The 71784-nt window shown below is 41.9% G+C and overlaps 2 protein-coding genes across 4 annotated transcripts; both read left to right on the top strand.

Moving 5' to 3' along the window:
• Nucleotides 1-486: 486 nt before the first annotated feature.
• RALB (RAS like proto-oncogene B) lies at nt 487-49190 on the top strand. Of its 3 annotated transcripts, none has more exons than XM_054176164.1 (5): nt 487-623; nt 39311-39466; nt 40057-40265; nt 42946-43123; nt 44916-49190. In XM_054176164.1, exons 2-5 carry the CDS (start codon nt 39353-39355, stop codon nt 45033-45035), a joined length of 621 nt encoding a protein of 206 aa, XP_054032139.1. In that variant the 5' UTR covers nt 487-623; nt 39311-39352; the 3' UTR covers nt 45036-49190. The 3 variants fall into 3 exon arrangements, with proteins under 3 accessions (XP_054032139.1, XP_054032144.1, XP_054032132.1); XM_054176169.1 differs by lacking the exon at nt 487-623 and adding an exon at nt 2319-2451; XM_054176157.1 differs by lacking the exon at nt 487-623 and adding an exon at nt 22564-22689.
• Nucleotides 49191-66067: 16877 nt separating this feature from the next.
• Nucleotides 66068-70224, top strand: INHBB (inhibin subunit beta B). Its single transcript, XM_009911122.2, has 2 exons — nt 66068-66594; nt 69158-70224. Exons 1-2 carry the CDS (start codon nt 66192-66194, stop codon nt 69931-69933), a joined length of 1179 nt encoding a protein of 392 aa, XP_009909424.2. The 5' UTR covers nt 66068-66191; the 3' UTR covers nt 69934-70224.
• Nucleotides 70225-71784: the final 1560 nt, after the last annotated feature.

The following is a 71784-nucleotide window of genomic DNA, read 5'->3' on the forward strand; positions in this document are numbered from 1 at the left end:
TTGGGTAGTTTAGAAAGTGCTTTACTTTCACTGAAAAAGGCAGTAAACAAGTCAGGGTACTACCAAGCAATGCATACACATGACTCTTTGCTGCTTACTCAAACCCAGCTGTGGTTGCAGAGGACTAGTGTGTTATCCTGAACAGACCTGGTAACAACCTCGAAGTTTAAGATCTGACTTAGGCTCTGACAACAGACAATGCCAGGCAACACTAAGCAATGATCTGAGATGGCATGGCTGTGATACGTCTCTTAGGCTGTAACAACATGTGTTGTTTTCTAAGTTTGTCATTTCTATTTGCTGAAACTTTTCACTGGAGATGGTAGGGAAGGTTAGGCAGACAAGTCATTTTCTATTATTGGCCATTCAGGACTTTTTTAAGCTGTTACTTTTCCAATCATCTACAACAGTTTCCTTGTTTTCAGAATATGTGCATGATATCATATCCGGAGCCCTTCCCTTTTCTTGAAGCTTTCTGAGGCACCAGGAGGAGTCCAGCTACAGTCATCATGTAAATGGTTCATAATACCGCAGTGGAGCTGCTTCTGCCATTGTCTGCCTGCCTGCCGTATTCACACTACTGAAGAAATTACCGCTGCAGAACAAACAACCCATTGAGCACAGTGAGTATCAGCTGAGAAAGCAGACTGTCTAGCTAGCTTACAAAGTCGTATTGAAGGAAGATCACTTCTCTATGTGATTTATGTATGTGCAGTTAGGGATGTAAATAAAAGTGAAAGGAGAACTCACTGTCATTCATCACTTCAGAGAGAAGAGAAAGGCCATTCCTGACCCAGCCAGGGTGAGAAAAGTATGCAGCAACTTAGGAAGCTCTCAGAGTGCAGAGACTGGAATAAAAGTGTGGGTAGGTCTAGGGAAGGGCCAAGGTACCTGCACTATATGAAGCAATGTGCCCATTCACTGTGGACAAACAGGAAAAAAGCACTGCTATAATGGCTTGACAAGCAGCTGTGCGTGAGCACATGGCACTGTTTTAATGCTGGATGACAAGAACCAATTTATCCCCAGTCCCACCCACTACTAAAGTGCATGTGTGGGACGGTCGTCATTCCTGAAGGCCAAACAGTTGTTTCTTCATTAGTTGGACAAAATGTTTCTTGGTTTTGGTGTAACTCCTCTGGTCAGCAGTGTTGCAGGTGGTAAGTGGAAGAATGGAATGGTAGTCCTCCTTGCCCCTCCATTCTCCAAAGTGCTGTAGTAACAGACCACCAGGTCTCCACCCTGTCTCTGTACCTGCTCTGGTCACCATGTGTTTATGGGCTCTGTAATTTTCCACTGTTTGTGCTTTCTGCACTTAGCCATGCCAGCCTCTTGCCTTGCTTGCCTGGTTTCTTACATCTGGGAATCAAGCACTCTTGCACTCTGTGGAAAGTGTCCAGAGGGCTGTTTCCCAGGGGGTCCTATTGATTAACTCCTTGAAGAGCTGGAATTTTGCTTTCCCAAAATTCAGGATCCTGACTTCACTCTTTGCCTAATCCATATCCCTTAGGACTGTGAACTTCACTGATGCATGATCAGTGCAGCTCAGGCTGCCTCTAGTCTTGACATCACCAATTAGCTGACTAACAGATCCTGTATTTAATTATCTTGTTGTCATGCTTAAAAAAATTCAAAGATGAAAGATGTGAGTTTCCTTTATATAAATGACCTAGCTCTGCTCTTGTGTCCTGTTTACATATGTATTTAATAATAGATTTTCCACCACCTTACTTCCAAGAAATGTTAGAGGTGCAGCAAATGTTTAATTTATTAATGTCATGAAGAAGTTGTGAGGTAGATTCCCTCATTTTACAGGTGAGAGAGAGAGACAGTTAAAAAAGGGACTTGCATAATATCACACCATTAGTCAGTGCTAACACTGAAAATAGAGTTTATGTCTTCTGTTTCCTTGCCCTGTATTTTAATCATCAAACCAGTCTTAACTCTAAAGTTGAATGAATTCAAATTATTAAAACAGTTGTTCTCAATTTCATGTTGGAGTATTATGCTTTAATCACCTAAACAGATGAAACACTTGCAAAAGTTTTGCTTGCTTAGGACTTTTAAATCCTTCTTGTTCAGATACTGCTTCAGATAGCATTTGAATTTATTTTGTTTAGAGTCATCCTGAACTTCAAAAACACACTCAAGCAGATCTCCGCAATAAAATAAGGAACACACTTAAACCTCACAACAATCTCTTTGCCGTCAGTGTAGCAATGCTCTTTTTCATTCTCTCAACAGCCATTCCACTTAATAACACCCATAGCCTTAATTAGTGGAGCATAGTAAAGTTATTGCCCCACAGAAAGCAAAAGATGGACTGCTGGTTACACTGTCATGACTAAATGAAAATGTAGCCTGAAGCACAAAAGAGCAATTGCATCTTAAGAAATGCCTTCTTACAAGTGCAGCTCTGTGTCATCTCAGAACAAACTGGTTCATAAAGAGGTAAGATCCTTGAAAACATATTTAACTGAATAGTAAGTGTGTTCAGGCTAATGGTATGCTCCAGCAGCTTTACAGCTTATCTCTAGTCCACATATTTGTTTATGCTGATAGGACATATATAAATTTTTCAGGTCCTCACTGTTTTACTTATGTAATAGTGTTCCTTAGAATAGAAAAGAATAAATGGCCCAGAAAATATGTATATAGTCATAAGACTGAAAGAGGCTCAGGAGAAAGAATGAAGTAATAATATTACTATGGCTTGCTCCCTATTAAACCTTTTGGGGTGTGCATGACAAGCAGCACAAGGTTGTGGTCAGGATGTTCATAAATACTTTTGCTATATGTAATGAATATGGCATTGCTGTGCAAGCAGCCTTCAAACATAATTGCAATTTAACAATAAAATACCTTTAAAATTCTGCTGCTTCATCACTGAATGCAAATAAAGCTCTGAGGTGGTAAAATCAGCCAGTAAGCTTCGGCATGCTGTATTTATGGAAAAACCCTCTAATGTAATCTAACATACTGTACTTGTAAAGAAGGGAGTCACATTTATTCTGTTTCCTCTGTGGGGTCAATACTTGCAATTCACCATGTTGTTTTCCTTTTGGGTTTATCTTCTCCTTAAAATATTAACTAGGAGCTATTTTACATTTGCCACTAGGGCTCTGTCATCAGTGATTGACTGTCCAATGTTGGTCAGAGTACTGCTCTGACTTCACTTTCAGTTTCTGTCAGATGTACTGTCTGCATCCATCTATCAGGACTAGAGATGCTGCCTTTCAAAGGGGTTTTTGAAAACCAGGGACAAGTTGTCCAGTATAAAGTGGACCGGAAGACACTTCTTTGACTCGAAACCAAACCTGAGATCACAATGCAAAGAGTTGAAAATATTTCTGTGGCTCTTCACGCATGTTTCCTTTTATCCATACTTCCTGTTATTAACCCATCAAATGTAATGGTAATAATATTTGAGAAGCTGAACATTTTAGCCAAACATTAGATAATTTTTGTGGGGGGAAAAAAAAACACAAAACAACAAAAACCAGACAGGTTTGAAATTGTAATGTGCTTGGGTCTTCTCTTCCAAATTGGGAAAAGAAAGACTGTGGTCTGTGTGTCTGGTAAAAACTAACCAAAAGAGTAGAAATTAAATACATGCACATAGTATCAATGGGCAGAGATTCCTTTTCATCAACAATTCAGCCAATAGTTAAGAAGAATTAGTTATCCTGAGAAAATCAGAAAGTGCTTGTGTATAATGTGAATGAGATTCACACTTGAGATGAGCTCTCACAAAATATGGGCCTTGAATGTAGAATGTTGGATGTAGAGAGAGTTGTACTTTCTTCATCTATTACTGAAGAGAACAGAAAACAATCCAGCCTTTATGATTAAGGAGACATCATGGTATTTTACATAATTAGCTTTAATTAAGATCCTATTTTTCAGTGAAACCCTTAGTGCATCCTGCCTACTTTAGTAATCATATTACTACTCCTTGCCCTTTAACAGATTTATCACAGCCTTGTTCTGTTGATTCAGCGCAGAAAGAAAACATTTTAGGCAAGTCAGTTCTTCCAGCAGTGGGGATTATAGGCAGGGCAACAGTGTATATTTGTGAGAGGTGTATGCTGTCTACCTTCATTCCCCACATGAGAATGACAAGGAAACTGAGGCACAGTCATAGTGATATTCTGAAGAGTTAACATTATTGAATGTATAATTATGTGTATTTGATTTTGTGCTAATATGGTGCTTATATATTAGAGACAGAAAATGAAATGGAAAGTGGAAAGGAATGAAAAATGAGGGAGCTGGACAGTTTAGTTCCCATTATGCAAGCACAGAGAAAGGTACAAAGCTAAAGAATGGCACAAGTGAAAAAATCCAGTATCACTTAAATTATATTAATTAAAAAAGGTGGAGTTAGAAATGCAGGGAGGGTACATTTTTTCCAACATTCCTTTTTATGTGCTAATCATGGCACTGTAAAGATCCAAGAATCTTGGATCATGCAATGTGCAAAACACCACTAGAACGTTTCCTGCTGGAACTAGGTAGAGTAGAGTACAATCTGAAAGTGTAAATATGGGTAAAGACTTCTCTGTTCAATCAAACATGCAGTTTCTGCTGAAACTAGTTTTGCTTGAGGACTAATTTGTGGTTCCAAGTGTCTTTCAGTGCTGACAGCTGAAGAAGATAGCTCTGGGCCAGATTGTAATGTTCACTCCTTGCTCTAATGGGCGGATGTGTTTAATTAACCTTTGTTTCTGCAGAAGCAGACATTCTGGCAAGCTGTGGGAATGCTAAGGGAGGGAAATCTAAACAGCAGTGAACCTAGGCACGTTCTATACTTCTTGTACTAGGTGAAAAATGTTAATGTAGACAAATACTGTTTCCTAGGAGATAGGTTTGTACAAGCAACTTCTGTAACACAAACTTAATATAGTTGCCCCTGTAGAGCTCTTTCCCATTAATTTCACAAGACCCTGCTATGGTCCCATGCCCTTGAGACTCTTGTCTCTCAGGTTTGGTTGAAGACTGAGCACAGTTCTTCAACTGAGGGTCACAAAAGTGTGTGTTTAAGGTGGAAATAGGCTGCTTAGTATCTCTTTGATAGAGTTAGACCTGACAGTCTGCCTGTTCCATGTCCAGCAGTCACTTCTCCAGATCACACAGCTTGGACAGACCCTTCCCAGAGGTTTCTCTAGAATGCGGCTCTTAAGGTTTATAGCTAATTCTTCAGAAGCCTATATGGCAAATCTAATGCAAAGCAGATATCCTTTGGATAAAGTTGTCCAAGGCAGTGTTTTTCACTTGGAAAACGAAAGCATTGTAGATTACAATTCATACAAATAAAGCAGATTCCCATGCCACCATATCTTTCACCAAAAAGTCACAAACTTTGCATGAATGTTTTGAAGGCATGCAAATTAGAACTTGTCTTCTCTGCCCTTCATCAGCTCCACTGCCACAATAGCACCATTGTTTCCTATCTCCTCCCCTTAGTAAGCAGCAACCCTCTCACTTCCTTTCCAGCCCAAACCTTTACATCTGAGAGATTTTTAAAAGCTCTGCTTTGTCATCTAGTTCTGTTGCTACTGTGATCTAAATGCCAACCTCCTTCAGTCCTGGTTATCTCAGTCTCAGCTAAACCAAGACCCTGATTTTACACAAAAGGCACATTTTCAACTTGAGTGGTGAACATTCCTTCTACTCTTGTAGTTCTACACACAAGGTGTATTCCCAACTGATAGAAACATTTAGGTTACAGCATTTTTCTTACTAAAATTGCACCGTAGCAGCACAGTATCAATCACATTATGAACAATCCTTTTCCCACCTCAGCACAGATGCAGAACCCTTTCATTCATGTTATGCAACCACATTGCCACAGTACATAGGAGCTAGTGTTAAGGCTAGAGCTAAATTACTAAATCCCTAATCCTATGCTTTGTCCAGTGGGTTTATGTTCCAGAATAGAGAGTCATGACAACAAGTGAGGTAACCAAAGCAAAATAAAACTGACTCCAGTTGTCAGGATTATGATTTCAGTATAATTCTTCAGCTTGTTCATACTGGTATCTGTTTCTAGTAAGGACTGATAACTCCAAAACCATAAACTGTGTGTGAAGTTCCTGGGTGATGACAGTTCCCTTTATAATGTTGTCCAGTGTCTGAGATTATAGAGCTAGGATTGTGTAGGCCTACTATGAGCAGAGTGTCCTATTGCAAAGAGAAAGTTTGCACAAAGACTGAGGCTGGAGTGAGAGTTCAGATATAGATGGTGATTGCAAAAGCTCTTACACTGGCCAAACTCACAGCACAGTGAGTGGATGTAGTCAAGCTGACACATGACTTGAAAGTTCTTAGCCAGTGTGGTTCAACATGCAGCCCTCTGGCCAAATCGAGTCTGCACAACTTTTTGCTTGTCCTGGATAATCTTTCCTATGGGAATTCCAAGGACCAAATTGCCATCTCATCCCCAAAAGAAGTAATGGAGAGAGGATGCTTCTTGCCCGCCCTTCTGAGAGATGTGTAAGAACAGCACCCTGATACAAATGAGTTCTTGCTGTCCTTCTGTCTGAATGAGTTTGAATGCTTCAGTGTGTGAAAGAAAACACTCCTGCATAGTCTGCTGCTTTATCTGCATGTTGGGCAGGAAAGAACAGCAGCACTCTTCCACCAATGACATTCTTATTTGCTGTTTATTGGCGGGGGGGGATGGGGCGGGAAGGGGAGGGAGTAGTAGGGAGCAGGGAACAGTAGTGTTTCCCCTGCAGCCTATTGTGCTGCTCAGCCTCCTCTCCCAAGCCTGCTTCACTGTCCAAGGATGAGTGTATGAATGGTAGAAGGTATGAAATCACAGTCCCAAGTTGCTGCTGATTGTCATCTCAAAGGCCTGTCTTTAAACTGGGACATGAGTGATGTAGTCTCTGAGGCTTGACTATCCCATTAATGTACCTAATGTTGCTGTATGTGTCACTCACCTCAATGCCAATGCATTTTGTTGCATTTGTATTCTTTGTATTGTATTTTTACGACACAACTGTGTCTCTCTGTCCATCTGCATGCAATGCATGACTCCATTTTCCTGCACAACTGCAGGAGTTATGAGTTCCTTGTAATTACAGGAATCATTTCAGAAAGTGTGAATTCTAGATGCAAACAAGGACACAGGACCTATGGGTTAATCCTGCAGATTTCGTAGTCAAGTGGATACACTCAGCAGGTTCTGGGTCCTGTCTTCTTCCAGTACAGTAAGCATTGGGCTAGTGGGGACTGAAAAGAATTTGCTGTTCTTGGAGTTGATAGAAAAACTCTTTTGCTAGTGGAAACAGGCACCACTCTAAGCTATTGCAAAGATTAAAAGCCATTGTAAAGAATTAAAATATCATCTTAATTTTACCATAATCTAAGTATAATACCAAAATTGAGAGCCCTCACTTAAATATGCATTGAAACAACTACATCATCAGGGAGACTCTCTAAGAGACTGAGATGAATGTAAATCTCAGATGAAACTTCTGCTTGAAGAAAGTGCTACTGGATGTGTCCATGGCTTCAGAACATGCACCCAGTGACACTACAAGGAAAAGCCACATTAACTTTCAGTCAAGCTAAAGGGTTATGCCTCCTGATTTTGACAGATGGCAGTCAATTACATTTTTCCTCTTTGGAAGAAGTATACATTTCTTTCTTTTGTTAGCATGACTGATAATGCAGGGGGATTTTTCTGAGGGTAGCCTTGGAACAAAAAGTGGCTCCAGGCGCTCTGTAAGAAGCCAAATAGAAGGGAAGGGTGGAGTGAAGTTGCTCTTTGATAATAGAAATAGTCTACAAGAAAGTTTCCTTATCTGCCTTCAATACTTGTTTTCCAGAAACCAACTGTATTGAAAAGGCAGAAGCTATTCTTCTCAGCTGTAAATTCTTTTCTGATAAGTCTTTTGGAAGAAATCACAATGCTATATTCATTCAAATCCTTCCTAGGATTCATTTATTCCATAAAGTGTTTCTATGCTAATCCACTAGGCGTTGCTATTTGCATCTTTAGAAGAAACAAAGTACTTAACCTGGACTGAATGTTTTAGAATTACTAAGCTCATGCATGTCCTATGCAAAAGCTTAGTCCACAAGAAAAAAAAATAATCTATTGGCTCCTGGCAGGAGCTCTTTATGTTGCATTCTTATTTCTTACTGTGGATTGTAATCTTTGCAGGGAAGAAGGTGAAGGTGCTTGTCTTTATGCACCTTTGAGTATCATACATGTCAGCAGCTTTATGCAAATTAGTGAAGAAGAAAACAAGAATTTTACATTACAGATAATCTTTGTCTTGATTAGCAGTAGAATTCTACTCTGTCATCCTAGTGTAAATCCAGATTGGTGTTGAAGTCATTGGAATGGAATATGCTTATAAGTCTTGATACAAAGAAGCCTGAAGGGGAGAGTAGGCCAGAAATACTGAACCTAATAGATTAATTTTCATTACCTTAGGCTATGCAAACATTAAATAATGCTAGTGTGCTCTTCAGGACATGCTGACTCTATGCTGCCTTGTGCTCTAGGCTGAGAATATAACTCAAGAATGCACATCTGCTAATCAACAGTGCATAAATCAGTGGTTCTCAAACCAGGCACTATTATAACTAGTGAGGTTACAACAGCTTCAAATGAGGTCACAAGCTACAAGAAATTCATTGTTATAACGTATTTATGCTAGTATTTGGAATTGCTTTAAATTTGTGCTCTACAATAGCAGGTTTTTGCAGTGAAAAAATTTGGGGAACTGCTGTATTTTACTCTGTGAAAGACTGGGTGGAGAGACTATTTCCTCTGAGTCATCAGTGGGAGAAGTCCATTATTACAAGAGTGAAACATGGGAATGTGACAGCTAGACTTGAAAAAAGAAGTCCCTACGGCTGTGAACGTATTCAAATCCGTTGATACAGCATCTTTCAAGCCCAAAGGTGTCAACACCATTACTTTCCAAAATTGTAACTAGTCATAGAATCATTAGAGTTGGAAAAGATCTTTAAGATCACCAAGTCCAACATAATCCAGCTACCCTGACCACCATACTGCATCCTGAAGCACCACATCTACACGCTTCTTGAACATCTCCAGGGATGGTGAGTCTAACACCTTCCTGGGCAGCCTGTTCCAATGCCTCACTGCTCTCAGGTCAGTCCACAACCAAAATACACTCACCACCAGGTAAAACATGGCAGTTATTTGTGTGTTATATACAACACATGAGAAGAAAGAAATAAGGTTATTACAGATATCAGAAATGGCTGGACCCCCTTATTATTTTTTTTGCACTGTATGTATATCTGTGCTGGAATCTGGCAAGGAAGCCCTGTCAGCAGAGGCAGCGGATGTTGTAGAGGCAGCAAGCCGAGAGCTGGGAAGGAAGGCAATACTTCCTGGTAGTCATTAGCAAGCTCAGAGGAAGGAAAGCATCCTGCCTAGTCATGCTAAGTCAGCTACAGAGTCCCTGTTAACACAGCAAATCCCTTACCTGTTCTTGTTTAAGAAGAAGGATATTCAGATTCGGTTAGGAAAAAGAAGCCAAGATTTTGTACAAGAGTGTGCAAAGCACCCACTGAACTTCACTCTCCTATACTGTGACTTCCTAGTTTGCTCAAGGGACCTGTATAAAGAACATGAGGACTCACTTACCTTGTTTTGTCCCCCTTTATCAAGCACACTTGATCAGTTGTCATCTTCTTATGCTATGCCTAGACTTAAATATTTATGCCATGTCCTATTAAAATCCTCAGCTAAGAACTTCCACCCTTTTGGCTGCACAACTACTGCATACCATTTGTTAATTTGTGAATTTCAAGTATATTTTGTATGCCCTAGTAGTCCTTTGCCTTTTGTCTAGAAGCTGCCAGTTCCACAGGCAGTTTCCAAGAATCAATCACTAGGAACCACCTTTTGTTAAATAATATAAATTAAAATTAGTCTGTGCTCAAAATAATTTAAATAACAAGTTAAATAAACTAGAATACTTAAACAAACAAAACACACCTAAACAAACAAAACCCCAAACCCACTAACCGAAACAAAACCCCAAACCCAACAAAAACCTTCGAAGGGAAAAACATACAAAGAATGCTGACTTTAAGCTATATTTTCAAGCTATGTTTCATTACTATTACTGTTACCATTTGTCAAGGACTTTCAAGCCAGTTCTGGTATTTCTCCCCTTTGTGTTTCTAACTCTCACTGTTACATTCTTAATTTTCTTGTTCTTAGCTAAACGTGCCCTATTAAAATTTTCTTTGTCCATGTTTTTTCTGCTCAGATATTAATCAGCAAAGCAGAACATTTCCTGTCCTTGGGAGGATGAAGCTACCCTGGATATTGTGAGGCTGTGTCAGCACTAGCAGGATGCAGACAAGGAAGCTATGCATTTTATTAACAGGAACTACAAGAAGAGTGGCAAAGTTTTGGCAGAATTAGAATGAAATGTTTGTACATGGAACGGAGTAGGAACTGGAGCTAAATTTTACTATTTTTTTTTTTAAATAAGGCTGCTAGCAAAGTAGAATGATAGATTTGTAAATCATCAGGAGCTTATGAGAAAAAGCTCATGCTCAAAAACTAGGATTTGAATGAAAGCTCTAGCTGTCTGAGTGGAGCAGTGCCTCTGGCATGCTGCAGAAGGCTGCTTTGGTGAACTGAGAGTACAGATGAGTTATGTCGTGGAGCAACAAGTCATGACCACTGACAAATGAAGAGACGTAAGTTTGGAGTCTCACAAAAATTGAACTAGAATTAATAATATGGGTCAGTGAGAATAAAATTTGGCTCATATTTTCATGCTGGAACACAAGGCATGTGTCTTGGAGAGCTACCAGTGCATATGAACCAAAATAAAAATAGGAATGTAGCTCTGTGGTGTGGATTTAAAATTACACCAGACATAACACCAGCAATAGCCATAAGCATGGTGCCATCTAATGTGATGCTGTGAGCTGGTCAACACTTTCCAGTCTGGACTAACATCTTTTCATACCTCTTCTAACAGAAACTCAGAAGTCTTCCACAATCCAAAACTGTGACAGAACAAGCCTGGTTGTTGCAAATTTGCTTATTGAAGTAGGAACATGTGTTGAAAAAAGCTGGCAACTGGTCAGCTTCACAGACTGGTCTTCCCATTAGTTATGGCTTTCTACTGAATGAAGTCTCTAGCAAGGAAGCATGGTCCTCCACTAGCCATCCAAAAAGGCATAAAAAGCCTAATTTCTTCTGTAGGCAAACCAAACATATATTTATCTTAAGAGATACAGAAACAATCTTTTTTGATGTTGAAACCAGCCTTTTTCATTGCTGATTTCTGACCTGATTTGTGATCTATGCAGCATCTTGTTTTGTGACACCTGCAGATTTATTCCAACTAACGTGGTAAGGGGAGCAGCCCTTTTATGATGAACTTTTTAAAGGGAGGAGTTGAAGGTTGCTGGTGAAATGTATGCTGTAGGTGCAGCAACCAAGGACAAAGGATGGCAACCACACCTACTTGTTTTTACACTTACGGCTTTTGGGAACTGACAGAAAAGATTAGTTGTGATTTATGCCTATTTCTGAGAAGCAAGACCTTATAATTATCAGGTAGTTCACCTGTATCTTGCAACAGCTATGCCAAAAGCAGAAAGAACTTGTGCGTGGAGTCACTCCACGAGGACAGCTTTAAACCCAGCTGGAAAATTCTCGGGAAGAGACTGTGTTTTGCGCAGCCATTGAATAAATCTCATTTTCTTTTAACTAGAATAAATTCAAATATCTGAGGTCCCTTAAAGCCCTCTGGAATCATATTACAGTGATTCCTATCTTTTATTGCAGATAATCAATTCTTCTAGCACAGGTAAGAATCCTCGGTAAACTTTTTACTTCTGTTTACAAAGTAGTGTCCCATCAGAGGTTTATCATTTCTTTCATGCTGCAGTCTTTACCTGCTTCTACTTTTTCACTGCATTGTTTGTATTACAAGAACAATGAAACAAAACCTCAGTGAAGGTACCTAGAACATTAGTGACAGAAAAGCTAGCTATGACTTAGTGTACTGATTTTTTTTTTTTTGTGAGAACCACACCTCTCTCTTGGCAAGGAATTATAGAAATAATTGTAAAGATGAGTCCTGAAGTTCATGGAAATTTGAACTCTACAGACTAGTGCTGCAACTCTTTCTGCCATGATTCAGGCAGTATTTAAAAATGGCTACTTAGACTTATTTCCAGTAATATTGTGTAAGAAAGTACAAATCAGCTAATTGGAAAAGGAACTGAGTTTTACCATCGGTTCCTGAATTGCAAGTTTCCCAAATTACCCCCAGAAAACCCTTGGAGAAGTTGAAGAAAAGCCACAAGGAAACTGTTACTGAGCCCTCAGTGCTGAGAAGTCAAAGCATCCCATCTGATCCCAGCAAAGGATTCTTCACATGCTAATCAAAAGAGAGATTCAGCAGGTTGTCACATTGCCTAAGCTCTGTGAAAAGAAACTGAAACAGCAAAACTATATCAAAATGAATCTAGCACAGATGTGACAGGATTATGGCATTTAACATAATGGATATCTCCAGTCAGAACAGTAAAATCCACAGCATTTTTGCTTTCCAAAGAGCAAGAACAACTGTCTTTTCTTGGAAGGAAGTGGCAGCTACCACAGCACTATAATCATATCTCAGGCTTGTTACACATAAAGATCTTTTCTAAATTTACAAGGAAATAACTTACTGGGTTAAAACATTTGTCAAGAAAAAAAAAAAAGATCATTAAACATTTTGGATCTTGCATTTACTTTGCCTGTTGCCAGCTATGTACCTGCTTCTTAGCTGTCATAAGAGTCTTGCATCCTAAATTAACTATAATTGTTAAATGGAAGAGCTAAGGTCACAAACATTATCATCCAGCATTCTCTTCAAGACCTTCAGCAAAAGGACTGGGTAGACTTTGGGGAAAATAGCATCTTAAGCCATTGCAGTATGATTCAGTACACTCTCAGATCCCTTCTCTGAATGTAATCTGTGTAAGCAAACAAGTTCAGTGGGAAGCTGATAGGAAAAGACTAAGGAAGAGGGTATCTTGTAATTCCTGTCCTTGTTCACAAATTGAAAGAATAGAATAGAATTAACCAGGTTGGAAGAGACCTTCGAGATCACCATGTCCAACCTATCATCCAACACTACCCAATCAACTAAACCATACAACCAAGCATCCTGTCAAGCCTCGCCCTGAACACCCCCAGCGACGGCGACCCCACCACCTCCTCAGGCAGCCCATTCCAGTGGGCAATCACTCTCTCTCTGTAAAACTTCCTCCTAACCTCCAGCCTAAACCTCCCCTGATGCAGCCTGAGACTGTGTCCTCTTGTTCTGGTACTGGTTGCCTGGGAGAAGAGACCAACCTCCGCCTCACTACAACCCCCCTTCAGGTAGTTGTAGAGAGCAATAAGGTCACCCCTGAGTCTCCTCTTCTCCAGACTAAGCAACCCCAGCTCCCTCAATCTCTCCTCATAGGGCTTGTGCTCCAAGCCCCTCACCAACCTTGTTGCCCTTTTCTGGACACGCTCCAGAAAGTCAACATCCTTCCTAAACTGAGGGGCCCAGAACTGGACACAGTACTCAAGGTGCAGCCTAACCAGAGAGTAGCAGTCTTTTCTTTCCTTTGTCTGCAAGGTCTCAGGGGCTGCAGAATCTATCTAGCATGTAATAAACCAGACATCAACTTCCTCCTCTTTTGAGGTGATTAGAGCCCCTATATAGTAGGAAAATGCCCCAAATAGCAAGTCAAAGACTACCCTACGCTAGGAAGTGTTCTGTTTAGTCCTTGTTGAAGCTGATCCATTTTGCATGGAATACTGTTCTCCAAACCAGAGACACTATAGGCAAGACTGAACTCTTATCTAACAATTACAGCACACACTGAGCAGTCCCTGCTCTCATAAAGGTGTCAAAATTTATATTGACTACACTGGTGGCATCTGTGCCTTTATAGTTCTAGCTACCACAGGCAGGCTTACATTATCCACTTGGCTTTGTCCATCTATTTCTATCAACCAGCACCCTTATGGGACAGTAATAAATGGCCATTTCTAGGTTTTAACCTTGTCAACTAACTTGCAGTGACCCCACAGAGTTTCAGCTTTGATGTTTGCAGACTTAAGTCTTCCATTGATCTGTAGAAGGGAAAAACACAATTTCTTTCTTTATACAGTGCATATGCAGATAACACACTTTATCTGCAGAGATGAGTTCTTGAAGAGAATTTACTTCCTTTTTATGTTCAACTGAAATAATGATGATCCCAATGCTTCAATATGAGGTTGATTTTTACAGTATACAAACTGTCCTGAGACCAACAATTAATTTGAAGTGTGCCATGAAACTGCTGACTTATGGCAACCCAGTGTTCTCAGCTGGTACTGAGAGTTTTCAGAGCAGTCTCTCAAATTAATTAGTTTTCATCCCTTCTCTAATTTCAGTCATGTAATTGTTCTTGTCCAAAGCTAAAAGCAAATAGCAAATAATCAAGTGACACTGAAAACAGTGTGGAAAAAAGCAATGTCTCAGATGATGCTGCTTAGAATCAGATCACTAGTTTCTTGGCTAATTCTGTGTTTTGAAAGATTCCACATTAATTTTGATGCACTATGCATGGCTTATGAGGAACAGAATGATTATGACCTAGCTTCTTCATTATCTGACCATTTCTGCAGTGGTTTCAATCTGCATTAACTGCTATTTAGCATTTTGCAGATGTTTTCACAGGCAGGAACTGGTGTGGAAGAAAAAAGGTAGAGGAAAAGCAAGCCTTGTATGTCTTATAAACTGGCTGTAATTCCATTTTAAATGTCAGAGAACTACTGCATAGAAAAAGCAAAGCCTTAAGAAAGGACAAGGGTTGTAAGGGGCATAAATAGTTATTTGAGCCAGATCAATTCATTTTGTGTTACTGAAAGTCTGATCAGAAAAAAATGAAGCTAAAGATACATTGTTGCCCTTGAAGAAATCCAGTTTGAGGATGAAATTCATGCCTGAATGCAGAGAAGCAATTTTGAAAAGTCAAGAATTGATTTATTGTTCTCTGGAAGGTTGCGTAAAGCTTCTAACTAAAGATCTCAAAGTTACACAAAGGTGGTTTGCATGATTAAGGGTAATCATAGTTCTCAAGGACTCTTAGAAGACAGGGCCATATCTTGGTGGTTTGTGGGTTTTTTTGGTGTTTTATGGGGGTTTGTTTTTTCTTCTCTACTGTAATTTTTTTGTTTGGTTGGTATGGATTGTTTTTTCCACTCTGAATAGATGGAACTTCTTAAACTAATTTGTATTTGCATTACAGACACACATGCCCCAGCAGTAGCACAGGTACATATCTGCTGTATATGGTATACACAGATTCTGCTCTCATCTATGATCATGTCAATTCCAGTAAACAAGATTTAAGAAAGCCAAGATATAACACTGTTGAATAAACTACAGTTGATCAAAAATTGTCCCAGAAAAGCCATTCCTTGGCCATTCTGCTCTGTGGCAGAAAACCTACAACACAGCTTGGAAGGTTTTAAAACGTGCCAACAATGAAAGGGAAAAGATAAGACCAATTTAAAGCTAAAGTTCATTGCTCTCCAGAAAAGAGCTGCAAATATCAGATGAATTTAGGATTTCAGTTGTTTTATTTTGACAAAATTAGTTTAGGCAGAAGTGTAAGTGGATTTGCAGACTGAGGATCCTACAAAGCAGTACAGCTCCTCCCAAGCTTTCACAAAGGAATAGGCTTAATGTCTTTTGTCAGAAGACAAAAGATTATTTTTATTTACAATTAACTTATTAATTAGTTAACAGGTTGAATATTGACATATGGATATGTTGAATAGTAAATTGCTTCTATTGACATTCTTAGCTTCTGTCAAGTAGTGTTTTCTCAAGTTATTCTCTCTTTTGACAGATCCTAAGTAGACAGACCTCCACTGAAAAGATAAAATAATACAGAAACCAGAACATTAAGGTTTATTTTGAAATTACTTTCCTCAATCCTCTAAAGTAAAGCATAGTGTATTCTTATCAATTTAACTCAACAAACAAATAAAATACCAAACAAGAAGAGCATGTTTGTGGACTGTGTCAGGTTATCAGCCACAAGTAACAAACATGTCTTTTTGAGACATGATGAGAATGATGCTGTGTAAACCAACATGCACGTGCAGCTCCATATTGAAAATGTTCTCAAAGGCAGCAATATTATCACGACTGTATTATGTTCTGAACAAGTTCTGAAACTGAGAATAAATTGATAGCATAACACTATGATACTTGTATTAGCATATTCATAGACACACAAACTTTCTCATGAACTCCATTTGGTGGAACAAGTTCCTACAAGTTTCCTACAACATCCATTTTGTCCATGTTTTGGAGGCTTTCACCTCTGCATTGAAATACAGCAATTAATGAACAATGAAGTATGATATTGTGTAAGTTTAGGTAAAGAATCTGTAGAAAAGTGAGGCTGAAGAGGAGGTATGGCAGACAGAATTTGTAGCCATTTGTTTTACCATCCAAACCACTTCATATAGAACTTGGATTTCCAGAAGAGATTTTCCATTCCAGTTCACATTGAGACCATCTTTAATTTGACATCTGCCAGCATGAGAGTGCAAAGTTATGTTGTAGGTGCAAGAAAAGTCTGATTTTTTTTTTAGCCACTGACTCATATCAGAGTAAATTCTAGAAGGTGTGCCATTGATAAATAAGTAAAATACCATCATAACAGTAACTTTATCACAAAATAGAGGTCTCAGTATCCCTCTTATAATGGTAATATGGTTGAGAAAAAAAGAATTCTATTGCCACTTACTAAAGGGGCATCAAAGCTCCCAAATGTTTGCAATAGATGTTGTGATTAAAGATGGAAAAGAGAAAACTGCATTGATTATAGTGAAGACCACAGACTAAATATGAAGGGCTTTTTTGGCATAAAACTATGTTTGCAGAAAAGTTGCTCTGATTTAATTTGCAGAGGACATCTGAACCTCATTTTAAGTTACATCAACTTAATCAGAGATTGTAGACACAAGTAGATACTTGCAAATGATATAATTTTAATTGACAGATCTTTCTGAAGTATTGCTCTCACTCTGCTAGAATGCTGCTTGCTAAAACCCAAATTATTTTAATTGTTAATTTAAAATATTTGTCAATAATTTAATCTGGAAAATTTGATTAAAACGTAACAGACACAAGATCTGTTAGCGTGAGTATTTTTCAAGCATGCTCAAATCACTCTCCAACAGCAGCTATTCAACAAGGTAGGACCGTTCAACTCAACGTGCTTAATTCTCAGTGATGTTAGGTGTCTTATTGTTATGGAAAAGTCCCTTGCCTTATCTATTTCTGAAGTAATTCCAGGATTTATGCGGCTGGCTTTGGTGTGATAATGATAATCACATTCAACTTTATCTGTGAGACACTGAAGTATGCTTTCTAGCCCATATATAACTGGTAAAACTTTAGTTAATGTATCTGCTTCAGCAGTGCCTTTCAGGAAATGTGTGCCAGCTGGAGGGAGTCCAAACAAGAGAGAGTAACTGACAATTAGGAAACATGACCTATAAAAAACAACTGAAAAAAAACAGGTGTAATTTGAAGGAAAGAAAGAATTGTGAAGAGTGAAAACAAAATAATTAATATTTAGCAGATTTATGCAAAAGTAATTAAAAGAATCTGATTGATATGTCTAGTATACAACTAATTAATATGCTTAAACTGCAGTGACATTTAAGGTAAATGTGGTTGAGTTTTTCCTTATGATAAAGTAATGAAACACTTTAAATAAATGGGTATGATGATACCACAATCTTAATTGCATTAAAAAAAATGATATGCCAAAAAAATTTTATATGTATAACTGATACTGCCTTCAAGGCATGGAATAGGACTACCTGACCTCTTATTTTCTTTCGAATCTTGTTTATCAAGATATTTACAATAAACTTAGCTCCTTCTGCAAAGGCTCCAAGATCAGGCCCTAAATCTGTCAAACCGTTGACAATCATGACGATCAGAAGTGTAACACTTGTAAAACTGGAATGTGAAATCCTTTACCTCATAAAATGTCTGTGAGAATCCCCTTAAAAATGTCCTTGTGATATGATCCTGACAAATCCTAGCTGCATCTGAAATGGAAAGGTGATTTGACAGTGAACTTTATTTTAGTGTGGCGACTTCCTGCTGTCTGTAACAAAAATAAAGTGCATGATATAGTCAAAATGCCATCATCTCCTACAAGGCCAGAAACACAGTCATATTTCATTTGCTATCACTTGTTTCTGATGTACTTCCGTTTACTGTTTTAGGGTGTTTGCTGGAATTCATAAATCATGGCAAGGTCAGTTTCATTCTCTCAAGTAAAGAAATTATCTGTATAATCTAGTTCTTGTTAGACTACCCATGCCAAAACAAAACAAAACAAAAAACCCAACCAAAGCCCCCCCCCCCCCCCCCCAAACTCCACACCAAAAAAACACCCATAAACAAAAACAAAAGCAAACAAACAAAAAAAAACCCCAAACCCTACATTATTTTTATTTTAGAACAAACTCTGAGTGCACATTATGTACATGTACCTCTTCTGACAAGTTATCTGAGCATAGATTTACCCTGGCAGCTGAACTTTGCAGATACAAAAAATGTATTTTGAGAACAAAAAGGACATTACAGCGTTCTAGATAATCTGACACCCTCCACTCCCCTGCCCTGTTTTCTCCAATTATCTTTCTTCTGTTCTCCCCAGTTTTAGAGTATCATTCATTTTGAATGAAATCTGGTTCAACATGTAGGATGGAAAAAAAATAACAGTGGCTTTGGATTGAACAAATCAATAAAAGCTTATGGGTCTGGTTTCCTTCACTGAACTATTGCTTTGTCCTGCACAGGTGCTACAGTGGACTGGCCATATATAACTAAGAATTCCTTCAGAGAGGAATTCTGTTCTTATGAGAGGAACCTGTTCTTATGGTACTGGTTCAGCTTCAGTGCTGGAGATGTTGGAGGACCACTTATTCCTGCACTAACCCCTGATCTTTGTGTGGTTATTACTGGCAACGGTTCCTGCCCCAGTCTTGTAAACTGAGTCTAGGGTAAAGGTTATGATCAGGTATCTGTCCTGCAGCTGTCACTTGTCAGTATTCAGACGTCAGCAGAGAAGAGAATCTGCTTCTTATTTCTGTTACTGCCAGACATCACTGCATTTCTGTTACGGCAAATGACATCACTAAATCTGCAAAGGCTGACTTCCTAGGTAGCACTGATTCCCTTGCAATTCAAGGCCCTCCCTGCAAGCTCCTCATCACTTTGTACACCTTAATTTTTACCCCTAAGACTACTATTACATGTTCTCTGCAGAAACAGGGAATTCCTTCTGTCCATCATTTGCAGCCTACTAAGCTTTATAGTTCCTCAAATAATTTTTTTTCTAAACTGGCTCCTTACCTTGCTCATCTCATAGTCATTTGTGTCAAAAAAAAAAATATGCCCAGGATGTTATACAACACTGCCAGAGGAGAACTGGGTATGAAGATGGAGGTACTGTACAGGCATAAACGACAAACATGGAAGACAAAGCAACTGCCAGTCCCATCTAGCATGAATTTTATCAGAAGGAAGAGGTAGATAAAAATGTTGGCATCTTCCCTCTCAGCAGTGGTGCATAAGGCAATCCAAGGGATCAGATCAATAAATCCCGTAATGTTCACACAACTCCCCTCTCCCCTGCAGCACTCAGGCAAGGTTTGGTGGTCTGTTACCCATCTTAACTAGGAATGTCTACTGCATCCTCTCCATTTAATTCTTTATAGACATCACCTTGATTTTGTCAAGTACTTCCACAATAAAAAAACCCCACAAACAAAACAAACCCCAAACCCCCACAAAACCCAAACCAACCAACCAAACCAACCCCAAAACCCACCAAATATAGCTGTATATTTGGGGTTTACGTCTTTTCCCATCACTAGTTTCTAGGACTAATTTCAGTTAATTGTTTGTTAGCTAACCATTTTTGTACTTGAAAAACAAAATTGTTCAGAAGGGAGGTATGAGTCCTAACCTTTGCAAAAAAGAAATTAATTTGTTGCTCAATCATCCTACCACATTGTTCATGACTAGCAGTGGCTCAGAGTGCCCCCTTACATTCTTAGTGGGTATTTTGATGCATGCATCAAAAATACTGTCCCTACAACTAAGAATTTGCAGTTTAGAACATATTATGGCATAATAAAGCAACGACTGGGGATAAATTCTTTCATCTCTACAGAAATCTTACTCATTTAGAGGTTAACATTTATTGTCTGCAAAGCACTTAGAATAAAATAGATGCAATATAGAATGACAATGAAAAGAAATTTTCTCCCCTAAATTGTTCTACAGAATTTTTCATCCTAAAGTACTGAAGCAAAAATATATCTGTAACACCTATGGTAACCATGGAGATTATACCAGGCAACATGCATAATGATTCAAAATGTGGCATCAGACAAATGTTCTTTGTCATGACTGGATTACTACATAGAGGAAAATTTACCCTAAACAATTTGCAGAAGCAGGATAGATGTGGTTCATTTCTCAACCCTCTTCTTTTTTTGCATGGGGGAAGGGGAAATGTCAGCACTGTTGTATGGGCAGCAGATTTAGACTGCTTGTTCTGAAAAGATCTAGCTTCCCAGGTTCTTGGTAGTTTCAGTTCATAGACATGATTTTACTGAATTTATTTATCTTCTCTGAATAGTCACATCAAAGCAAGTGGTCCCACCACATTGCCTACACAACATAAAAGATGGTCACAGAGACAAATAGTTACAGAAGAAATAGGAAAGGTTGCTTGGTTGGTTTTGTTGGTATTTGTTTTTACGACTACATACAAATGCATCAAATCTATTTTACAAACAATTCATGCATAATCCTAGAAGTACCAAGATTTGGGCAATTTAAGTGTTAGCAGTAAAGCAACATTCCTTCACGTTTGGCAGCATTTTTTTCTCTGCTTATTCCTTCTCTGCATGGATGGCATGAAATAGGGAACAGCTCTCAATCTGCCAGCTTCTAATGCAGGATTAATAATGATACAGAGGGGAAGAATTACTGCAATCAAGACATGTCATAATAAATAAACCTGAAAAGAGAAAATCACTTTTCCCTGTAGAGGGCCAACTAAAATCTGGTGGTTTGTGGTTTGCAGTTGTCTGAGCTACAAAAGGAAATTGATGACAATGCAAAGATGATATCAATCCTGTTTACTTACAAACAATGCAGTTTCCTTTAAGATGGAAGACATTTAAAATACATTTTCTTTTCATTCACTTCTGAAGCACTCATCTTTTTCTCAGAACCACACACTTTTTCTTTCTTGCTTCTGTAACTTCTCTTTTTCAATTCCTGGCATTTTTTGCCAACCCTGAAATTACAGATTATAGTAAATCTCTTTCCAATTCCTCCTCCATTTTATTTTGGCTTTGCAATAGGCCATTGTTTCACCAATCACTTTTATAAAACTAGATTACATTTAGGTTTTCCCCGTTATTTTAAGTGACAGGCTTTATTTATGCTCTCCAACTTCCAAAGGCAGTCTCAACCAGCCATCAATAGACAGAGGTAGATGGCAGTTAATTATTTTCCTTTCTATTCTGTAGAAAGCCACAAAAAGGGCCAATGTGAAAAGTAGTAGTTAACACAACTACTTAACCTATTACTTTTGTCCCAGAGGATCTAAACTCCCAGAGATCAGTGGCACTAACGACTTCCATCATTTCCCAAAGCAGTCGTTATCGTGCAACGCGCTGTTTTTCTAGAAGGAAGAATTTTACCCAGCATATTCACTTCAATGTGTGAAATCAAGGGACGTGAACATTTAAATGTAGAAAAAATAGCCGAATTAAGCCGGAGAGGAAAAGGCATGATTTCCTTTGTAACTGGCAAGACAGCTGTCACTGTGTGCTTAGTAACATTAGAAATTGGAGGCTGGTAACAGTTTGAAGAATTGCAGTAAACATGGCAATACCTTCTCTCCCCTAACCCCCCTCTTCCTTCCCCCCCCCTTAATTAAAACTGCTGTGTTGCACACACCTGGCAGTATTGATTTAATAAAAACACTCAGCACCCTCAACGCTCATGAGGAGAGGCAGGGATGCTGTCATTCTCTTCCCTTTTTGAACTCGGAGTTGCTGATTTATGCAGTCATCAGAAGTTGCACTGAAACATGCCAGGTATTTAAGACAGAGCCCTTCCTAGCTTCTTTTGGTTTAGACAGGAACCTATGGGGTTTACGAGCTCAGTCTCCTATCAGGTCTCTTCACAGGACTTTGTGGGTAATGAATTTTACAGCAGCCCCTCGCAACCCTCTGGGCCACCCTTCCCCAAAGCTCCCTCAGAGGCCCTCTCCCCTCCCCGCCAACCATCACCCCTCGCGCTGCCCCGCCCCGCCGTCCCAGCCGATTGGCCTGAGGGCTCCACGAGACGGGGTGGGCGGACGAGGGAGGCGGTGCCGGGGCGGGCGCGCTCTCGCGGGGAGCCGGGCCCGGCGGGAGCGGCGCCGACGAGGGCGGAAGTGCACGGCGGGGGCGCGCGGGCGGCGGCACCCCAATGAGAGCGCGGGGGGCGGCGGCGGCGGTTAAAGCGGACCGGGGCGCCGGGCTGGAGCTGCAGCGCGGAGCTGGGTCTTAGCCCCACCCAGGTGAGAGGGAGTGTACCTCGGAGCGGCCCCGGTTCTCCAGCCCAGGGTAGTGGGGAGCTCGACTGTCCCAGTCCCGCTGAGACTGAGTGAGAGGAGGTGGGAGCTGCCGGCTTCTGGTCGCGGCCTGAGCGGGCCTGGACTTTGCGGCTGGGGATGTGGCTGAGTCCTCTAGTTCCCCTCAGTTTTGTGGAGAGGAAGGGAAGGTGTCAACTGGGGATTTGGGGCAGCCCCCTTCTTCCCGAGTGTGTGGGGTGAGCAGGGCCCGGCGGCTCCAGGAACGCCGGGACTCGGTTCCTCGGCCGTCGGAAAGCTTTGGGAATGGGGGAAGCAGTGCGTGTAGTCTCTGTCCCTTAGGCCTGCACGGGAGCCGGAACGGGAGGTGAGGCTTCCTTGCGCTGCAGTCTCTCTCCTGGGCTTTATTACTTCGGCTGCGTCCCAGGGACATTGAGGCTGAGGTAGAGTCGCCGGAGCTGTGTGGCTGCTGTGGCTTGTATCTACAAGTGGGGTCGAGGGAGGGAATGGGCGCGGAGAAGCTGGCCTTGAGTGTGCGTTTCTCTGGCGAACTCTTATGTGTACAAGCTTCTCTGCCTTCCCTTGGCTGCTCTGGGATGAATGATAACGATTCATCTGGGCGAGATAATCGGAGGGTTTGAGATGCTATCGATCTCAGCTGAGCCAGAAGCTTCTGAATTGGCTAGGTTCTCTCAGTGCTACTCTTTATTTTGTCTCAGCCTTACCGGTGTAGATCTTGTGGGAGGAGAAGGGTGGTGCCTGAGTGTGACCTTATCTGTAGAAGTGCTGGGCGAGAGGTTGTGAGACAAAGCAGCCCAGTCATGCTTCCTGAACAGCTGATGGAGGTCTAACCAGGTATTTCTGCTGAAGTCCTGTTGAATCAATTCTGAGCCTCGGACAGGAGTCTTAGTCTTGACTTACCCCTGGGTGTTTGCAAAGTGGGGGGAAAGGAAGCAGGGAGACTGCAGTAGGACCAGCTTTCCTTGCCTTTTTCAGAATCTGCGGTCTGAGTAGCTGTCTGTTTGTTGAACTGTCCAAACATTACTTTATAAGTTTTGAGATCCTTGTTTCTCTTGTGAGGGGAGGGAAGTGCCTGTCGGTTCAAGGGCATCCTCAGAGCCGTGATTTTCAGGAAAAGCTGTTGGTTTTTTTTTAGATGTCTTAAACGCTGCCCCCCTCTGACTGAAATTATCAAAGCTGAGTGAATGAACAAATAACTGGGAAACACACTTGTGTTTATTGCAAGGGATTTGGTCAAAGGTTGAAAATAATGTTATTGTGGAGAATTTAATACCAACAGCTCTATCTTACTTGGCAATAGCATCTTTACAGCTTATTCACTTAGAGTGAACTTGTTCAAAGTTTTATCTACTGCTTTAATAATTTCCGGTCACTGTATATTTAACTTAGAGTATTGCTTATCAGATGATAGCAATTTACCATGGTGAAAGCTTTTTGCATTTGATTCCTGAATTAAATATTTCATTTAAGGAATAGAGAAGCTTTCAGACTACTCCTGTAAATCAGTTTCCTGTAGCAAATTTTTAGGATTAAATTGCACACCTCTTAGACTAGGCCAGCTTGATTTTGTGTGCCCAGAGAAAAGTGAAGTTGACCTATTTTCACTGGTGTTATGTATGTACTGCAGAGGAATGTCTAATTTAAAGATTTAGCTGGACTGCTGTACAAAAACTCTTACCTGAAAGCTTAATTTGATCAGACAATACCCTTTTTCAGTCACCCTTTAAAACTCTCAAACTTGTCTCTAATTGTTAGTGCAGTGGTACTAGATATCTGGATAGAAGAGCAGTGGCAACATTTTGATCAAATCAAGGCAGTAATGATGGAACAATGCCTTAGCAGCTTGTATGTGTACACTGAAACCATGGCTGATGTATGGATTCTGTGACCTAATGCCTCTTTCGGGTTTTAATTGTTTTTAGTTGGTTGGTTTGGATTTTTTGGTTTGGTTTCAGCTGCAATTTAATCCAATAGGCACCAACAGTTATTTGATCAAATTCTGGGTAAAATGTGGGGAAGTGTTAAGGTCCAGCCTTCACAAGCAACAGAACTGCCCTGTGAATAGAGCAGAAATGGCCAAGTGATGTAGCAGAACAAGCCATAACATCATGATTTGGGAATCTGGTTCATAGTTTATTCTCATCCTTTTGCTTTGTAAACTCTGTTCACTTTCCATGCAGTGGATACTTGCACTTGAAACTTGACTTGATTATTTTATAATTTTTTTTCCTTACTAACTACATTCAAAATGCATGTGACTAAGGGAACTGCTTTCTATTACACAGTGAGTTAATCTGAATTAGTGACCTTTCTTAGCAGAAGCACCAAAGGAGCCTGTTTCTCCTGACAGCTGTGCAGGAGGTAAGCACTAATGGGAATGCAAGTGCATAGTAGTATCAATGCAAGCAAACAGTGCCTGAGGGCAGTAGGTGTCTTGTGCCTGGAGCAAACAACTCAGGATAAGAGTAGTAGTCTCTGGGGGCTTGAGTGAAAGGCAGTGGCTGGGGAGGCCACAGTAGTAGATGACATGGGTGCTTGCAGCTTTTTGCACAAATGCCAAACTTCAGGTCACTTTTGCATGATTGACTTATGAAAGGTGCTAATCCTAACTATCATCCAGGTTAGATAACAAATACATTCTCAAGTTCTTTCTGTCTTGACTTGGAAGTACTGTCCTGCTGATAAGGCCCATTTTTTCAGGTTTTCTCTCTTCATCCTCCTTTCACCCCCATGTGTCAGACATATGGTAACTATTCTGCACCACCATTGAACAATGGTGATAAGGTTCCATTGCTTGTTACCTGCTATTGTGGGGAGCAGCAAGGTCAGCAAACAAGCTTGGCTATTTCACTCTCCTAGTGGCTATAATCACTTTTGCAGCTTTGGTTCAGTGATATGGTTGATATCTGCCTCTTTATAGGAGGCTCTAGAGCAGATAATTATAAAGTACTTACTAATAGCTGCCAAAGAGCAATCATTTTGTTGGTAGCTCCTTTTAGCCCATTAAACAGAGCTAAGCAATTTTCATCCATGCTTGCCCCAGAAATATCAAGTTGTCACTAAAGCAAAATGAGTCTATATAACTCGTGTTTTCTCTTCATGTTCTTCCAAATACTGCTTTAATAGTGACATTAGCGTATCTGCTTTCTCTTGTGCCTGAGATGTGCAAATTTGGTTTTCAAGACCTGTCAAAATGAGTCATGTAATATGAGAATGGTATTTAGGCTGCTGCGTAAGTAATGACTTAAATCTTTACAATGACAAAGTGGTTGCTCAGAACAGTCACTTTCAACTGTTTTGTGTGAACCTTGAGCCTACAACCTTCCTAATGCTTGCTGAAGTGGCTGAGAAATGTGAAAATAATAGTTAATTACAAGAATCTGAGACTTAATGGGAATGCAGTCTTGACTAGGAATCTTTGCAGGATCAAAAGCTAGACAGTCAGTCATGGGATTATAAGGACTTGCTAAAGCCGTAATCCAGTGAGCTGTTACTTTGTGAATTAGTGTTGCTGTCACTTGATGTGATTAGTGTGAAATATTTCAAGCTACCAAAAGTTCAGTGAAACTGGAGTTTTTAATATGTTCTTAAACTTGGAATGTGGTAGAACTTACCAGTAAGCAGAGAACTGGAAAGACAAAAACATGTTGAGTTGGGCAGGTGTGTGATTTATGTGTTTTCTATCTTTTTCTGTATATATCTTTACCTGTCGTGGAAAAGATCATTCCTCAATGGATTACTGGTGGTCCAGACTTAGTTTCAACTTTGGGTGTGATTTTGTTCATGTAGATGGACACTGTAAAGATGTTTTCTACTTGGATTTAATATTGATGACTTTTTTTGTTGCAAGCTAGTGGCTTAAGTCACAAGTTTAACAAAACAAAAAAAAATCCCATCTATTACAGAGAAGTATAATCTTACGGTGCCATACTCTGTAATAGTCTTAAAACATGACAATACATCTTTAAAAGTTTAATTGTAGGAGCTACCTGAACTCTGGACTCAGGGTTGCAGAACACTAACCACAGTGTTGGTGTGTGGGTTTGTTGTGGTGTTGGTTTTTTTTTTCTTTAAAGAAGTTAGTTTATATGGTTAATACTAGTCTGCCCAGCAGGGCACTGTCTTGGGCACCCCTCTAATGTACACATTTAACAGGTTAAAATGTTTTTAACTCAAGCTGCATTCCAGTTGCCTCAGCTTTCCAGCAGAGAGGTGGTTTTGCTAATTGGGGAAGCCGCTCCTGGAGTAGAATGAACTAATTCTAATGCAGTGATCTCTGATACAGCCTTTTCAGCTAAACTGCTTCTGCAGTTCCCCATGATGGTGCTCCTCTGTATGTAGCGTTCTTGGCTTACTGTGAGATCCAGTTTTGAGTAGGTAAGGAATTCTCATTAGTGTAGTCACCAAGAAATCTCCCTGACTTTTATGGCAGCCTTCTGCTTTTATCTACCATACTGTAAAATAGGTTATCCAAGCAATTTAAGAAAATGACAGGAATGGATACTTGGAACTGGTGCTGAAGTTATTAGACATAAGTAGGCTGACTAGTGGTGATACTGCACATCTTCATCTACTTTGTGAAACAAGGATCAAGCAGTAATCTTGTCCAACTCTTTCCTTAAGTATAAAAAAACTGCCTTCTAATACCTGTTGTCTGGTGACCATGTGTCCTACTACACTCTTGTAAATAAATATTAGTTAAGGTTTCCAATTAAGTGGTTAGTAATGCAAATATTTTAGCTTTGCTGCTACTACTTAGGCAAGTTATCAAATAGGCATTCCACTTAAAAGGCTCCCCACAAGTAGGATTTGTAGTAACTGTCTTGCTGGGGCACAGGTTTGAATTGTTGATGAGGCTGGAAGACGCTTCTGAGACTTACTCCAGCTCTTCTGCTGACTGTGGTAATCTTGACACATAGACTGTCTCATACACCCTTCCATCCTTAGGTAGAGCTTCCATGCACTCCTGCATTTCTCATGGGAAGGGCAAATGCTTTTGCCTTCCCTTCCTGGCCTATTTGTCCTAAAGAGCCTGTAGCCATCCACTGTAGCACTAACCATGAGAGCTATCCCAACTCGTCACTGATCCTGAAGATGCTAACACCCCTGCAGCTACTCATGCCACCCATGTCTCCTGTTTGTTCCCTGTCCTCCATGCGTTGGTATACAGAAGCACCTTACCGCACTCATTTCCCAGGGAAGGCATGAGAGTTACGAGATAAGCTGGATGTGCATCAGAATAGTAGCTTTCTGTTCTGGTAGCGTGCTCTGTGGAGAGAGGGAGTGTCTCAAAGGGCAGGAAGATAAATGTGAAGTTTATATTCTGCATTGGTTCTGTATTTTTCTGTGACTTGTCACTTGCTAGATCATAAAGGGAAGTATCCTGGATTAAATGTGTCCTCACTACTGTGCTTGAAGTCAGGTGGTTCTGAGTAAACTGACACCCAGAGTTATCAACAAGCATGTTGTATTGTGTCATATCCTTCTATAGCACTCTGTAGGCTCTGTGGTTGGAGAGCATGTTTAGTTGTAGATGCTTTTACAGTGATAGGTGGAGTGTTCTTTGTGAAGGAGACCAAGAATAATATGTCTCATAAGGGAAACTCTCCACAGCTTTATAGTTTTATTAACTTTACCCTTGCAGTAGGGGTAGTGAAACTGCATGTGACTCCTATATGGGTGTAACGATCCAGTTTCTAGTTAAAAATAACAATACTGCTTTTGGCTTTAATATATAGTTTCTGAATACAGTAGGCTGGAAAACTGCATGCCTTTTGTTATGGAAAACATCTGGTTTTAGTCCAGCAGAAAGGTAGCTTCTTGTATGTGCTAAATACCTTGCTGTGGTGTTCACTATTCATGATTGGGAGAACTGAAAAAATCTGCTTAAAGGTGACAACACAGTAGCTGAGTTACGGTTAACTAGTGATTATCCAGAGTACTCACTTTGCATTTGGATCACACCAAGTAGCAATTGATTGAAAGATGGGGAAAAGGTTCAGTGCTTGACACTTGTGTGGTGTGCCTGACTGAGGGAGTTTAGTGATTTATAGTATAAATCTGACCCTTCAGTTAAGTGCTTGAAATAGTGGAAATATTTTCAGAGGCTGTGGGGAGATGATTCTCCAGTGCCCTGGGGCTTAAGACTAAACTCAGAGTAGGGGGTTACTACATGCCTACCTTCATCAAATATGAGCACAATGATGTGGCTTACTTTTCCCCCAGAGATGCGACCATAAGGCACTGACTTCAGTTTAGGAACAAGGAATGTAGTGGTATGGGTAGAGACACCTACTTCTGCAGGTACTACCTAAGCTGAACTAAACAGCATTCAGACTTCTAACTTATCCCAAGTATTTGGTACACTGGGGAAAGTGAAGACTGGTTTTATCTAGTGAGATCCATCTTCTGGGGAAGCAGTGGTAGCAGCTCATGGCATGTCTATCTGCACCATCTTATGCTGTATTTGTGAGATGAATGGGCTAGCTCAAAGGTTGGAGGGATGAGAGGGGGAAACGGCTTGGTAATGCTTCATGAGAGATGACAATTTCTGCAACTCTGTAGTATGGCTATTGGCTGAATTGGTGTTAGACTCTGCTGGGTTGATGTTAGTGGCAAATTTCCTTGTGGGTTATACAGCTGCAGGTTATCCACTGAATTAATAATTGAAACCATGTTGCAACCTTGTACTGATATTAGATTTGAATCTTGTGTTGTTTTGAAATCTAGCACGCCACTTGAGGTGCTGCACAAGCTGAGATTTGACTTATCTTTTGTATTTAATCTCCCAGATAATCTGATTTAAAATTGTGTTAGATTAACCACCTGGAAAAAAATCATAGTTGAAATATGCTTTACAAGTCAATGGGACTAAGGCTGGTTTACAACTCTGTTGCCAAAGTGTCATTTTTTTTTTTCTGGTATGATCCTAATTGACTAGTGTGAGAAATGGTGTCATAATTAACCCTAAGTAGTTAAGCAACTAGAGAGTGACCATCACGGTGACAAACTCTCAGTGCAGTAGTGCTGATTAATTGTATTAACTCAGTCTTTGTGTTTGCAGAAGATCTCTGGTCTTACCCTAGTAAGAAAACATAATGTGGTAGATCCTTCCCTTTTATAGTTTATCTACAGCATGTCTTCTGTGCATTAATACTAGGCTTGAAGGCTTCTTGAATGTACTTAGAGAGGTCTGGCTTGGTATCTCCTTACAGAAGTGTTTTTAGCTGTAATGGCACAGTCTCAAGCTGCGCCAGGGGAGGTTTAGGCTGGATGTTAGGAGAAGTTCTTCACAGAGTGATTGGCCATTGGAATGGGCTGCCCAGGGAGGTGGTGGAGTCACCATCACTGGAGGTGTTTAGGAAGAGAGTGGATGGGGTGCTTGGTGCTATGGTTTAGTTGATTAGATAGTGTTGGGTGATAGGTTGGACTCAATGATCTCAAAGGTCTTTTCCAACCTGGTTAATTCTATTCTAGTGTCATATGACTTCATGTAATACTGTCTTCTTGAAATCAAGTATATTCTGCTTGGTGCTATCTGCTAGTTGCTCTGTACTGGGTGATATGGAAAGTGGGATGGTGGTTTCTTCTTTTTTTTTTTCCCCCCATAAAACTCTATATAGATTATATATAGCTTCTGTAGTGCTATCTGTGAAACAGTGAGGAATTTAACTGCATTGCACTGACCTGTGGCTACCTGTATTCAACCTGTTATGATGGAGTTTAGGGGAGCTGTGATGGACAAGGACTTTCCCTAAGGGACACCTCACCTCTCAGGAGAAACTTCACTTTAGGTTGATGCTATATGCCCCCATTGCAGGGGGTGTGAGTCTGATGCAGCTTCTGTCTCTTCTAGTGAAAGAGAAGTGATGCTACCAGTTAGGGAAGGCAGGCGGCATGTTTTGTGTTTATCTGCTTCTTCACTGTTTGCATGGGATGGATACCTGTGTGACAGGAGAAGTAATCTGGTGAAGTTGGCAGGTTGCACACAGTAAAGCAAGGCTGCTATTTGCATCCAAGGGGACAGGTGTAAAACTGCAGTTCTACTATGTTTCTAATATAAAAGGTGCACATAATCTGTAGAAAATGTTAAAAGCCTTTAAAGACCAGAACAGGTAAAAAAATTCACTAAACAAGACTGTTTGCCACATAACTTCCGTGGGCTTAAAAAGGACACTTTCATTTTAGTATGGGTCAAAGTGCAAAACTGAATAGAGTAATCCAGCTGTAATAGGTAGAGTATTCTGTAAACAGTGCTTTAAATGGTTTCACAAAGATTTCCAAATGTGGTAGCCACTTAATCCACAAGGAGTGCATGTTCCTTCTTAGTACTCTAAAGATGATTGTTCTCACTGGCAATATTGTGGGGATCAAACTGCTTGGGTACTTATCAGTAGGGGTATCTCCAGATCTGTCTGTCTTACTGCTATTTGTCAGTGTCACTGGAACTGATGCTGCATCCAGGATAGAAATTCAAGCTTCTCCTGGAAGCACAGCAGCACCAGATCATGTTAGGTGTCTTTGTGTAGTCAGGAGCTGCATTTTCTAAGTTGTAGCATCATGGCACAAGCTAAGCAATATTGGAGTTGCCTTTTAACACAGATTTTTGATACCTTCCCTGGAAAGTTGATGCATGCTAGAGTATTGGCAGTTTCCCATAATTATGTTGTCTCCTGTTTTTTCTGATTCCTATTAGGATCTATAAGGAATCCTGTAGGGGAAACTGCCAGTTTATCTCCTTCCTCCATGAGGAAGTCTGGATAGACATGATTCACCTAATGATTGTTAGGGGTACAGCACTCTCTAATCTATTTTCATGACTCATATCCTAGAGGCATAAAGTAGATAAACAGTGGACAAAGTGATGAAGTAGACAAAACAGTAAGGACAAGCATTAACTTCAGTTCTTGCAGATCTTCCCACTGCTTTGTATTCACTCAGTATATGTGAATTTAGTTTGAACAGATGACAGCATTATCTGCCCACTTAGAACCACTTACATAGGTGACTAACAGTTGTGCAAATGCATTACTGCACAATCAAGTAGCTGCACTTCCACCTACTGGGCTCAATTTTGAGATAAGCTATGTGTTTTCTTTTAAATGCAAATCAGCTTGGTATTGTATCATAGTCTTAGCTTGGTAATACATTGGAAAGGCTTTTATGTGACTCTGTCCTCTTTTATTATAATAGCCTCTTTAAAGTTGCCTGCCATGATTCCTCCCTCTGATTGAACAGTCTTTGTATTTATTAAGACTAAGGGGAAAACAGGCACTGCTTTATTGGGCTGGGAAGTGGAAATACTTACCTGCCTAAACACCCTGTCTGTGTGACAAAAATAGAATAATTGCAGTGAAATAGGTATTTTTTTACATATCTGTGTAAAGATGCCCCAAGACAAAAATGAAGCAGTAGAAATAAAGCTTTCATTTTAGTGCTTGTATTCAATCTCTAAGATGGTTTGAAAGACTTTAAGCACTATTGCAGAATAGAATAAACCAGGTTGGAAGAGACCTTTGAGATTATCGTGTCAAACCTATCATCCAACACTGGTGGTGTTGGATTGCCTACATGTGGTGCTAATCTCTTTTCTGGCTGTTAACAGTACTAACTTCATGTCATGACCCTTGTAACCTTATTTAGTCAAACATGGACATAAGTGTGGGGTTTTTGGTGTGGTGGGTTTTGGTTTTTTGGTTTTTTTTTTGGTGCTGCAGTGCTTTAAAAGTACTAGTTAAGGGCAATCTCTCTTCATCACATAGCTACTGATCAGAAACAAGTTGACTATTTTTTCCACTCTTTAAGGGCAAACCAGAACACCAAAACCCTCCAGATATTTAGGTCCCATAAGAACAGAGACATCAATGCGTTTGCCTGTGTTTCAGTTCAGTATAAGGTATAACTTCAGTTTAAAAGCTTGCTTTAAACTGCTACTCTTCTGATACTTAGTCACAGGAAGGACTTCATCTGGTCAGCCTAAGTCTTTGAAGGCTGTATTCAAATATGCAGCTTTGCTGAAGACTTGGATAGGATTTAGTTCCAGTTTTTCTTGGGCATCAAGATTATTCTAAGCAAGGTAATTACCTTGAAATTACTGCTAACATGTAAAATATTGTCCATTTATTTCTGTTGAATAGTCCAGAATGGTCCTCTGCTGAAAGATGAGAGGGCATAGAGCCTTATCGGGGAAGTAAATGCTTACTGCTGTCGCATTAGTTTTCTTGGCTGTAATAACACATCTCTGAAAACTCATAGACAAAGTTGAGTTGTGCTTATCAAGGACAGGGAGGGGAGGAATGTGCTGAATATATACAGAAATTTCATAGTTAAAATAGATCACTATTCTGGTGACCCAGATCTGAAAGCAGCTGTAAAAGGTGAGGTTGTTGGAAAGAAGTATTGCTAGACTTTGTAGGTTGCTAGGGTAATGATTGATTAAAGCATCAATGCATCTGGGAGTCTCCTGTTCATCATGATCTTAGTCTACATTAACTGCATATGTCAGAAAAACATTGGAAGTCTTTTTATAGTAAGATCATTTGATCTTGGATTACAACTGTTTAATAAGTGGAGAACTGAAGATGACTTTGCATGCAAGTGTGTGGAATACTCAAAAGTAAGATATGGTATTAAGACTTAAGATCATTTGTGGGTATTCTTAATCTTAACTGGTGGGCATCTAGTGGCTGGGTGTCTATTGATAGTGTGATTCCTGTGTCCCAATGCTTGCTTCCTCGTGCAGGCTTGCAGGGAGGACCTCTGATCACAAGTAAATTTAAAATACTGCATAATGTATTCCAGATGAATCAAGTCTAAGGGACTCTCGCTTCTTGAAGCTAGCACTCCAGTCACAGATTAATTTGATGAAACACAGTTCCTGAATTAAAACTGCCCCACAGTCTATGCTTATCCTTGCCCATCTCCTACAAGGCTGGGGAAATAACAGTGGTCTGGATTTAAGTTTTGGTTTAACCTTCAACTGCTGCAACAGTGCAAACTTGCTTGTCTTGGGCTTGCTTCTGGTGTCCCTTAACTAGCAGTGTGTGTATAGCTGCTGTGCATTTAACACCATTAACTTGAAATGTACATACAGTTCTGTTTTTTGGGTGAGATTATAATTAACTAATAACTACACTAGTTTCAATGTGAGCTTGTAACTTTCAGTGTATCAAGTAAATGTATTCATTGTATAGTTTTTGCTGTGAATTTAGACATATGGGTGTTGCACTTCTTTCTACAATTCAGTGTGTGAAAGAGTATGCTCTTAATGCATATTGACTGAGGTAGTTCCTTGTCCTTAATTCCTGCTATCCTCTTCTGTTAAGTTTTCCAAACCCTTTTACAGTTTTCTGCTTGGTGTCATTGTCTTTGTAACTGCAAGTCTACTAATGGATCCTGCACAGAGAGAAAATGCCATATTACAAGAATGAATATCAGGCTTGGGTGTTGGCTGCACCAACACATTTGTCTAAGGAGCATAGTGTGAACAGGGTCACGGAATTCCTCCATTTCTGCAGCAATGTTGGTAACATTCTGGTTGCTATAGTTCTACCTTCTTTGGCAACAGTTGTACAAATTTTTTCCTTCCCTCACATGAGCACTTACACTGAGGCATGTTGTGACTGGCAGACCCAGTCAGCCACCTTGAATGTCTCTCCTAGAGGAGAGGGGGCTTGAACAGCCAGAAGAAAGGGAAAGAGGATGGTGATAGCAGTATTGGATGATAATACGGGGGCTGTAAAAACTACTGCCCCAGCCTGCTCTGCCAGACCTCTCATGCTGAATTCCTTGATCTGATTAAGCATGGCCCCCCTAAAAAATCTGTAACCACAACTGAGATGGTAGAAATGCCCAGCAGTATGTTGAGGAAGGGTACAAGGATATCTCTAAAGGGAGTTTCTGGCAAATGCATCACAAGCTCTTTTTAGCTTGGAAACCAGTATTGAGAGAAGATAAATTAACATTTTTATTTTTAGCCTGAATATTCTAAAAATTTCAGTAGTATTAAATATGCCACTTAATCTCAAATGAACTGGCTTTTTTTATAGTTGAAACAGCAGTTGGAGTGTTTACAGTCCATTGAAAGCTAATGGAATTTCAGTACTTAAGTATTTTCTGGATAACCTCAGAACAGCTGAGGAGCTCTTACAGTTCATAGCTCAGTGAGATAGTTAATTAGCTTTGTGATCCAGGGAATTTCAGTGACTGCATTCTCATGGGTATATCATAGAACCAAACACCTTAAAACCTCTAATTAATATTCTGATAAAGGAGAATCACTAAAATGCTGTTGCAAAATCCTGTACTTTTAGTGCTTGCTTTTGATGACATATTTAAGCCTTTGAATACTTGAATTTTCCTTGTAGAAGTAGGTATCTGAAAGGTTTAACAAAGCTCCTCTGTTAGCTGTTGGGCTAAGGATTTCTAGAATCTTATTTTAAAAGCCAAAGAATTGCTGCTTTCAGTGGCAGGATAGCAATGAAAAGACATGTCCAAATATATCAGCTGCACAGCAACAGAACAAGGACTGATCTCAGTAATTTTGAGCCTGGGGCTTGATTTCAGTTTTAAATTCCAAACTGAGTTGGAGGAACTAGAAGCAATTATAAATAAAACATCATGAATGGTCTAGATTTTTATTATACTAACAATAGTTACTGGAAAACAGCTAGACTTACTGAAGTTTCTCATATTTATGGTTGTATTTTTTTTTTTTTCCCTTCCATGTATTTGTGTGGGTTGTAACAAAATTATTTCCTTTACTGTGAAGTGAGAAATGCTTTTTTTCCCTCTAAAGTGACTGTACAGCTATGGAGTCTTAATGCAGGTGAAGTCAAAAGTGATGTTAAAGTACACTCTGGCTTGAAATACTCCTAGTTATTCAGTACTAGTCTCTGAGTCTTGGTATTAGATAAACCAATCCTTATTAACATTGTTCTGAACAGCTTAACTGTTTAGGCTGAGGACAGGGTGGAGGAACATTAGTTTGCTGTTTGAGTTTATAAAGCTGTGGTTGGGGTTTTTTTTTGTTTTTCCTTAACTAAGCAATTCAAGGCTTTTTTTTTCTTTTTAAGGGAACAGCTGAGACCAGTTGCATTGTTCAGCTTTCTTTACAGCAGGAGGCCTTAGTTAACCTGATGAAGTTATGATCTAAACACATAAGGAAAGGCTGAAATAGTTGGTAAGTTTAGGGTTAGATTTCATTGAGGGTGGAATGGTTTGAATAGCCCTGTGGCCAAGTACAGAACTTCAGAAGTCTAAATAAAATCAGCTTTTTAGTAACTATGGTGGTTTGATTTGTAGATCTTGCTGGACTTCACGTGGCAGTATAACCTTCATTTCTTGGTCTGAAGAACATCTTTTTGCTAGCACCAGAAAGCTATTGTGTGTATGGGTTTGTGTAACCTCTTATAAAACGAGTCCAGAGTTACCAAGTCAATGGCTTAATCCTTATCTTTTAAAGCAGATGAAGCAGGTAATTGCTTGTAATTTCTTTAATCTTTAAGACTGCCTGAAAAAGTTCATGCTCTGACCTGGGCTTAGTATAACACTTTATTTCAAAGCAGGATGAACTATAGCCAGAAGAACTCCCCCAAATCTTCATGAGATTGGGGGTGTTTCTTATAGCTTGTGTGCTTACCAAAAGTTCAACTTTGTGTTAAACCTGAGGGTAAAATGATGGATTGAAATTAAACAGCTTGACTGCACTGTTTCTGTGTCAGAGGTGGGTAAATCTTGTTTGGGTACAGTTTACTTTCCACCAAGTAAAGAGCAATATGGGAGAGCAGGGAATACTTTAACTCAGGATTTGACTTTTCTCAATGCTTCTTCAGAGTCGACTCTTTGGCAGATATATTAAGACTCAGCCTGAATTTTCCCTTAAACTGAAGGGAATTTAATAATGTTTTTAAAACAGCTGCAGTCATCACAGGTTTTCCTAGACACTGCTGCTTTTTTTGATACGTGGTTGGATTTCCCAAGACTTCATTTTCTGTAAGGAACAGATAACTTACTGTCAGTGTCTTAACTGCCTCAAGGGTGCTTAATCTGCAGAATGAGATGAAAAATCATCCTTGCCTACTCAGATGATTGAAGAGAGCCACTTGTGTTACTTTTTTTTTTTTTAGAATATGTTTTTTAACCTCAAGGTATTGTTAGATGTGATCCTTGAACCATGGGGTGTAAACTGTTCTTGGGATGCAGAGGTAGAAATGCCAGTGAACAAAACAGTTGGCTTCAATGTTTTATTACAGCATTTCTATCAAGGTCTCACCATGACCCTTTCTGAACCAGTGAGGAGCTATTAGGCAGTTCTGTAAGCAGTGGTACTTCTGCACTGATATTGCCTGTGTCAGTCCTGTACCACACTACTTCCACATTGCATTGCTCTGTACCACCTGGCTATTCTGGTGTTGGAGGGGATGATGCTCCCTCTGTTGCCACTAAAGAGATGCTTTGTGTGAAGCTTTTGGGACTTCACTGGTAAACATACAATACAGGGTTGTGTTGTGAACAGACTCCTGCATTCAGAAAATCGGTGTAGTGTTGATACTCTAAAAGATTCAAGTGGCACTTGTAACTGTAAGGAACATCAGCTACCTTTGCCATTAAGAGCTGGGCTAACTTTAGATGCAGTCAAACTGTAAATTTGTATGCTATTGGACAGCATTTATTTAATATACTTCGGTTACATATCAGGTAATGCTGTAAAGCTGACCTTGCAGTTGTACCAGTCAGTGTTGAGGTAGGATGGACAGGAAGGATTTAAATCAGTGTCACAGTATAACCAAGGTTGGAAGAGACCCCAAGGATCATCGAGTCCACCCTGTCTCCACAGACTTCATGACTAGACCATTGCACCAAGCACCAGGTCCAGTCTCCTCCTAAACACCTCCAGGGACAGGGACTCCACCACCACCCTGGGCAGCCCATTCCAATGACGAACGACTCGCTCAGTGAAGAACTTTCTCCTCATTTTGAGTCTAAACTTCCCCTGGTGCAGCTTGAGACTGTGTCTTCTTGTTCTGGTGCTGGTTGCGTGGGAGAAGAGACCAACCCCTTCTTGGCTACAACCACCTTTCAGGTAGTTGTAGAGGTCAATGAGGTCACCCCTGAGCCTCCTCTTCTCCAGGCTAAACAATCCCAGCTCCCTCAGCCTCTCCTTACAGGGCTTGTGCTCAAGGCCTCTCCCTAGCCTTGTTGCCCTTCTCTGGACACGTTCAAGTGTCTTGATGCCCTCCTTAAACTGAGGGGCCCAGAACTGGACACAGTACTCAAGGTGTGGCCTAACCAATGCAGAGTACAGGGGCACGATGACCTCCCTGCTCCTGCTGGCCACACTATTCCTAATGCAGGCCAGGATGCCATTGGCCCTTTTGGGCACACTGCTGGCTCATGTTTAGGTGGCTGTCAATCAGTACCCCCAGGTCCCTCTCTGGGAGCTCTCCAGCCACTCTGACCCCAGCCTGTAGCTCTGCATGGGGTTGCTGTGGCCAAAGTGCAGCACCCGGCACTTGGATTTGTTAAATGCCATGCCATTAGACTCTGTCCAGTCGGTCGAGGTCCCTCTGCAGGGCCTTTCTACTCTCTAACTGACCAACATCTGCTCCTAACTTGGTGTCATCTGCAAACTTGCTGATGACTGACTCAACCCCCTCATCCAGATCATCAATGAAGATGTTAAAGAGGATGCCCCCCCAGTATGATGTTCTTAAAGCTGCTGCTCTGAGCTTATTGGGGTGTGGCAGCTGATGCTTGTTTGTTACAACTACTGTATCCAGTTACTCAAAAATAACTGTTGTATTTTAAAGATGTCTTTGACACTTAACTCTGCATAAGATACAAAGGCTTGTTAACTACTATTTGTTTATTGAAACTTACTCTTTCATGGCTTTGTAACTTCAGGAGAAGAATAGAAACTTAAGATTTTTACCATTTTTCCAAAAATCAAATTACATTTGCAGCATCAAAAGGCAGAAATAGTATAAGAGCCTCATGACCTGTCATAAGACTTTCTTTTAGAAGCTTTTACTATTTGTTCTTGCCAGCACTTACTGTGTGTATCTTCCTTTTTCTTAGCCTGTGTGGAGAGGAGATCAAAAGTGATCTTTCTGCCTATAAGCAGATCTAAGCTATAGTGTTACTTCCAGGTTCAAACTTTGCTGTATTGACATTAAAGAAATGTTTTAATGTGTAAAGCCTTATAACAAGAATAATGAAAACCTTAATTTCATGGGGGTTTTGAGTGTAGGTTTTTTCTTTTCTTTGGAAACTGCTCTAGATAGTAGTCATGTAGGATGGGTTTATAAATAAGAACAGCTTGTTCAGCTAGCAGCTGCTAGCTAAAGCTTTGGCACTTTTATTAATGGGCCTGTTGTCACAAATAGAAGGTGTTTGTTCTAATACCTCCTTGCTACTTATACTTTAGACAACAGTGACATGGTTTGCTTGCCAGTGCATTGAAATGGCCCATTCTTCAGGCTGGCTGTGTGGAGTTTTAATCTGGTCTTTCAGCACTAATGGGGTGCTTTACCTGTGTGCTACCATGATGTCATCACTGTCATGGATACTGACTGTTTCTTGTTTGCAGATTTAATTGGTTGCCTGGCATTTTGTCTGTGGCAACAGGACCATGGCTGCCAGCAAGAGCAAAAACCAGAGTTCCTTGGCCCTCCATAAAGTAATTATGGTTGGCAGTGGAGGTGTGGGCAAGTCTGCACTCACTCTTCAGTTTATGTATGATGAGGTAAGTAGCTTCTTTAAAGCACCAGTAGATACAGCTTACTAAACTATTTTAGTGGGGGAGGGGAACTAAGTGTAAGTAGCAAAAAAAGATAAGGGTTCTGTTGAATGTGTGCTCTTAGCACAACTGGTAGTGGTTTTGTGGTTCAGGTCAGTGTTGAATGGACTATCAGTAGGTAATTATGGAACAGGTTCTGATGTTCAGCACCTGGATGCTATCATATAAACATGTTGAAACTTCAGGTGTAGGTACACTTGAATGCTTATCTAGATCTCCCACTTCTAGAAAAAAGCTACCAGATTGCTGGTACCTTATTGTGTGTCTTTGTCTCTTAAACTGTGCTGAAATTGAAGCATTATGTGTAACAAGACAATTTATCTTGACTAGGAGACTGGCTCTGTGGTGTATTTAAGTGCTTACATAATTTTCTTTTTATAGTAGAACTAACAAAAGTCTTGGAACTTAGTAGCTAACTGAATTATGAGAAGATTTTGGGGATTTGAAATCTCACTGAAATGAGAGAGAATGGATATGGGCAAGTACAGGGATGGTTTGACAGTAATTCTAAACACTAATCCCTTCCTTATATTCAGTTTGTAGAAGACTATGAACCTACCAAGGCTGACAGCTACAGAAAGAAAGTAGTTCTGGATGGTGAAGAAGTTCAAATAGACATTCTGGACACAGCAGGACAGGAGGATTATGCAGCCATCAGAGATAACTATTTCCGCAGTGGGGAAGGCTTTCTTCTAGTATTCTCAATAACAGAGCATGAATCCTTCACAGCAACAGCAGAGTTTCGGTAAGTAGTCTCTCTTCCAAGCAGAGAGAAATATCTGGTTTCAGTGTTGCTTTGACAACTCTTAAAAGCTACAGCTCTTTATCCTTTGTTACTATTTGATCAATAAAAGTGGCAACCCAACTGTATTGCTCTAAGTAACTGGTGACTTAAACCTCAGTATCCAGCCTCTGGCACTAGTTGTCTTCATGCCTGCAACTTGTGAGTACATAATGCCAGCAGCAGCTTCAGGCCAGTAACAGATTCTTGGACTCCTGAAACATGCATATTCAAGCCAATTTTCAGTCTTTATGGATGTGAAGTTTAATTATCTTAGAGCAGTATTTCTGGAATTAAGTCTGCCTTTTGGCCACATTTCAGACACTGTATTGCTTACTGCTAGAAGCAGGTGCTCTAAGGAAAGGAAGGATTAGCCTCCACTCTCAGGTATGGATTGATGCCAAACAAGGGTTGGCAGCCAAGAAGCACTATTGTAGGCAGACGTATTCCTAGAAAGACACACAGTAGTAGTAAATGCTTCCATTTTTGTTCTTGGGATTAGCAGTTCTAGTGTAAAAATCAGCACCAGACTGAGCACAGAAACTGCTTGTGTGGTGTAAAAGAAACATGAAGTTTAAACTATTGTTCTGGTCTCATAATTCATGTAGCCAGGTTCTTCAGGGCAAGTGTTCCAACTCTAATTTGATAATAGCTGTTGCTGGAGAACAGCTGTAGAAGGTAATCCAGATATTACCTGGGACAGATGCACAACTTGAAGCAAAAACTTGCCTAAGAATAGGGAAAGTGTTAGTAGTTCCTTACGTTTGCTAGAATGAAAGCTTTTCACCAGAGTGGCTCATGTGGCATCAGTCTCTTTGCTTTGGTGGTACAACATCAACGGATACTAATTGGTACTGTGAGTGCTGGTGCTAAGGTAGACACCTATTTCTAGGATTTTTCTTATAGTTATGGCAAACCTTGCACCCTAAGACTGGTACAGATTCATAATGTATTATACTATTCCAACAGTAGTAGGAGACTATGTAGTCTTAGCTATAAAAACACTGTTCCTTTGTTACATAATACTTCTGTGACTTTGCTTGACTTCAGAAGACTGACAGTCATGGGGCACATAAGCAGAGCTGTTCTGCTCACTTGTTCTAACTGAAGCACTGAAAGGAGATGATTGAACTGTTGTAGGACTGCAAAACTGAGTATTCAGACTATTCATAGTACACTATGGGGGACAAAGTCAAATACCATACCCAGCTTGGGTTTTTACTTGGGTTTAACTTTATATTTCACTTAAGCACATAAGGATTAAGGCTTTGGATGAAAAGGAGTAGGAGTGTTTATCTTGGAGGTCTGTGGGATTTTGTCAGACTTCTGTAACTAATTAACTGTGTCGGCTCAAGGATCCAGAGCAAAACAATGAAAAAGCAATGCTAGCCCTCAAGATGAGGAAGAAGGACCTGAAAGGATAGTGTTGGAGAATCCTCTACTTTTCAATGGTGCAGAAGTAGTGAAAAAGTGAAGTGGAATATTAGTTAGGCTGACATCCAAAAACCAGATCCTTAGAAAAATTTTCCCAAGGAAGGGGGAGTAGGTAGTATGAGTCCCAGCATCAGAGATTAATCTGCAGATTGCTATTATTGATCCTCTGATTTCCAGGACTCTTAAGCTATGAGAGACTTAAACACTGAACTCTGGACTTATCTTTAAATCTTAATTCTCCTGTTGATGTTATGCAGCCAGTTTTTGCTTTTGTTGCCTCTGATACAAAAATGTGTCAAGGTACAGTTCAATGCAATAGCAGATTGTCTCCAGTGTTACCACTCTTTGGTTTTTTCAGTGGGATGAGACAGTGTAGCATCATGCTCATGCCTAGTTTGGCTCTTACTCATAGCAATATGAAGCATTCTAAACAACTGTAGACTGGTCTGGTTCTTCTGGCACCATAGTGGACAGAAACACAGGTTTCAGCTTGTGTTTTACTCCAGTAATAGCATGAATGTTGAGACCAATATGTAGCATCATTCTGTCTCCTTTTCTGGAGACTGAGAGGTCATTTTAGAATGACAGAATATAGCTAGGTTAATGTTGATGGTTCAAATATTTTATTGGAATTTATGAAAGAGCAAGGTGGCTATCATTTTAGTTCAGCATTATTTAGTAAGTTCCCTCTGTGTAAAGTTTAGGTAGCCATTAAGAATGATGTCTGGCAGCTACTTAATATGGTTCCCAACCTATTGCCTTGGCAAAGCCTTGGTCTTGCCCAGACTAATATTGAGATGTGATGTTGACTGGAAATTGAAGATGGTGACTGAATGCTAAGGTGAAACTAGATGACCTTTAAGGTCCCTTCCAAACCATTTTATGATTCTATGATAAATGTGGCACTTGTATTCTTATTCAGATGTGAATTGATTTTCTGCTATGGAGCTCTTATTAGACCCTGGTTACTAAATGATAAAACTGTCATCATGGAGGTGTGAGATTTTTATTTGTTCAAGTCCATAGCACTATTACATTAAACTTGGTATAGTTTTAAGTGGGTATTGAACTGTTGGGAAATGTCTGCACATTACTAGAGTTTACAACAGTGCCACTTGATCCACTCTTGGTAAGGGTGGGCTACTGACATGTAATTTTTTTATTTACATTTATTTTTTTAATCTTCTTTCCCAAATACCTGATGCATTAGGGAACAGATCCTGCGTGTGAAGGCTGAAGAGGATAAAATACCTTTACTGGTAGTGGGAAACAAATCTGACTTGGAAGAGCGCAGGCAAGTGCCTGTAGAAGAAGCTAGAAGTAAGGCAGAAGAGTGGGGTGTACAGTATGTAGAAACTTCTGCCAAGACCAGAGCAAACGTAGATAAGGTAAGGCAAACAACATACTCTCAGTTAAATTGTTCCTGCTGCCTCAACTGAGTGACTCCTGCTGTGATGAAAGCAAAGCGACAGTTTGGCTTCTGAAAGTCTAGATTATAATAAATGAGTTCATTTACTGGAATGTGTATCCTTAAGCAAATACATGTCTTAAAGGAGCCAGAGACCTAGTACTAGCTGATGCGGCTGCCTTGTTTTAACTGTTTATACCTGAGCCAATATTATTGGATGTATGGGTTTAAGAATTCTGTGGAGTATGTTGTTTTGTTAACAGGCTGTGTCCTATCGTTATAACAGCAATAAATAGTAAGCTGTAGACACTTACAAATTGTTCCCCCTTCTCTACAAAGCTGCATATGATGTGGCTGATGTTAAAGATTGCATTCTTGTTTTCTGCCAAGACTGTTTTGATTTGTGAGCAAAAACTCTGTCTTATTTTGACTTGTCCAGGCTGGTTGAGGACAGTCATTCTCAGCATGCTTCTGCTGCTGTCGTCTTGAGCGACCAGTGGTGGTGATGAGTTAATGCTGGAAGAGAGATTAGTTATGACTATGGCTGAGGGAAAAATTGGTTTTGAGCTTTCCCATCATTTGTGTGGAGTGAGGGTCTCTTGAAGAGGGTACATTTTAACTTCAATATGAAGCTGCTTTGAAAGATCTCTTTGTAATCTGCATTTGTTTAAAGGTCAGAAATTCTAAACTGTTTTTTCTGTTTGAACAGAGGACATTTTCAGCTAGCTGTACCCTTAAGTTGTAGACATATCACTATTCTTATGTAGTTAGCTAGTAGAGAAATGCTGTTGGTGCATATGCTGCCTAGTAGGAGCTCTTTGTCTCATTGGTTACAACTATGTATATGAAATGCTTGAATGGAGAACTTTTTGTTATGAATGACAAGGCATAACTTAAATGTGGCAAAGAACAATTCTGACTTGTAGAATGTTTCTAGTAAGTCACTGTCAGATGCATAAGTTCTGTGTAGTAAAACATTAAGACTTCCTTTTGCCTATCAGCAACTCCTGTGACTAGCAAATGCCTAGCTTGTTTTACACTGACACTAGATTTCTGGTCAGTTAGGGGGGTAGCAATAGTGTAGTTATTTGCAGTGTACTAGCATGGTGTTCCAGACTCTTTTTTGCATAGGTCTTCTCTAGCTGTCTCATGCCATATTGATTATTCTCTATATAAGCACTCTTGTGTATGTTCTTTGCTACCATGATGATTGTACATGAAGCTATTCAATTTCTGATCAATAGTATGGCCTTATTTCCAAATATTAGACTTGTGTAAAAAAAAACCAAACTAACTCTGTAGTGTGACATTAAGTTCTTCTTTTGAGATCCTAAAAATAGTATTTCCTATAAAAACTCTACGGTAAAATAGGTGCTGCATCTTAAGTGGCGTGCACCTAGGCGTCAGATGTACAGGGGGTAAGAAAACATCCGAGTAATGACTTTTTCTGACTTTGCCTGGAAATGTTTGCTAGGCAGAGAATGTTCTCATGAACTTTGAGTGCTACTTTTGTGAAAGACTGATACTCAAAAACCTCTTAAGACAGGGCTATCAAGTGATTTGATAGCCAGGTATGATTGTGCTGCTCCTTGTCCCTGCTTGACATTCTACATAATTCTGACGTTGAGTTTGTCACTGGAATCAAATGTCTAGCCTTGCTTCTGCTGAATCAGGTACAGTGTGGTGCTATGTTTTTATTTGCTGCTGAATGCAGTAGTTGTCTGCTTTCTGGTGGCAGGTCTTGTTTAATCATTCTTTTTCTTCCCTCCTAGGTATTCTTTGATTTAATGAGAGAAATCAGAGCAAAGAAAATGTCAGAAAACAAAGACAAGAATGGCAAGAAAAGTGGCAAGAACAAGAAAAGCTTTAAAGAAAGATGTTGCTTACTGTGATGCTTGGGAACTGTAAATACTGATCTACAGGTGGCATGGATAAGATACCACTAAGGATATAGGGCTGGATTCATGAAAGGAAGTCTGTATTGACTCCCTTTATCTTTTGCTTTGCATATCACACCTTCAAAATGTGAAAAGAACTTTGAAACCATTTCTGGTATCCAACAAAACCTATGCCTACTTAAATGGAAATGGGCTCCGTCTTCCCAGTGTCTTTCAAAACTAGAAACACTTTCAGAACTACAGTTCTTTTGCTTGGTCATACAAGATGCTTTTATATTAACTTCTTAATACACTCAGATGTTTCTCTTGAACCTCTACTAGCCTTAATAAGCACAGCTGTTCAGGTTCAAACTTTTTTCTCCCCTACTGTTGCTGCCCTCCTTGATGTTGCAAACTTCAGAAAAGCTAGATGACATCTGGTGAATTACTTGAGTCTCCATCTTCTGTTAGTTGTCACTGATACTTCTTACTCTGAAATCTGCTGGTTTCCTTCCCATACTCCATGTAAGAATTAGCAACTGACACTTAAGAGTCAACTCAGAACAAACTTTCTTCCATGTTCTGTTTAGTCAATACAGTATTCGTGAATCAAGCCTGTGGACTCAATTCAGACTTTCTTTAGTCAATGCAAAAATTGATACTTAAATACTGGCTAGATGCATTCCCCACTAGTTTGTCTTCTCATCCTTAAATTAGTGGTATGGAGTGAGAAAATGACTAAACTTTTTCTTCAGAAGGAGTATTTTGCTGCCATCCCTTGAAAGTGCTGATTTCTTCCATATATTGTGCCTAGACTAAGTCACACTCACTGCATCTATCATCCCTCCCTGGTACTGGAGTAGTGAAAATCAAAATGTTGACTCCATCGATTTTGTTTATATTAGAACACTTGTGATCATGTTGGAAAGCAGGAGTATCTGCATCTGTCTCTTGTCTTGGTGAAGATGAAAACTTTGAGAAAGGATGGGTCACACCACACAATCATGACTTGGAATAGGTGAGGCATACCTGCTACCTCTCAACAGTTAGCTGGCTAGTGAGTTCTATGGTGTCAAACAAGTTAAGCAGTTGTCACATCTGTTACTGTTAATTTTATGTGCACTATTTCCAATGCAAGCAACCTAGCACATGGGGATGTGTGTTCAGTTTTACTCAGTTATGCAATGGGGGTCACGTACTGGTCAACAGAAACCAGCCTAGAAATGGGAAAGTCAGTATTTAGCAGGTCCTCTTATCAGCTGACTGAACTGAGCTTTGTGATGCAGTTTGAGTGCAGTTGCCAAAACCCAATTCTGCCACTGTTTCGGAAGGTAACTGTCTCTTCTGATTGTGGAGGCTCTCCATAAATGATGGCTATCTTCCATTTTGAAGGAGTAGAGAGACTTCAAGTAGTGACTGTACCTTGCTTGACTGGATGCTTAAGAACAAAACTTACTTGGTGAAAAGGGGTGTGTCATGTGGCTGTTCAGTGAAACAACCATGGCACTAAATTAACAAATAGTGTTTCTTCTTGAGGTGGTGTAGTGAATACTGTTCAGTACTTAGTATTGTAATTTGAGGCTGAAAGAAAATAACCCACATTTAACATGTACTAGATTATCCTGGTGCATTCCACCTCTGGTCTCTAGAAAAAAGTAAGATGTGTTGGATATCAGAACCTCTGTTGGCCTGAGGTTTCACAGGGGCTTATCACAAACTCATTGTCTTCCATAAGTAGTTCAACTTGTCAGGCAACTAATTGGACTGGGGAAGCTGTACTAAATAAAAGGTGCTGTAATCTTTGTTCTTGTCAAGTTAAATTCCTTCTTTGTTAATCTCTTGTATGCACAGAAAAATATTTTTAAGCAATTCTGGAAATACTTCTCTGAACAGGGTGAGTAATTAGTATTGCAAAGCCAACTTGACAACACAGTTTTGAAGTGAAGGCTTGTAGCCTTCTGCCTGGTGGAATTTGTCCCTTGACCTAAGCACCTAATGGGACACTTGGAGCTGTGACCCTTTTAACAAAGTTTCCCCTTGAACTTCCATGGATAAAGCTGATTTTTGAGTGCATATTGTGTATACAGCAAATGAATGTTTGTTTCTGGAGGAAGGCACCTCACTTAGGTCGGAGTTTAGTTGAGACTTAAAGGCAGAGTCCTAAATTAACCTGAAGGATAAACAACAGTTGAATTCACATTACAGGCTTAACTAGGTCAAGCTGCTCTGAGGTGGATTGTAAAATGTGTCTTAAAACTGAATAAGCTTTCCTTGCGATATGAATAATGAACTCAAGGACGCTCACAATGAGCAGCTCAACTGTATTAGCTTGAGACTTGCATGTCTTGATCTTTGATCTCCTTAAAGTACCTGACAGTATTTGATAGAACAGATGAATTTCTACTCAGAATAGTGAGTCTATTACTGGTATTCTCACAGTCCATGTGCTGTCCTCACTCAGGTTTTTTTAACTGATAGAACTCCACTGCTGAGGCAGACTTACTTGGAAGCAGCTTTTTACTATTCCCCTTCTGTACTTGTGACAAACTTCAGTTTAATGTTCTAGTCACAGCTGAAAACATGGCTACTTCATAACAGTGGGCAACAAGCATTCCAATTTGTACCAGGAAGGCAATAAAACTCTGGTGGACTGGAATCCTGTTGCCTCCACCTCATATAGTGGAAGTGCCTGAAAACATGCCCTTCAGATGGTAGCAATATGATTTGAGGGTTCTTCAAAGACATCTGGGTATGCTTCCCTGGACAGCAGTGGACGTGAATGTTAGATGGGTTGACTAGAGTAAATACAAAATGGTGCAGAAAAATCCTTGCTTTGGACTACTTGCAAATCAGCTACATGGGTGAGGATGTCTTTGGCAAGAGGGTGGTGGTGTGTATAGTGGCATATACTAGCCCTGCTGTGTAGCTGAGGCAGCTGAAGACTCAATTGAAGCAGATATACTCTAGCAGCCATTGTGTGTTATGTAATTAAGGACTAAGACTTCAGTCAGAATAATGTGTTCTTAAATCTTTGCAGAGCATGGCTGCAGGCAAGTAACTGGATATTTGAAGCTGGAGGTCATGCAAGACTTGACTATGCACTTGCACTTAAGCATTCAAATATTATTCTTGTGTAATGGCTTAAAGTCAGGGAGCTGTTTACTGCTATATGCAATCTTCCATATGTGGCTTAGCTGTGGGTGTGTATTCCAGCCTTCCTTCTGGTTTGAGCAAACACCTATGAGAAAAGCCCCCTTTATAACAGGGCTAAGTTATACAAAAAAAGCAGGTTAAACTCCAGGAGTCCAAAGGCAGACTTGACTCCTGTTTATCTCTCCAGATGAGTGCACAGATGCAACATGAAGCACATCTCAAGTGACTTGTGCCATATGTGTTCTGTATATACTCTAATGCACCTTTACTGCAATTTCTAAGTGAACACTTGCCTTCATGAAGAGAGATGTATGCATACATTTACTGGGCATTAAACTTCTGTAAGATGTTAACAGCCATCTGAAGTTCCAGTTGAATCTCATCAGACTAATACAATGCTTAAGAATACTCTGGGCCTAAGACATAAAGATACAATCTGGAATGTAAGGGGCGGGGTGGGGTGGGGAATGCATCTAACTATGTGCTCACCAAGATCTTTTTTTAACACTTTACAAAGCGCTGACCCACTGCTTAGGGCTGAGAGGCCTACCAATTACTGCTCAAAAGAAGATACTGTTTATCAATTCAACTCAGAGCTTGAGTAGGCAGAAGCTTTCTTCAATTGCTATAAGCATATGTTGCTATGTTCACCTCCTGTTGACTTTATAGTTAAGAGAAGGAGGGAAGAAGAACAAAAGCTATGATTTTTTCACTGTAATCTCCACACTTCATGGAATGGCAGGTGTTCCTCTTGGGAGGGGAAGGTGTTATCTCAAACACCAAGAAAGAGGTTTAGTGTAGAGGAAGTGATTGTAAGATATAATGAAACAGCCTCTAAACTATGTATGCTATACAATGTAAAATTTTTCTCTTGCATAGCTTCAGAGCTTTGTCTCTAACTTGCACACAATTTTAATGTCTATAAACTGGTCACTTTTCATTATCATGCTAATACAAGTGATTTGTATTACTATTGATAATAAAAAGAAAAACAGGCTTAATATTTGTTTGTTACTGATTTTTGCATGTCTAATCCTTGAAGGCAACCACTGAATTTCAGTGTCTGGAACTAACCTTTGTATCAAATATCTAACATGATTATATTACTGTGGAGGGGAGGAGGAGGTGACTAAGGCCTCATCATCAGTTTTCTGCAAGTGGTCTGCATATGCTTCAGAACTGAACTGGTACAGTAGTTTGATTTGTTTGCGGTTAGTTTTCCACAACCTAATTGGCTCGGGGAGCTTATATCAGCTGGGTAAGTGATAGAGATGCTTTCTTCAGTTGTTGTGGCTCAGATGACAAAATAAGCAACATTGTCAGGAAATACTGGTCTTCAGTCTTCTGACAGACTCTTCTCTACATTGGTTTGAAATGAACAAACTGCAGCAGAGAAACCAAGGTGCCTGTGAAGCAGGATGGTTCAGGACAGACTCAGTACACTGTTGTGCCATTTAATTTGGAGTGGTATAAAACTGAGGTTTAGGGGAAACTCCAGGTGCAGCTTCTGCTGCCACGGCTGTACAGGCTGGAACCAGAGCATCCCCTAGCTGGTGACTTCTGAACAAGGATTGTAACAACTTGTTTGCGTAGTGTTTGCCCTGTGTTTCAGAATGCCATGGTGGTTTATGTAGCTTTGTTTTCTAGTGAAGTAATTTAAAAACAAACAAAACCACCTAAACAAACAACAACAAAAATACACCAACCTACAGCAGAGAAAAGGTAGCATGAAAAACGTGCAGGGGGCAAGAGAGGGTTTTGAACACAGCAGTATTACATAGCTGTACCCAAAGCCAAACTGGTACTGTTTACTTCAAGAATTTGTAATGCTTGTGAAGAACAGGTCTTTCATAAGTTGTAGCAGGATGAAACTGGAGAAAATTGCATGTACATGGCTTGGCTGGGCCTCTGTGCTTGCTTGTGTTCTGCTGCCTCAACCACAACGCTTAACTGGTGTAGTTCTTTGTGCTAAATGCTCCGAGAATTTCTGGGATGGTACAGGCTCCTCTTCCTGAGAACTGTTGGCTCCACCTTGTGGCTTTAAGAGTTAGATGCTCTACCATGGAGAGGGGCTGTCAGCATGCTCAGACAAGCATACAAGAAGGAGCTGCTATTAATCTGCTACCTGAATTACACGTAGAAAACCACACTAACTAGATTCTTCTGTTCTCATTGTTCTGCCGTATGATTCTTTCATGCAGGAGGAGACCTCGTTCTAAATTAAAATTTTCCTTTTGCATGCAAATGCTCATGTTAATTCTTGCCTAAACATTTGAGTGTGCAACAGAACACCCAATTTCTCATGAGGATGGTGGCTTTACGATTTCTATGGCATTAAACCCGTTTGCATTGCAAGTGTAAGTTTGTTCTGCTTGCTGAGCACTGATTTGCATGCCAGAAAGAATACTTATTGTTCCTTGGGACTGTGCAGTACTTCACAAAGCATTTTGTTTCTAAGGCTTACTAAAGATTCTGGGTTTTCTTTGAAATATCAAGCCTTAATTGGGGGGGGTGTGTAATATTCTAATAAAAATTTTTCTGTTTTTCCCCCCCCCTTGTCCCTCTGTCTCTTCTCCCTCCAAACTAGTCTGTGGGAATAGATCTACTAGGCAAATACAACAAATGCCCTCTTAAACTTTGTAACTCCAAAGGGAACTGGAGGTAAAATCTGAAGGTGAGACTGGGGCTATATGTACTGCACTTGCTTTCCTGATAAAGTTGATTAATCTCCAGAGTTTACAATAAGTTCCCCTCACTGAGCTTTGTTATATGGCTTTGAGGCAGAATCATGTTTTTGATACAATCAGAGTTTATAGAGTTTGTTTTTAAAGTCTAGCGTTTGGGGTATCGGAGGCTTTATTCATCTTTGCTTCATAGGCCAAATACCAGAATTCAAGGACAAACTTGTGCATACATGTAGCATTGAGAGAGAAGGAAAGTTACTCCCTGCTGTTTAATAGTGTTCTGTTTTTGTTTTAAAATGAAAGCACATACAACAAACTCAGCTTGCTGTTTGGATGAGTGTTTTTAACCTGTGGTCTGTATGAGTACTCTGTAACATCATTACCCTCCCCACAAAATGATGGTGTTACACTTTCTACACATGTAAACAAGGAAAACAACTGTGGATTGGGGGAAGGAGTAATTATCTAAAAAATAGCCAATTTTTTTTCATCTTTCTAAATGAAAAAACATCATGGTAACATTGCAGTTTTTCTCCTGAAAGTTTGACTGTTTAGTTCTAGAGAGGCTGAGAACCTGTGAGAGATGGTTCTGGTCAGACACAGACCCCAATGACAAAAGCATCTTTGCCCAGAACAATGAGATTCACAAATCAGAATTTAAAACTTTGTTTACTGCTTGGTAGGCAGAGCTATGAAACCAAAACCTACTAGGTTGCTAAACAAATACCTCCAGGGTTCCCTGGTCACGGGTGTGAAAGAACTTCTTTGATTCTGGAGTCTCCATTTTAATTTCCTTGTAGGCCTGCTTGGTTCTTTGTCATTGGATATTTGTCTTTACCCTGGGGTTTCAAATATTCTACTTGGGTTCAGACAGCCTAACTAAATGTGAGTCCCTCTTTCACTCCTGGTGACTGTACTTTATTTAGGTGCTGAGTAGTGCCACTGGATGACAGGCACTTGCATCCTCAACTACAGTGAGCTGCCTACTTCAAGCTCAAGACTGCAGAACAACAGAGTGAATCAGACTAGAAGAACAACTACCCACAGAAGGATTATGAGCACTAGGAGAGCTGGGCACTTCAAACTTCCCTAATGAAAGCTGCTTCCTACCTGAGGAGCAGCAGTAAAGTATGTGATTCACCTATTCCTGTAGTCAGGTGAGAGCTTTCTTATATGGTACTTTGAGTAAATCCACCTAAGCAATGGCAGTAGTACAGCAAACACTTGTGGAGTGGAGCATAAAACTGTGCCTGTTTGAGTTGTTTTGATTTGCCGGTTTTTCCCCCCTTCCCCTCCCTGAGCAGCATGGAGGGAGGAGGGCAGGCAGAGCTTCTCCTGCGTGGGAATAAAGGCCGCGTTTGCAGCTTTGCCTCAGGAGCTTGAAAACCATAAGTAAGGCCTCCAAAACTACATTTAGTTTAGGAATAATGAGATGCTTTAGAAAATGAACTTGGAGTTCTCTTTCACAATCTTTTTGTTTCCAAGCTTTTTGAGCACACTTGCTTTGTTTGCAAGCTTGCTTTCTTTGACAATGATGGTAGAAGTATTTTTTATTTTTTATTTTTTTTTTCAATGAAAACAAAGATGTTCTTATGCATGCTAATTCCAGCACCTGGGGCATACATCTTAAAATATTGTGGCATTTGGAGAGGAGTTGAAGCAGGACATGTGAAACGCTCAACTTTAAGCCCTGTTTCTACTGGGTCACCATCCTATGCAATAGGAATCTGAAGGATTGCAAAAGCTGAAGCATAAGGACCCCTGTTGGTGGTCCCAGTGTCTGTCTTGGCAGCTTGCCAGGAGCCCAAGGGATGCACTTAATTTTATTCATTAGCATATTTTTAATCAAATCCATCAAACCACAATGTTTCCACATGTCTCTCCCATGGCAGATGAACAAAAATAGGTCAGTGCTCAAACGCACCTTTAACATGCCACAATTCTGCAGCTTGCTGTTCTGTAGTTGCAGTTGGACAGCAAGTGACTTGTCTTCTGTATCTGGTGAAAAGTTGTGATGAAGACAACTTCACTTCTCTCCAAAGGAGGAAAGCAGGTGGAGTTTGTCCATGATACAAACTGCTTGCCAGATGATGCCCAGTCAGAGGGCAGGAAGAGCTGCCTCTGAATCCTCTCCAGCTTAGCTTCAAACTTACTGCATTTGCTTAATGTTCATTTCTAGTGAATAATTAAGCAGGTTGTAATGTCCGAGGCTGAATATTCTGGCCCTAATGGAGCTTCAAGACTGCTTAAACTTAATTTAATAATAGGCTTTTTACATTCTTGTCACCTGTAACCTACCTTCATGCTGTGAACCGATCTCTAGCCAGGCAAGGAAAATGTTGCAGTATTGAGATCATGTTCACACTTGCAGCTGAGACGTGTCTTGCCTTGTTTCTTATCTCTGAATTGTTCATAACAAGAGCTAAGTAAAAATTACTCTTCATGTTTTTTACATGAGCTTTCAAAGTTGGTTCTGGGTGGGGTGAATATTGCATCAACATCAAGTTAAAACTTATCTTTTGTTCTTTTTTGGAAAGAAATAGGGATATGAGTTCCAGGGGAACAGTCTTCCTCATGAGACAAAAATTAGGTAAAATCAAAAGTATTAAACAGGTTTGGAATATTTGAAATGCAAGTCTATGACAAAGGGATGCATGCTTTACTTTGTCTTTATTCCTAAAAACAACCAACCCAGGACTTTCTGTTAACCAAGTCAGTTTAGGTGGTCCTGAATGTAGAAGTCAGAATGGATTTGCAGCCTGTTCCTAGCTGCGGAAAAGCTTAGGAAGCAAAAGGTGAAAATCTCTGCAGCATCCAGGCCTGTTTCCAAGCAGCCCCACCTCTGCTAGTAACCCTTTCCTGCTGACAACACCGTCACCCCAGACTGTAGTCTAATTGACATATGTACAGAGCAACCTTGCTTCCCTCTGCTGCTGGCAGATTCTTCCTTTTGGTCAAGGGAGTTGCAGTTCTGCTTGTTTTGGGAGCTAGCCCAAGGGATAAGGGGAGGAAAGATGTCTTAGCAAGACTAATGATTTTGGCTTCCCAGTTAAAGGTGCTAGGAATTTCCTGCTAGGAAAGCTTTTAGTATGCAGTGTTGTCAGAAGCACAAAGCTAGAATATAACCTCTGAAGTCTGAAAGTCCAGAGTGAGATGATGGCCGTCTTTGTTGTGTGGTAGGTGGTCTCTGCTAAATAGCAAATCATCCTAGCCATGAGAATGGGGACCTTTCCCTCCATCTTTGTTGCAGGCCTGTAGTACTTCACAGCAGCAATCACATTACAGGCAAATACTCTGCTTCTATGAATTTGCTTTTCTGTTCATTCAATTTCTCCACTTGTGCTGTAAGAGTAGTTCCCACTGCCATCAATCACATGTTGACTTTCAAGTTAATACATAGTTAAGTGTTTGCCTTGTCTAACTCCACCTGCTCTTACACCTGTATTCTTTTACTGTTAAACAAATTCAGCCCTGTTACTTAGACACAGGATAAGCTGCAGAAGGACCAATTTTGCTACAGGCTTAATCCCACAAGTTTGGTTTTGCCTTGTCACTTAAGGAGAGGGAAGACTCACCTGGCAACTTTAACTGGTGATGTCCCTGCTCTGCTGTAATGACTCTTTTTTGGCAGACCTTGATCTGTACATCATTTAATGTGCAGTGGTTTGGACTCTGGGGGAGCTCCATTGGCTATTGCTTTGTGGACTGGTAGCATGGCAATGGTAGGGTTCTTTCAGTTTGTGGGAATAGGACTTACAAAAGCTTTTGGGCATTTGCCTATTCTCAGTAGCCACTACAGGCTCTAGATCTGCCTTTCTGTAGTGAAGCTTCCTGTACCATGCACCACCTTGAGATAGCAGCTACCAAAACCAGGAGGCTGCTTTGCTGCCTGAGTAAGTGATGGGGAGCATAGCTCCTTAAATCTACCTTGGTGGGGAGCTGAGGATCCCTTGGGCTTCACAATTCAAGTTGTCTTGGCTTTCTTCCAGGAATAGAGTGTGGGTCCATTCGTGGAAGGGAAAGGCAGGGTGGTTGGCAGAGCAGCGATGTTTTGTATACACTGCGTTCAGTGCTCAAAAGGCTAGTGCTGAACCGGGGGAATTTCACATGGCTTAATTCCTTTCTGCCCCAGGGTGTGTGTGTGTGTGTGTCTCCCCTCCTAGCAGTGTGTGCTTACCAGGGCATGCTCCATGCCAGGAAGGGGACTGCCTTTGTCCTCTAAAAGCTGGTCTCATGTGAATTGGCAAGTTCTAGGTGTGTTAGCTAGCAGGGTGGGAAGAAGGAAAGCCTGGCCCTGTGGTTCTCTGAATTGTCTGCCTAGAAAGCTGTGGGGTCGTGTTCTCTTTGGTCGTGCACTGCCTCAGCTGGAGGCTTATGAACATTCCTGTCCCAGCATCGCCACGTAGCCTGCTCCTTCGTGTTCCTTGGGGCTCCTGTCAGGCAGGGAAGCAGACTGAGCCCAGCTATTCTTTAGTGAACTGTTGGACTACTAACTAAATTAAGGTATAAAGGAAAAAAATAGCCCTATGCCCATCCCTTCCACCCACCTTGAGCTCATTTAGAAAAAGGGAAGAGAAAAAAAATTATTTATTGCTGCATTTTTGAACACCTGATCTGGAAGGTGGGCAGACTTGAAAACACCTGCTGCACTGAGTCCTTGGGGAAGCAAGTCAGATTTTCATCTAGTTATTGTAAGGGACTGAACTCCAAGATGGATGCAGCCAGCTCTACAGTGCTCAGAGACTTCTGCCTTTCCACAAAAGCCAGTGGCAGGTATCTGGGCATCTCAAATACATCATTGTGGAAGTCACTACCACATCAGATACCTGAGGTTTCTTCACTTTTTACTATGACATAAGTGATTTTAACATATAAGGTCAAGTAATGGAAGAATTCAGCATCAGCTAAACTGACAGATTTGACAAATTTCAAGTTGAACTAGGAGAAGTTGAATAAGGCAAAACAGCATCTTACATCTCCTTGAGCTTTTTCTTGACTTGCATACACAACGTGGTTTGTGCTGGGAGTTACAGGGAGTGGACATACAACAAATACTTCTCCAAAGTGGAATGGTGAGCATCAGCCTCGTTTCTCATGAGATATGTCCAAGCAGTTCATCTTGCTGTGGTAAATTTACTTCCTTGCCATCTAGGAAACACAGGTAAATTGCATGCAACTGTAGTGGTGATATTAAACAATTTGTCTCTCCATTGTAATGGCATACTATTGCCATTTCTAGTGTCTGTTTTGTGGTAGGGGAAATACTCTGACCTAAGGAACACGTAAGAAAATGAAACAAGAGCCCTTAGGTGTAGCTAATGTTCACCTTGTCACGGTAAGGAGGCTATCTTGTATCCTCTAATACAGGGGTACTGTGATACCTAAATAATCATCTTAACTTTCCCCAAAATATAACATCTGGAGAGAGCTAATATTGCTAATTTTTATGTGGCTTTAGCACGTCTCACCCTGAAGCACCAGAACCATGGAACTCCGGGCCATAACTACCTTCGTATATACCTCAGAAGGCCACACTAAATGAGGTTGTCTTAGGGAAGTCCAGCTGCATGATAGCAGCTGCTGCCTTATGCTTCCCTAAAGGGAAAGTGGGGCTTGTTTTGGAGTGTGATGAGACCAAGTGACTACAGGCCTTCATTTTCTCTTTCTTGGTGCCCTTCACTGCTTTTGGAGAGGTGGCTCTGCCGAAGAGAGTCTCAAAGGCTGTGCAGCAGCCAAATACACCGTCTATTGGAGGGACAACACATGCACAATTTGGAGCAAGTACCAATTTATAAAAACTTCTAGTAAAGAGAAGTTGTACAGAATGGAAGAGCTAATTGGGTTTGTGTTGGGCTGCTTTAGTACCCACACTGAAATTTGGCCAAGGAAATGAAGCTCACACCTTTCACAGTTGCACACAAATAAACCAGTATTTCCAAGGGATCTTTCACAACCACCATTGGTGAGGATTTATCATGTATAGCATCCAAACCTGAATGCACCTGGTTCTGGTGTAGGATCATTGGTGATTGGTTTGATTTTTTTGCGTGTGTGTGGGGGGGGTTTGGGTTTTTTTAAATTCAATATTCCATTTTCAGCTGGAAATTATTGATGTGACCAGAGTCCGATTCCCTTCAGCAGTTTCTCCCTTCCTCCCCCCCCACCTTTTCGCACTCCCTGAGGTCTGACCATCTGGAAATCCTCCTCCACCTCTTCATCATGTGTGAATTTCCACCTAGGGCTGAAAGTGTCACTGTACTAAAGTGTGATGCATTAACACATTGAGGCAGAAAGCAGAGGGGAGTTGGGGATTATAACACTTCATGACCCACTCCACAGTCGCTCTATGATTTAATCATCTTTATCAGCTTGTATCCTTTTCTTTGTATCCTTGCATTTTCCTTGTATCCTTTATTAAAATATTCTCATAATTAAAAAAATAACTCCATGTAAACAAGTAATGTGCAGCACCTTGCCTTGAGACTAGGATCACCTGAAAAAGGCAAATATCTCAAGCAGAACACACCTCACTCAAGCAAGCTCGGGGACCTGGATTGCTCTTTAACAATGAAGGCTCACTAATAATCCATATCTCATTGCTAACTTGGGTTTTTTTCCTGCCAGCTTTCATGTAAGTGATCTGAGCAATTACAGTTTTTAATTTTAATACATAAATACAAATAGAAAATACAAGCAGTGGTAGTGCTGTCTTGAACAGAGATGAAACCAAGCCCTGCGAACTGTGTGCCATATTGGTTTATCCTTTTGGCAGAGCGGAATGGCAAATTTACTAGTTTAGAAGTTGGTTAGCTGCTTAGCCTTCTTCTAACTAAATACTGAGGCTTATTATATGCTTGAAATAAATAAATATATATATATATTTCTTTTGTGGCTTAGTTGCTGTAATCATCTTGGATGTAATAATGTTACTAGCCTCAGGGCTATATTTATTAAGATTTTAATTTAAAATCTTTCTGTCCTTCAGCATTCAAACAGAGGAAAACCCCATCTAGAGTAGCCAAAAAAAAAAAGTTCATCCCTTTTCTTTTTCATGCATTTCCCTCCCCTAGGCCCTCTCTCTCATCTTTTAAGCAAAAACCCTAGAACAAGGCACTTTCCTGTTGTAGCTCTGCACCTTCCCAACACTTCAGTAGCTATGTAGGTTTGGTAGACCCAATGTCTGCTTAGTATAATCCACACACTCCTTGCTCTTGCTGTCTGGAGTGGTGGGTTTTCTTATCCTTGCATACCAGTGTAGTTCACAGTAATATTTCCATATACTATGGTTTATTCTTTATAGTGCTGTTGGTAAGGATCTAAACTACAGTGATAAATGCATGTGTGAGAGACGCACATTAGTCAGAAATAGCAAAGGGCTGTGGAAAAGTTTTAGGGTTATTCTCTGCTAGTGAACTGCCCCACTTCTGAGGAGCAAAAAATAACAGAACAAGACCTGCTTGTAACCTGGGGAGTGAAAAACTCCTGCAATCTTAAAAAAAAAAATCCTTTGAGGGAACCATCTCAGTCAACTTTTTAGTGAAGGGGACAGCCTGAGCTGTCACAGAGTATGTGCTTTTTCAGATGTTTTGGAAAAAATGGTATATGTTAGCACATGAGTTGTATAGAGTTTGCAATCTGTTTTGTTTTAATCTCACAGCATATTTAAGCTATTCCCTCATGAGAGAGCAGACAGCACTGACTTACAAGTGGTAAATAGCAAGCAGGGCAGAAGGTGATTCAGAAGTTTTTAATAATCTTCTCATTTGATTTAGTAGAACTGGAACATCAGCAAGGAGTGGTGGCAGAGGACTTTGCTCATAGCTAATGTCAATGTAGCAAACTTGGAGGGTGAGAGAGTCTAAATGTACTTGCTAGAGGCCTGCAGTGGCTCAACAGCGTGAACCAAATGGCTGTAAATCACGTAGGCCAACTCTCATGCTAAACTGATAGACTTCCACTGTGACAGTGCTATTCCACTGCTTCAGTGGAAGAACCTCCTTATGTGAAGTAGGAGAGTTCAGTGCTGTCACAGGAGCCCCTTGCTCCTAGCCCCTGCGGTGAGTGTATAGTCAACTGTATTAAAATCACCTTTAAATCCCTCCTGTAATGTTCTTGTGCAAATAGCAAAATTGCATAAGTTTTTTGTTTGATGCACCAAAAGACACATGGAGACAAGACTTGACAATTTAAGTATGCACAGATTGAAAATGTTGTCATATAGCACCAAGGCCATGCTTTTAGTGTCAAGCTCCATGGAAATGATGAATTCCTGTATTGCTTTTCTCCACTTGATTTCAAAGCAGCTTGCAGAGGGTTAAATGCTGTTATCCTCAACTTAGAGCTGGTGAAAACAGGGTGAGGAAAAAGGAATTCAAGCCTAAGCACAGGTTTTCTGGCTGCATCCCGTCCCACAGGCAGTAGGTGTGGACGCTTCCTCTGTGTTGTGTTGCTTGTTTGTGGAAAAAAAAGAAGGTAGCTTATGTTCAGGTACTTGTCAAGTGCAGCTAATTGTCCGTCAGGAGATGACTACCCCATTTCTCCTGTGGCATTGCAAAGGTACTAACCACTTTTTTGCTTCTGAGCTGCATTTAGAATTGTAGGGAAACCTCTTCATCTTGTCACCACTGCCCAACTGTCGCTGATTTTCCCAGGAATGCTGATGTTAACATTGCTCTGTTTATCAGTCTATTAGATATATCAATCACAGCTGGATGTATAGAAGAAATGCACCAGTTGACTTCTAAGTGCTTTGCCTCAGTAAGTACCATTTAAATTATGAGAAGCCACCTTTTAACTATTTTGTTTACCAATTAAATGCAGATTTTATTTTTACTCACTTTGCTGCTTTGCAAGGCTTTTGGTGTCAACTTAAACAAACATGAAAATCATGTTCTTTAACAGTATGTTAAAAGTGCTTATATGTTAAGAGTGCTCACCACAAAGCAGACACTTCTTTGTTGGGCAACCAGCACAGCTTTTTCATGTTGTGTGTCCTCACCCGCCCCAACCTATTTAGGTCAATACAAGCAACTTCAGAGGAAGTCACTGCCTGGTTATAAGGCTACAGCTTTGGACTGCAGAGGACAAACTGTGCAAGGAAAACAAGAGCACTTTTTGGCTGTCAACAAGCAGTGGATAGCCTTAATTATCACATGGGGTATCCACCCGATGGTGTTTGGTCCCCTTACTTGGAAACTGAAGCAGATCTCTGAACTCAGTCCCTTTGCCAAAGGGTATGCTGCTTCACGCAGAGACCTGCCTGAGGCCAGGTACCTGACTACATCACTTCACTACTCACAAGATCCACCTGCACTTCATTCCCCTCGGCAAACCTGGGAGCTTGGAGAACCTTCCTGGAGTACAAAGGGGTCATTGAAGAGGACCCATCGGCCAACATGTTGCCTGTGAGGCACTGCAAGGTAGCTGAGCTGAAGGGAGTGGGACTACAGCTGTGTTAAAGCAGGTGCAGTGGGAGTGGGAGGCTGAGCCTGTGAGTATGCCTCGGCAACCCTGAAGTGCTGCTTCCCCCTGACACTTTTATGAGGAACTGGCATTCAATAGGTGCTCTTCAAAACCTTTTGAGAACTCTTATTTTATTCCTCTGTGACTCATCTTCCATATTCTTGTTGTGCTTGCTTTAGTTGAGGAGTTGCCAGTTTGGTTAGGTCCTTTGTTTCTGCCTGCTATAACCCTTTTTCCAAGTGGTGTTCAGAACAGGACCTTTTATATTTTATTTATTTTTTTAGACAGAGCAACTCTCAGATGACAGTTTTCAGTCAATGAAGCATGGGCAGCTAGATTAACCTCTTAGTGTATTTTATTTTTCATGAGTTAGGTCCACCTTTGTCAGTTCAGAAAATGTCCAGAATTATGGTGCTTTTGAAACATCCACTGCTTTTGCTGCAGTTGTTTAAAAAGTAACTGCGCATAGTGATATGGATACATAATTTCATCTGAAGCAAAAGAATGGCATGAATAGAAATGCCAGATAGAGCACAGCACTCCCAGCTTGCCCCTGTAACCATGTGTCTCAGTTTCTCTGTATTTCCAGCAAAGCTACAATGGCCACCTTGTAAGAAGCTCTTTCAGATACAATACAGAAGTATATAGCTTTGAAACTTCTGTGGGATAGCAAGGCTTTTCTGAAGTGCCATTTAAAACAGATTGCGTTTCACTACGTGCAAAAATCCCCCATACAGACGCAGCTATATGAGCAAAAAAAAAAGTGCTTTTGCCAGGATAGCCTATTTTATTTGGGAATGCTTGCAGGAAAAAAGATGCTTGTGCTAGTAAAACTTGTATTTGCTGGTTATCAACAGAGAAGAATTTCTAGTGCAAACCAAGCCTCTTATATATGAAGCTTTATTCAGTTCAGCCATCAGTACAGTAAAGAAAATCCTTCCTCAAAGGGATTAGTAAGGTTACCTAATAGATATTATTAATGGTTTAAGAGTATAAAAGGTGATTTAGCAATACGTGAAGGGCTAGATCTTTTGCTAGTGCAGACTGTTTATTGTCCCACTGAGGGCATAATGTAAATAGAGCAGTGAGGGAGCTGCCTTGTGTCATTGTCTGGTCAGTTTCTAGAGCTTCCCACTGCTTCAGGAAGCTATAGAGCTGCACTGGCTGGCTTCTCCAAAAGCATGACTTTTTCATCTGCTGCCCCCTGAGAAAAACTGTGCATAAGCAAATATCTAGGGTTACAGAGGTAGAGCTGTAGTGGTTTGATGCCTCAGAAATATGACAATTGACACTACATGAGCATCTCAGTTTATACTGATTTCATTATACTAGTAGCTTTAATAAGCATCAGATTGCAGTCATGAGACTTGATGTTTGTACAGAAAATACCCTCTGATATTTTAACTTCTTACAGAGGGGCTCCCTGGCTAACTGCGTGCTTGCCCATTAAGCACAAATCCCTGTCATTCCCTTACCAGTTTTCCCCTGCATTTAATGTATGGAAAAGCATGACCCTGAATCAGATGAATAGCAGCCGGTTTGAGAAGGTGTGTGTGAAAATGTATCCTCACGCAGATGAGCTCAGAACAAATAGAATAGAGGGGAGGAGGAGGGGAGAGCAGAGCTGGGGGAGTGTGAAGCTACCCATTCCCTGATAGTTCATCCTCTGTGTGTAAGCAACAAGTTTATGCCCAAGGGAAAGAACTGAAAGCTGAGGTCTTAAAATTAACAGTGCTTTATGGCTCAATCAATAGGCCTTGCTCCTTGAGCAAGATTAGAAATCAAATGGCACATTTCTTTCTGTTAACCCTGTTTGCTCTCCCTATAGGCTCTTCTGCCTGAAAGCATCAAGAGTTTAAGTTCTTCTCTAGGAGGAAGCCAGAGAAAATCTATTGAGAGCTGCCTCCAGAGTACTGTATTGGACACACTTTAAATAACAATAGGGGTTATTAGTGTATTAGTTTGTTGGTAATTGCTAGAGAAGATAAGTCTTCCCAATATTTGAATATGCAAAGTGGCTTTGGCTAGCTGAAAAAGAGAAGAGGGGGAAGGAAAAAAAAAAAAAAGAGACAAACCATGCCACTGCTGTGAATAACAGGGATGATGAAAAATCACTGTAGGTAAAATAGAAAACCACCTACTAGAAATACCTTCCCAGGTTTGTTATCCCCCGCTGAAGACATGATATTTTCCCTCTGGTATTTCATTTTTACTGGGGCAATGACACAGTTGTTTTCAAAGGGAGAGGGACTGTGTTTGCACCTATTTCTTGTTTGACAGTGACCTCTATGAACCAGTCATCACTGCTCTCTGCCTGTTGTTTTCTTGTTAGCTCTTTGCTGTCAAATTAATTACTGTGAAGTACTAAGCTTGTTGCATTCACGTGCTCTCATTAGCTCACAGGATGTCAGAGTGATTGGATTTTTAGCATTATTTCTTTTTTTACATTCCAGGCTTTCCATTCAAAACCTGTTACTGGCAGGGAGGAAATACTGTATCTAATTCTGATCTCCCATCAGGCTAGCTCCAGTGCTGCTGAAGATTTGACTTACAGTGCTGTCTGTGCAATTAGACCGTGTTTATATTAAATCCAACATGAACAATCAGGTTGGGATTGCAGTGTGATTTTTGAAGCACAGCCGTAAGTGCTTTTCTTTTTGCAGTACAGAACAAGAAAGTAAGTATTTATGATGAGAAATAGCATTTATCCCTTCCATTCTTATATCACGGTAATGAGCTGGTCCTCCAGCTGACCTTTTTTCTGTTCCTGCATTGCTTGTATTACTGACAGCTACTGTGCATGACTGTGCAGTCCAGGAATCTATGAGAAGTTTCATTCCTCTTCTAAGAACTGAAGCTGGAGGAGCTTCTTTGCTGTCATGCTTGAAATTTGTCTGTCCTGCATCTGCCCCTAGAAAAGGTCTGTCTCAATGAAAATACAGATCTCAGTACCTTCTTTTTTAATTCTTGAAGTTAGATTGAAAAAAAAGAAAAGAAAAGAAAAGAAAAAAGTACAAGGAGGGCAGCCACCAGTTCCAGGGTCTAGGCCTGTTCCTGGGCTGTAAGATGCTCCTTTGCCGAGTTCCGAGCACAGGCTTCACCGTGCCTCCCGCATCTTAGCCCCAGCTCTGCCTCCGCCGGACCCCCTGGGAGCCGGACAGCAGAAACCTCCACCCCTACCTGTGACCGCCGGTTCCCACGTGCCTCGGAGCCACGGCCCCCGCCCCGAGTCAGTTCCGGGTCGGACCCCCCCCCCCCTCGGTAATTCAGCGCGGGGCTCCGACGGCTGCCGCAGCCGCTGCCGGGTCCCGGCGATTCGCTCTGCCCCCGCCACCGCCCCCGCCGCCCGTTTCCACGCGTTGCCCAGAGGGGGCGCCCTCTGCTCAGGCTTCCCCGCGGCGGGGGCGCGCAGGGCCCCGGAGCAGCGCGCGGAGGCCGCGGCTGCCGGGGACCCGCGCAGGTGAGCAGAGCCACGATCCTGCCCCTGCCCCACTCCCTGCCCACCCTCCCGGACCTGTTCCTGGGGAGAGAGTTGGGGGGCGTGTGTGTGTGTGAGAGAGGCGTGGGGCGGTGTAAGAGGCGCAGCGTGGCTCGCTCTAACGCTGCGGGGGCACGGCGCTCTCGTTCCGCTCCCCAAGTCCCTGGCTCCTTGACCCCGGCGCTTGGCTGTTAGGGGTAGCTAGGTGGGAACCTCTCCTGATCTCTGCGGGAAGGGGGTCACTGTTCATCCCGTCTTCGCCTTGGACAGCCCTCCTCCCCAAAGCCCGGGGCTGCTCCACGGAGGTGAGAAGGAAAACAGGTTCGCAGGGCACGGGCAGGGCCGGCACGCTTGTCGGCTCCCAGCCGCGGCTGCGGGAGCGCGGCGTTCCCGTTATCTCCCCTCCCGACTCCCCTCGCCGCCGCCCCTAGCTCCCCCGCGCTGCCTCCGCGTCCCTTCTGCCCCAGGGAAAACACACACAATCCCCGGCACCCGCCCCGATTACCCGGCCCATTAAAACAAACCAACAAAAACCCGCCCCGTCACAAAGTGAACCCGACGGTAAACTTTCTAATGACTTCTTCTTTCAAGTGCTTAAAAGGCAAGGAATACCGGGGGGAGGGGAGGGCATCCCGGCCGGGACGCGAGTGGGGCCCGGGGCTACTACCGCTCGGGGTCCGTCCGTCCTGCCCAGGGACGGGACAGGGACAGGGACGCGGGTCGGTGTGCGGTGGGTGTGTTTGCAAAACCGGGAGGGAGGGAGGGGACGAGGGGAGTTAAAGAAACAGCATAGTTAATATTTCCACATCAGGAAGTTACTGTAATAGCCCAGGGGGCAAAAGACTTAACTTAATCTCCTAAATAGTGAGGAACCCATGGCGTCTCTGTTATAGGTTGGAGTTCCCACGTGGTTTTAACTCCTGTATAAAAGTTTCAGTAGAAAGTGCCACAATGTCGTGATTTTGCAGGGGGGGAAAATTAGCAAGAGGCGATCAGAGGAAGATAAGCGAGGAGCGAGCCGCTTCCCCGAGACCTTCCACTGCGGATCCGAGAGAGAACATCAGACGCGTTAAAAAAAACAAAACAAAACAAAACACAGCGTTCAAGCCAGCACAAGGCGAGCGAAAAGATCAAAAAGACTCGGAGAGAGAGAGGGAGACAGATTAACTGGAGCAGCGGCAGCAGCAGCAACAACAACAACAACAAAAATCACACTTAAAATAATATTAACAATAATAATAAAATAAAACCCAAACCACCAACAAGGGAGATATTGTTTAAAAAGAGCGAGCGAGTGAGCCGAAGAGCTGGTCTGACCGAGTGGATCCGTGCAGCTTCTCCTGGGATCGCCGGGATCGCCCCGATTCCCCGCTCCGCAGCCGCGCAGCGTGCAGTGAAACTGCCCGCGGGAGGGGTGGGGTGGGGGGGGAGCCGCGCCTGGAGCCGCCGCAGCATCCTCGCCGGACTCCAGACCCTCCGCGCTGCTTTGAAAATAAAAGCATCTTGCTAATAATACGCGGAGTGGTGAGAAGACTCGCAACTGTGGAGCTGCCAGCCGCGCACCCCTTCCCCGCCGCCCCGGCCCCCTCCCCAGCTATGCTCCGGGTCAACTTTGATGGCACGTTGAGAAGCAGCGGGCGCTGAACGGGGACAACCGAGCGGCGCGGAGCCGACCTGCTCAGAGACCTGCACCCACGGCCTGTGGATTGTTGTCTTGCGGGGGCGGAGTGGGCGGGGGGGTACAAGTGGCATTTCTCCCCCCCAACCCCCCCTCCTTCCAGGCTATAAATTGGATTGTATATAAATCTGCTTCGTTTATCTCCCTGACCCCCCTCAATGACGCTGGACTAAAGAGCTCTCCTCTCCGCGGCCCGCCCGGACCTGCCGAAACGAGCGATGGACCAGGAGCGGCTGCGCCCAGGGATGCCCCTCTGAAGCGGCGCGGGGCACCGGGGCAGCGCGGCGCCACCTCCCCCTTTGCTCCCCGGCTCCCCTCGCACCTCCAGCTCGCTCCCGGCTCCCCCCTCCCTCGTCCTCGGGCTCCTCAGCCACCCCCTCACCTGCTGCCGTCCCCCTCCCCCGTGGAGCCAGGCTTTCCGTGCACGCCAAGCCTGCTGCCCCCCCCACCCCCCCCACCCCCCCGCCGCTTCCAACTTCGCCCTCGGTGCCTGCGTGTGCAGCCTCCCCCCTCCGCCTCCCCGGCGGCACACGCCGCTTCCCCGGGCACCCCCTCCCTCCGCCGCGGCTCCCCCCTTGCGCGGAGCGGTTGCGGCCCCCCAGCTTGGCTGCCACCGCCCCCTCCGCGCCGCGGAGCGCTCGGAGCGGCGCTGCCTGCAGACGGGCTCCCTGCGGCGCTTCGGGGCGGCCCCCAGCTCGGCCCCCCGCTCCTCCGCCATGGACGGGGCGGCTCGCCGGGGGGTGCTGGCCGTGCTGCTGGCCTGTGGGCTGCTCCTGCTGGGCGCCGCGGCCACCCCGACTCCGCCGGCCCCCGCTGGCGGCTCCCCGCAGGACACATGCACCTCCTGCGGCTTCCGGCGGCCCGAGGAGCCGGGCAAGGTGGACGGGGATTTCCTGGAGGCAGTGAAGAGGCACATTCTGAGCCGACTGCAGATGCGGGACCGGCCCAACATCACGCACGCCGTGCCCAAGGCAGCCATGGTCACCGCGCTGCGCAAGCTGCACGCCGGCAAGGTGCGAGAGGACGGCCGCGTGGAGATCCCGAGCCTGGACGGGCAGGCGAGCTCCGGACCCCCGGCCCACGACCCCGTCTCCGAGATCATCAGCTTCGCCGAGACAGGTGGGCGCCGCCCGGCTCGCTCTTCCTTGCCCGGCCTGCCTCGGCCCCCTGCCCTGTCACTCTGCCTGCTTGTCCTGCCCTCACCTCTGGCAGTCCCCCTGCGCGACCCCCGTCAGACCTCTGGCTCGCCCTGCCTGTCCTCCTGTTCACCTTCTCTGTCCCTTCTGCCTGACTCCTGGCAGTTCCCCTGGTCGTCCTTGCCTGGCCCTGCAGCTGGTCCCTCTGTGCGCCCTGCCTATCCTCCTGTCTGCTGCAGGCATCTGGCTGTCGGGCTCACCCGCATGCCTTCCACCTCACCCGCTCTCCCCTCTGGCCCAGCTCGCACCTTCCCGTACTCCTTAAGTGTACTCGGGATTCTTCCCGGGTAGTACTCTGCAACTCCTTTCGCTCATCCCTTCATCCCAGCTAAGCCTCCGTGCCCCCGGCTTCCCTCCAGCGGTCCTTCCAGCTGCACCGTGGCTTGCCTCCGTTGCTGTGCATCCCACTGTCCCTCCTCCGCCTGTCCCACTCGATCTCTTGCATCCCTCGCCTCGTCTGTCTGCTCTGTGCATTCATCTGGTTCACTGCATGCATCTGTCTGTTGAGGCTTGCATTTGCCTGTCCTCCCTTTCTATTCCTTTCCCATTTATTTAGCTTCCATTCATACTGTTGGCCTTGTCTATCTGTCCCCTGTGTGCAGCCTCCTACCAGGTGTGTCTGTCTCCTCTCTGTCCATAAGTCCATTTCCTAACTGTGCCACCCATCCCCACAGTACCAGCCATCTCAGTCCTGTCCAGCATTGCAGTTATGTGTCACTGAGTCCCTTCACCGTAGCTTTCCAGCGGTTTATCCAAGCAACCACTGTGCCTGTTAACTTTGCACATCTGGCTATAACACCATCAGTCTGCAAATTAGCTCTCTTGTCTGTCTGCCCATCTCACCTTCATCACTCTATCACACAGTTCATTTTTTAATTTATCTCTCTGTGGCATCTATATGTCATTTGTCCACAAAATAAATCTCTTTCTCTCCTGTATACTGCCCACTCATATTCTTAATCTACCCTCCCACTTACCAAAGGCATATACATTTACAGTATCTATGGGATCTGTTGCATCATACATATGCTTGTTATATGCACATACAAAATTTATGGGCACACACAACCTCACACAACACAAGTGATGTGGATCAGTGCAGAAACACTGTGCTGTTCTTTTTCTGTCACTGTCACCACATTTCATAAAGAACTTGTGTATTTACTAACATGCAAAAGGCTTTCTTAGCAAATGTTTCTTGGGTTTATTATTTTTTAATAGCCTGTTGTTGGGAGCTCTGGGTTGGGCTTGTACATCCGTTTGGTATTCAATCAATCACTGGCTTTTGTAGCACTTCCAAAATCAACTTTACATAAAACATAGATAAACACAGTGAAAATTTTTGTCAAGGTACCGAATGGACACAGAAGGCACATTTGGAAGGTATCTAGGATAACAAATTAAGACACCAGCTACGCAAAAAATCCCATTCAGAGACTGACAAAAATGATAAAGACTCTTAGGAAAAGAAAAGGAAGAAAAAAGCTGCATTTGGCTCTGTACAGAAGCAACGAAACAGATAAGGGCAGATGAGAAAATGCCTTTCCAGCAATAATTTTAAATAGCAATTGGGAGGCTTTGATTCAAGGACTAGAATTACAGCCTCTGCCATAAAGGCCAGCTTGCACATTTATCACCTACGCCAAATTTAGTTAGGACTTGTACAAAATTGCAGGAGGGCCACTGGTATTTCTGAAACATTTCATGCAGCCGGCTCTTTTGTTTACAAATAAAGGGTTATGTTAGACATTTGGTGACATTTGGTTTTCCTTGACAATTTCACTCCTTGATTTCTGGTGTTATTGAGAAGCGTATTGAGAACAGTCAGTAACGGCGTTACAGCGAGAGCAACCGCTTCATTGCCTCGCCTTGTATGGGAGTTTATCATTTCGGGGGGAAAAGGCGGAGATTGAAGCAATTACTAATAGCAGATATTCTAACAGACTGAGTGGGGGTTAGGTTGATCTATTGGACAAGCAGGCACATTACTGAAATATTTCCCCCTCTGCCTTGTGAATCCTCTCTGTTAAACAACGATGACAATACGTGAAAATGGAAACAAAATCCCTTGCTTGGCGTGTGCATTGGCATTTCGGTGGTTATTGAAAGGGTTCTCCCTGTGAGAATTGGCAGGTAGCTGAAAGTTAAAACTGTTCTTAAACCGATGGGATAGCTGAGTCCAAGTGCCGGTCTTATCTAGGTGCTGCTGTAGCATCTTTAAAGCTGGCCAGATGGAAAGAGCTCTTGCTGGTTTCTGTGGATCGGATACATCTGACTACAGCCCGATGATGAATGTTGTAGTAGGAAGTCCCTTTTCAGTTCATTTTGATTGCAAATTGGGGATATCTGATTCAGTGTGTGCCTTCTTGTCAGCATAGCCCTGTTGCTGCTCCCATGAGCTGTGCTTGAGTCCCTGAATCCAGAATGGTACACAAGCTAATGTTTCCTTTTTGACTTAATCTTGCTGATCTCTCCTTATCTTGCAGACGATCTGGCCTCATCTAGAGTCCGCCTCTATTTCTTCATCTCGAATGAAGGGAACCAGAACTTGTTTGTCGTTCAAGCCAGCCTGTGGCTTTACTTGAAGCTGCTTCCATATGTCTTAGAGAAAGGCAGCAGGCGAAAAGTAAGAGTCAAAGTCTATTTCCAAGACCCGGACACTAGCAACAAGTGGAATGTGGTTGAAAAGAAAGTTGATCTCAAAAGAAGTGGTTGGCACACTTTTCCTATGACAGAAGCGATCCAGGCTCTGTTTGAGAGAGGAGAAAGGAGACTGAATTTGGATGTTCAATGTGAGGGTTGTGAAGAGTATTCAGTGCTGCCAATTTATGTGGACCCCGGGGAGGAATCCCACCGGCCTTTTTTAGTGGTGCAAGCCCGCCTTGCCGATAACAAACACAGGATCCGGAAAAGAGGCCTGGAGTGCGATGGCAGGACCAATCTATGTTGCAGGCAACAGTTTTACATTGACTTTAGACTCATTGGGTGGAATGACTGGATCATAGCACCATCAGGTTACTATGGGAATTACTGTGAAGGGAGCTGCCCGGCCTACTTGGCCGGCGTCCCGGGGTCGGCTTCCTCCTTTCACACCGCCGTCGTGAATCAGTACCGAATGCGGGGGCTGAACCCGGGCACCGTGAACTCCTGTTGCATTCCAACCAAACTTAGCACAATGTCAATGCTGTACTTTGATGATGAATACAACATTGTGAAAAGGGACGTTCCCAATATGATTGTGGAAGAATGTGGTTGTGCTTGATTTAAGGTGTGTTTTTGGGGGGGGAGAGAGAAAGAGAGAGAGGGCGAGAGAGAGAGAGAGAGAAACATTCCCATATGAGATGGTGTTGGAAGAAGTTTCACTGTGTATCCAGGCATCAGTGTTGGAAAGTCACTGTGGTAAAGTTTGGAAAAAAAAAAAAAAGGAAGAAAAAAAAATCATTTCACTTTGGTGTCAAGACAGTGGCAGTTTGTGGATCTTGGACACTTATATATTCTACCACTTATAAGTTAATGCTATGAAATATCTTAAAGACACACACACACACACACACACAAACACACACACACAAAACGTGGGCACGCACATGAACACGCGCTCATACACACACACAGAGACACACACAGAGACACACAGACACACACACAAGGCAGCTCGGAAAAGGGACATAAGCACAGAAAGTCAGTGACCAGTGACGACGGACCAAAATGCCTGCCAGTACGAGTGAACGGCTGAGCAGCTGTTTCCCCGCCTGCCAGCAAAGCCAGACCGAAATGAGCTCCCTTTGCTCAGGCAAAAGCACAGACTGCGAGAACACAACATATTCTTGCACGCAGGTGTTGAAACGACCAAACTTAGAAAAAAAAAAAGAAAAAAGGGAAAAAAAAAGGTTGACCATCACCTCTTAGGTCTAATGGGAAGCTGCAGGACACCTAGCTTGGGAGGTGATCACTTCCTCTTAATTTCAATTTATCTAAATGAAAACATCACAGATAGCCGCATCTTCCTACAGCACTTCCAGTAAGGAATCACGTGGTACCATCACAGAGAGAGAGAAAAAGGGGACAGACACATAAGCAACTGCTGTATTTATAACATCTGACCATTGCAAAGTCGCAAGCTGGGCTGGCATGATCTGATGCTTTAAGTGCCCGCTAGCAATCCGTGGATGGCTACACCCACCGTGTCTTGGAAAAGTGTATCTGATACCATATCTGGACTGTGTTGACCACTGGCATCTCTCGCTGTTCAGAGAACAAAAAGCCAGAGTTGCAATCTGTGTTCTTCAACAGGGCACTCAGAAAGGACACATCACGTGGGGGTCGGGCAACCAAGTAACTGCCACCATGGCTAAACCAAGGAACCCTAAAGAGGAGTGACAGTAACAGAGTGGAGACATTCTGAAAAATGCAGTGCATTTAATAACAGGCGAGGAACATTTTAACAAGTCTTGGAAAGGAGGAGAGTGCTTTCAATTTCCTTACCAGGAGGTGTCAAGAATGGCCATAAAGATCAGAAAATAATGATACAGCATAGCACTTGCAAACTGCTTGAATGCACGTATAATAGCACTTGCAAATTTCAATGCCTTGAAAAGTGGTACTTGATAGTGCACTTATCTTTGCTCACTATCTAGGTAAACAGGTGCCGCATGAGCTATGCAATTTAAAGTGTTGACCCATACTAGACAAAACTGGACTTATGATATGACTTTTTTATATTTTTTTATACTTGAAATTAAATCTTTTGCTTCTTTTTTAAAGCGAATGATTGCTTTTAATGTTTGCACTGATTTAGTTGCATGATTAGTCAAAAAAAAAAAACAAAACTGCCATTTGAAAAAAAAAAAAAAAAGGTTATTTTTATAGCAGCAAAAAAATGAATACAGTTAAATGTATTATACATAAATTTTGGAACCAAAGAGGCCAACATATTAGTTATAATTTTTATGAGGTGGCGAAGCCATCGTATATCATGTAGTCATGCTGAGCAATCCCTCACGAGGCCTACCAATTGTTTCAGGGTACAAAATGGATTCTGTTTGTTCTATTCAGTGTCTTTTCTATACCATACGCACATGGAACGTAGAGTGAAAAAAAAAAAAAGAGTAAA

The sequence above is a fragment of the Dryobates pubescens genome, chromosome 2, assembly GCF_014839835.1.
Source record: "Dryobates pubescens isolate bDryPub1 chromosome 2, bDryPub1.pri, whole genome shotgun sequence".
Classification (NCBI taxonomy): Eukaryota; Metazoa; Chordata; class Aves; order Piciformes; family Picidae; genus Dryobates; species Dryobates pubescens.

Excerpts from the sequence above, each read along its gene's own strand:
- INHBB (XM_009911122.2), top strand. The coding sequence starts at position 66,192 with ATGGACGGGGCGGCTCGCCGGGGGGTGCTGGCCGTGCTGCTGGCCTGT. Across the intron at positions 66,595-69,157 it reads CATCAGCTTCGCCGAGACAG|ACGATCTGGCCTCATCTAGA; the intron begins GTGGGCGCCGCC and ends CTTATCTTGCAG.
- RALB (XM_054176164.1), top strand. The coding sequence starts at position 39,353 with ATGGCTGCCAGCAAGAGCAAAAACCAGAGTTCCTTGGCCCTCCATAAA. Across the intron at positions 40,266-42,945 it reads ACAGCAACAGCAGAGTTTCG|GGAACAGATCCTGCGTGTGA; the intron begins GTAAGTAGTCTC and ends CTGATGCATTAG. Across the intron at positions 43,124-44,915 it reads CCAGAGCAAACGTAGATAAG|GTATTCTTTGATTTAATGAG; the intron begins GTAAGGCAAACA and ends CTTCCCTCCTAG.